At 45.1% G+C, this 60,948-nt stretch overlaps 1 protein-coding gene across 1 annotated transcript; it reads left to right on the top strand.

The window, feature by feature from the left end:
- The first annotated feature begins 21,719 nt into the window (after positions 1-21,719).
- Positions 21,720-52,131, top strand: LOC137217186 (glycine receptor subunit alpha-4). Its single transcript, XM_067723750.1, has 9 exons — positions 21,720-21,790; positions 25,383-25,513; positions 25,797-25,864; positions 26,496-26,719; positions 26,847-26,929; positions 28,655-28,795; positions 31,701-31,915; positions 44,574-44,723; positions 50,122-52,131. Exons 1-9 carry the CDS (start codon positions 21,720-21,722, stop codon positions 50,410-50,412), a joined length of 1,374 nt encoding a protein of 457 aa, XP_067579851.1. The 3' UTR covers positions 50,413-52,131.
- The last annotated feature ends 8,817 nt before the right edge of the window (positions 52,132-60,948 follow it).

The raw sequence follows: 60,948 nt of genomic DNA on the forward strand, positions 1-60,948 counted from the left end.
AGTGATTAAGGGCACTGCAGCTAGAGTCAGACAAACCTGGCTTTGAGTCTTAGCTCCACATATTACTGTCCCTGAAACTTTGGGGTAGTTATCTATCCTTTTGGGGCTTCAGTTTTCTCAACTATAAACTGGGGAATGTTAATAGTACTAACCTCAGAGGCACAGGTAATTAATGCTCTATAACTCTTAATAATTCTTCTTTTCTCTCTGTGCCATGCCCCCCGCCTCAGTGCCTCTCTCTTCAGGAGGAGTCCAGTGGGAAGAAGAGGAGGGGCAGTTTATAACAAAAGCCGAGAAAGTGAGCTTTGGAACACATGACGACAGTGCTTCCCTATCACCTGGCCCCAGCCCCTCCTTCCTCCCTCCTCCCACCAAGGACACTAGATAAAAGAATACTCTTTTATGAATGGATAAAGAAGATGTGGTACATATAAAAAATGGAATATTACTCAGCCATAAAAAGAAATGAAATTGAGTTATTTGTAGTGAGGTGGATGGGCCTAGAGTCTGTCATACAGAGTGAAGTAAGTCAGAAAGAGAAAGACAAATACCGTATGCTAACACATATATATGGAATCTAAGAAAAAAATGTCATGAAGAACCTAGGGGTAAGACGGGAATAAAGACACAGACTTACTAGAGAATGGACTTGAGGATATGGGGAGGGGGAAGGGTAAGCTGTGACAAAGTGAGAGAGTGGCATGGACATATATACACTACCAAACGTAAAATAGATAGCTAGTGGGAAGCAGCCGCATAGCCCAGGGACATCAGCTCGGTGCTTTGTGACAGCCTGGAGGGGTGGGATAGGGAGGGTGGGAGGGAGGGAGACGCAAGAGGGAAGAGATATGGAAACATATGTATATGTATAACTGATTCACTTTGTTATAAAGCAGAAACTAACACACCATTGTAAAGCAATTATACTCCAATAAAGATGTTAAAAAAATACTCTGAGTAGACTGGCACTCCCCATGCCATTTGTGTTCCTGGGCAGGCAGCCTGCAAAATCTTTAAATGCAAATTAAAAAAAATAAATCAGCAAATCCCAATTGCCTGACCTTGGAAGTAAAGAGACAGACAGGTAAACAACAGATGTAGAGGAATGAGCCAGGAGGACTGTGGGTCCCACAGCTTGGGGGTGGGGGAGGAGGTGAAGGTGAAGATAAAATGAAGGCAAGGAGATAAGTGGGCATAAATACAGATGCTCACCACATGTCTGAGCCTCTTTTCTCCCAGACAGACAGCCAAGCAGCTTTGTGGCCTGGTAGGACCAGGCCTCCATCTCCCTTAGCACCACCAAAACCAAGGTCATTGCCAAGTCCTGACACTGGCCCAGTGAGAATCCCAGGAAGCAGGATCTTGGTTCAGAAGAGAAGAATGGTAAACAATTGCTCTTTCAAGAAGCCCTTCCCCTTTATGCCCTCATGTATACTTGTGTGTTCCTTTCCCATCTATACCATTCGCCAGGTTCTTAGAACACTGGCCTGGTTCTGTCCTGGGCCCTCTACCAAGGAAAGTCATCCCTCAGCTACAAAATAGGTCAGAGCCAGACTGGAGACTTCAGGCTTTCCTGTCTGGTTGCTTCCACTGTCACGACTCGAGTCTCACAGGTTGCTCTTCCTAAACCATACCCTTGGGAACGAGGGTTTTCCCATTCCTTCTCTTACTTCTCTTCTTTGGCAGCAGGTCCCTGAAGGTTACTATAGTCAGAACTGGCCCTGTTCAGGCTGAGCCAGGCTGGGCTAAACTGATAGGCCTCCAGCAGAAATTTAGCGTGAGGCAAGTGAAAAGCAGGTTTTCCAAGTACCTCTCTGCTAGGGACCCTTCAGCTCAGCATGTGGGCTAAGTCTCTTCAACAGTATCACTGCCTTTGGTTTTGTTTCCTGTGTCCCTATACAGGGAATGCAGTATCCTCAAACCACCTGTCAGGTTGTCTCAGCCCTCAGGTTCCTGAGCTATGGAGCCCATTTCTCAGAGCAGCCAGGGGGTCTCTGGACAGGTGTAGTGTTGGATCAGTCAGCAGAAGAGCTAAAGCTTCTCCCCACCCTTGAGCAAACAGGGAGGCTAGTCTCAGTGGATCCAAGACTGCCAAGCTGGCAATGCAGTTGATTGGGCTCCTTGGGTCAAGTTCTCAATACAAAGATGGTGAGATTGTGGACATGAAGAGAAAAGGGAGCTCACATCCCAATGAATAACATTCAGGATGTGGAGGCCTCTTGCTGGTTTCTAACCACGTGTCCTCATTTCACTTTTGCTGCCCTCCAGCAGGGGCACCTCCTCCAGGTGGACCAACTGGCATCCATGGACAGATCCAAATGCCCGGGTGTTTGGCTTCTGGGTTCTTAGTACTCCCTACTCACAGCCACTTCTCTCTCAAAGAAGAAAAAAGAATCAGGAGAAATGAAACTCACATTTACTGAGCAAGTATTGGTTGCCAGACACTGTCTTGGGTACTTTCCTATACCTTATCCAATTTCTTTCTTTCTATTTTCTATTTTTTTTTTTTTGGTGGGGAGGGGGAGTTGTACGTCAGATGCAAAGAATGGCATTGCTTGGAATTTTGTTAGAGTCACACTATCAGTTCATGCATGGCCCACTTTGTTTTATTTTATTTCTACTTTTTATTAATCTTACTTTTTATTGAAGTATAGTTGACTTACAATGTTGTGTTAGTTTCAGATGTACAGCAAAGTGATTCAGTATATACATATATATATCAGTATATATGTATATATACGTATTCTTTTTCAGATTCTTTTCCATTATAGGTTATTACAAGATATTGAATATAGTTCCCTGTGCTACACAATATATTGGTCCTTGTTTATTTATTCATCTTACTTTATTTCTTTCCCTCTTTATCGTCTTTCCCAGTGCCATTTCTTTTCCTGATGGACACCCACTCTCTTTTTTCTTATGTGTTTGATTTACATAAGTAATATTATCTGTACATCTTTTTTCTGCTTCTTTATTTCACACAATATCACAATTATAGAGAAATAATTATGTTGATATCTATGGATCTAGTGTGATCATTTTGATTACTGAATAGTATTCCAAGATTTGCATATTTGTTCCCCTGTTGATGAACATTTAGGTTGTTTCTAATTCTGCAATATTGCAATGGACATTTTCATACAAGCCACTTTGTGTACCTGTGAGAGAAGTTCTTGTGGGATATACATCCAGAAGTAGAATTGCTCTGTCATAGGGTATGTACAAATTTTCTAAATATTTGCAAATTCCTCTACAAAATAGCTGTATCCATTTACATAATTCCCTGTTTCCCTACATTGTTATTAACACTTGTTATTAGCTTACTCTTTTTAAATGTTTTGCACTCTGATGGATATAAAAGAATATCTTGTTGCTGTTTTAATTTGCCTTTTCCTAATGATAATGAGGTTGAACATTTCTTCAAATGATTACGATCCACTTATTGGAGCTTCCCCTTCTGTAAATCGCCTATTTGTACATTTGCTGTTTTCTCTATCAAATTTCCTATCTCTTTCTTGCCCTACATATTCTGGATATTTATCTGTTTTGCTCATATATATTACAAATATTTTCTCCAAATCTGTTACCTGTCTGTTCAATTTGCTCATTGTGTCCTCTGTAGAAAAGAAATCTTTATTCTTAATGGACTTTAATCAAATCCATCCACTTTTGCCTTTATGGTTTGTGCTCTCTACCCCTTAGGAAAACATTCCCACCCCCACGCTGCAAAGATATTCTCCTACATTTTCTACCAAGAGTTGTATAGTTGCTTTTTATGTTTAAATCTTCAATATCTTTAAGAGTTTATTTTGTATATGACATGAGAAAAGCATTTAATCTTATTTTTCTTTATAATAAGCCAATTTTCCCACTATTGCTACATTATGTCAGTTCTACATAGAATAGACTCTTCCTGTGGTCTTCAGTTTTGATCAGTAAGTCAAGATCCATTATCAAGCTCCTATTGTGTTCCAAAGCCCTGAAGAGGAAGTCTAGTGGAGCTTATGACACAGAACTTGCCTTTAGGAAACGTGCTATCTAGCTAGAAGAATAAAACATGGACACAGGGACCTGAGAATATGCACAAAGCAACACCTAGGTAAGGGTAAGTAAAGACCTTGGAAGCTGAGAATACAAGTTTAGAGGGTTAAAAAGGGAGCAGGTTCCCTATTCCCAGGCTAGGATGGATAAAAGTTTTGAACTAGTGGTACAGGGACAGCATTTGATGTCATCACTCTGAGATACTCATCCAATCAGGCTAGCTTTATGCAGTTGCCACAGGATGAAAGAGATAGGAACCACTAAGACTTCACCATTTGCCATGATCTGGACTTGCTGGTACACTCGGGGTTTCTTTCCCATGACCTTTTCCCTTTGTATAGCTCCCAAGCCCCAGGGTACCAATTAAGAAGGAAGCAAAGTCATTTTTGACTAGAGTCCAAGCGCCCAGTCCACAAAATCCCCCTGAATCAACTTTTCAGAGAAATGGACTGAATTGAAGGGAAACTATTTATAAAATAATAATAATAATAATACCCTCACAACCCTTCTGGAGCCCACATATTTTCCACAAATATGTTCTACCTTGGTCACCACTGGGAAAGGAGGCAGCCGACAGAGGGAGATTTTTGTGGACTGAATGCCTGGACTCTTGTCAAAGGACTTTGGGGTCAGGGAGACACCAGACAGGAGTTCCCAGACTGACAGGACTGAGCTGCCTCCATTTTTCCAGAGGCCTCCCTCTTTCCAGAGGCCTCCCTCCACCCAAACTCCTGGCATCTAAATAGTTTGTCTATGCGTTTCTTATTCTGTGGCCAGAAAACTATGGAGGCTTCAGAGAGAGTCAGCGAACCCTCCTCCCCCAGCAGTCCCCCTCTGCCTCAGGATGCCACATCATGCCACCAAGGTGTAACCTCTTGCCTTCCAAACGTGGCCCTCCCAGGAGTCTGCACTGCAAAGCACACGCCAATTATGCTCAGCAGGGCAGCCTGTATTTAGTGTGGCCCGCATCAGGAGCTGATTTTGCTTCTAGTAATCTCCTTCTGCTTTAGTGCTTTGAGACTTTGGTGGGGTGGGTGGGAGGGGAATGGAGGGAAAGAGGGGTAGGGGAAGAAAAGCCAACAGAACTCATCAAAAGCAACAAACAATAAAGTGCAAGCTCCTAACTCCTTAATCCCCTCAGGGACCAGTCCTCACCATAGCAACCAGTAAGTCTCCAGGCCTCCTCAGTCTCCAGTCCAGTTGTTAGTGAAGAGTGGAGGCTGGCTGCTTCGGCTGGGATGATTGCAATACTAGGCAAATTAAACTGGTCCTGAGGAGATGTGGAAGTTGAAGGAGGGGGCGGCGGCAGAGAGAGGAGAAGGAACACTGAGGTGAGGAATGGCAGGTTTCCATCAGGCAGCATCTCTCAGGAACTCTCTCGGGAAGGTGGAGAGGACCTCCAGTGCCAACTTGGATTAACCCTCAGAGGTCCTGGGTGAAGGCTGGCTCACCCCACTCTCTTCCCCCTTCCCCTCAGGCAAGTCTCTGCAGTCTGAGGGATACTTCAGGGTGGGTGGATACCAGTCAGCTCTTTGTAGCCCAAAGTGATACACTCCTTCTTTGGCCAAAAGCAGAAAGAGGAGCTAGGAAGTAAAAGTCGGCAGGGTTCCCACTTTTACCTCGCCCAGGAGGTAGCTGGTCATTTGTGAGAGTCTCTCTCCCGAGAGGAACAGGAGGCATGCTCCTCAGGAAAGATTCCTGGCAATTCAGCTCCTCTGACCAATAACTCTGCCACCCCAGGCCTCCCAAAGGCACCATTGCTATCGCCTTCTTTTGGTTCACTCTGTCCACTAAAGGGCACTGACCCCCATGGATAGACAGCCATCTGCCAAGAAGGGAGTCTTCAAGTCTTATCAGAGTCTCTATACCTCCCGCTGGCAACTGCCTTGGCAATTACTTTCCTAAGAAACTGAGGCTGGAGCTGGGTATGGGGCTGGAATAGAGTCACTGACACACATAATGAGCTGGGCCTGGACTAGGAAATCAGACCCAAGGCTAATCCCCAGGCAGCTCACACTGGCCCTACCCCACAGCAATATGGATGAATTCTTAGTTCTTTTCCTAAATGCATGCTTTGACAAGGAAAGGGGAGGCAGTAAGTTGGGGAGGAAAGACTCAGGGAAGGCCCTTAGGTGTTTTGCTCATGTCCACCACTAGTGAAGGGTTGCTTCCTCAATTTGTTCCTAGTGGGTTTGATTTCCCCTATTGCAAATGGAACTGAATACTCTTTCCTCTTTAAAAACACTACCTTGGGGCTTCCCTGGTAGCACAGTGGTTAAGAATCCACCTGCCAATGTAGGGGACATGGGTTGGAGCCCTGGTCCGGGAAGATCCCACATGCCACGGAGCAACTAAGCCCGCGTGCCACAACTACTGAGCCTGCGTGCCACAACTACTGAAGTCCACGTGCCTAGAGCCTGTGCTCTGCAATGAGAAGCCATCGCAGTGAGAAGCCCGCGCACCACAAAGAAGAGTAGCCCCCACTCGCTGCAACTAGAGGAAAAAAAAAAGCCCACGCACAGAAACGAAGACCCAACGCAGCCAAAAAATTAATTAATTTTTTTAAAAAAACCACTACCTTCCTTCCTCTCTATGTGCCCCTGTGCCTGATACCATCTGCACACTCTTTCCATTCCCTTAGTGAGGGGCAGAGTCCCAGAGTGTGAAAATATAATCATCTTCCCTTTAGCCTCAACCTCCAAGACCTTAACACCTTAGACTTACTAATTTCTGAGTCAGGATGGAGTCTTGATTCCACTCACACGCTCACTCAGCATTTATTGAAAGTCACTAGACTAATGTCCATAAGGGCAGAGGTCATGTCTGATTTTGCTCATCAGTGTGTCTCCAGTGGCTGCTTGGCATGCAGTAGGTATTCACTGAAGATTTTTTTGAATGAAACCTACTATGTGTATAATCTCAGAGTCTCTTGATCACTTAAGACAACAGCAGCATCTAAAGCTTCCCTTTATTGAACAACTACTATGAGCCAGATCCTGTGTTAAGTACTTCAGACGCACACTCTAATTTAAACCTTGTGACAACACTGAGGGGTAGAAACTATTATTTAATTCCATTCCATATATGAGAATAATGAGGCTCAAGGACATTAATTAATTTTTTCCAACTCACATGGTTAGTAAGTGGCAGAGCCTGGTACCAAACACAGGCCCCTCCCTATGCTGGGGTTAGGGAAGTGCCACTGAGATTAAAGTTACTATTTGGCTCCCCAAAATGCCAGTTAACTTTTCATAGAGACAGTTACTCGGCCACATACTTTATTCCCAACACTGGCAAATCAGTTTGTCTGAAGGGCCCCAGGTGAGACAGTGTGGGTTGCTAAGTGTGCCTTTCTACTTGTCAATACCCCTTACCCAAGTACAAAGTTTTATAGTTTACAAACTTATCCCTCTTATAGTCCTCACAGCAATCAGAAAAGTGAGTTCAGTTACTATTCCTCACTTTACAAGTAAGGAACCTGAGGCTCAAAGGAGGTGATACAAATTGCCTAAGATCACAGAGCCAAGAAGTAGTCTAGCTGGGGCTAAAATCCACTGTTTTCTGACTCTAAAATCTCTGAGCATAAGCCACTGGGTCTCCTTGGCACGCAAAGCATTGGAAATCTTGCTTTCTGTCATGTGCCAATTCCCACTAAAAGACTGCTGCCTTCTCTTCAGACAAAGATGATCTAGGGCACAAGTGCTGCGTCCCAAATTGCCAACTGGGAAGAAGCTTGGCATCTCTCACACACCTTCAGAAGTAGAAATGCATCACCTGGCAGGAAAACCTTTTGATGCCTTCTCCTCAAAGGTGCTGTCTAAGAATTAGCCTCCCCCCACCCCACTACCCAACAAACTAGGCAGGGATATGTGCTCAGATGCAGTGCAAGCTGTCAAGGGCTTCTGCAAGGTTTGTTTGTTTTCCCCTGGCACCGAAATGAGGACCAGGAATGCATGTCACTTCTTCCCTCCATCAGTCCTCTTTCCCCTCTGAGAACTCTTAATCATTTCTAAAGTCCAATGAATAAAGAAAACAGGCCACCACCCCTATAGATTACAGCACTGCTCTCTGGAAGTAGGCATTGGTCATAAAGAGATCACTGCTGGATGGGACAAAAGCCAACAGATTAGTGGGGATTTGCACCAGCCTAAGTAGGCTTAACTCCTAAGTGGCAAAGTGGCTTGGACAAGGATCCCTCAGAATTCAGTTAGTGACTTCTGTACAGCCTTCGTTCTCCTCCCCCTCCTCTCCCATACGACTGTCACCCCTCCCCCATCCCTCCCAGAATAAGATGCAGTCCTTTTCTGTCTCTCCCACTGTCAGTGGACTGAAAGAATAACATTCCCTGAGCTCCCTTTGCTGAATTATTCATCTTTGCTGCCTGAGCATGACAAAACTTCTCATTAAAAGCCCTGGGTGGGGGTGACCCACCGGGCCCCAGGCCACACAGCTAGCCAGCGAGAAAGCCAAGGGGAGGAAGAGACGCAGTGGCCGGCGTGGAAGGTTCCCCCAAAGGGCCTGTGAGACGGAGTCCTTGAGACCCGGGGACTCGGGAGGGTGATGGGGCACAGGCAGGCTCTTCACTGTAGGGTGACCAGCGTGGTGGTCTGGGGTGTCAGCCTTCTCAAAAGCTTTGGACAAACACAGAAGGCCTGACCCACCATGCTTCTCAGCCCTAGAACGTCCGAGTGCTGAGCAGTCAAAGAAATACTGTCACGGAATTGAAGAGAACTCGGTCTCTGCCGTTAGCACTCTGCTTGGCTGGGTAAAGTAGGACAAGTTGTCCATCCCTATTGTACCTAGAGGGACAGAGCCATGTGGGGTAGAGAGCCGGAGTGGGGAGAGGAGACCTAATTTCTGGTTCCAGCTCTGCCATTAGCCAGCTGTGTGACCCTGGGCACACCGCTTGGCTTCTCTGTGCCTGAGTTTTCACTTGTACAAGGGAGGCAATACAGACGGTGTGGCGATTCAGGGCGTGGGCTCTGGAGCCAGGCTGCCCGGGGTTCACATCTCAGCTCTGTCTCTTCCGAGGTACGTGACAGTAACAAACCTGCTTAGCCCGACAAAGCCTCAGTCTTCTCATCTGTAAAACAGGGACAACAATAGTGCCCACCTCAAAAGATTGCTGCAAACTGTACAGCAGTCAGCACACAGCCTTGAGAGACTCTCAGTACACGGTAGCTATGTGCATCTCATCAGATCCTCGTTCTCCAGAGTTTGATCTGTTCAAGTCACTGGGACCTGGCTTTTCATTCCAGAAGGAGCACGACATTCTGATGATGAGAACATGTGGTTTGCAAGTTGCCTGGGCCAGCCCTTCAGGATATGTCCCTATGGGTGCACACCCCATGCGATGTCCTGCAAACGCTCGTGTGGGCCTCCTCATTTTCGAGGCATCCTGGGGAACACTGCCATGGAGACCAGTGCTCGTGGGCTTACAGGACGTTTGCCCACAACTCTGAATAGGACAGAGCAAGGGCTGTGGGGGAGGAAACATAATTTCCCTCTAACCTTCTGGGTTCTTGGCTGAGACCACCCCCACCCTGTAATAAAAGACAGATTAACAGGAGAAAAAGGGGCTGCTTCCCTTGGCCTCTTACCCCAGACCTGGCTGCCTTGGCTTCTGTTTGCTTTCCATTTGGGGAGTGACGGAGGATTCTGCCAAGAGCCAGGAACCTTCAGAGAAGGGCCCTGGGCCCTGTCACCTTCAAGCCCATTGATGGTGTTGTAGGCAACCTCGCCAACAGAGCAGCCAGGACTGACTCTGCAGAAGATTGCCACTCAGCACTGTCGTCCCAGCTGGGGCTGCCAGCAGTGCCTCCCCAACCACCCACCCACCCACCCACCCATCCATCCACTGATGCATGCATTCATCCCCAAATATTTACCTGCCACGTATCCTGTGCCTGGCCCTGCACTAGGTGCTGTGGGAGCTCAGCAATGAGAACAACACAGGCCTGGACCTCAGGGAGCTTACAGTCTAGTTGGTGGGGAACTTATGAGGAGCCACACACATGGACGTGTGATTACAAATCATGAGAAACACAAAGAAATAAATAGAGAGGTGTTGTGAACACGTGTAAGATGGAGTAGGAAGCCAGGAAAGAAGTCCAAGGAGGTGATGCTTAGGCCTGACCCCGAGGGAGAGAAGGCACCAGCCAGGCAATGAGTGAGGGGAGAGGGTGCAGGAGGGCCAGGTGTGTCCCTGCCCCGGGTCAGGGTGTTTCCTAGCATTCTGCCTTTGTGGGTCAGACTCTGGGGTCTGGATGCCTGCTGGCTTTCACTTGACAAACAAACTGTGACTGCTGCCGCCGAGGCTTTTCAACACCTAGCCCTCAGACCGTGGGCATGAGAGTCTGAGAGAAAACTTGATAACAGGTAGATCTCTGGGCTGCACAGCCCCCCAGAGACTTGGATTTAGCAGGTCAGGGCGGGCTCAAGAATTTGTATTTTTAACAAGGTCTCCAGCTGCTTCTAACACTGGGACTTGGAGAATCTCTTTACATACAATAGCATGGGGAAAATGGTTTGGTGGCAAAAACCGAGCTATTAAGTTGTCTATGTTTATGAGCCTGGGTTAAATAGTGACTTCCTCTCAAGAGCCTTCTGTGGTCCCTGCATGTGATTGTTTAATGTCAGGCTCTGAAGAATGTGGGCTCCCTTCATCTTGGACTTCCTGAGTGGGCTTTTTCTTAGGGTTACCGCCTGTCCCGGTTTGTCTCTGACTCTCCTTGTTGTATAATTGAAAGTTCCATGTCCCAGGAAACCCCTCATTGTTGGCAAACCAAGGCGATTGGTCACCTTATTTTCTTAGAGAAGAGCCCACCTAGATTTACCTTGGAAACGAAGGAGTCACTAGGATAAGAGTTCCCTCCATATCTCTCTGACAAAAGTGCTCCCTAACGTGCTAAACTTGCCTTCTCATCTATCTGCAAAGAGCCACACAGAATGCTTCTCCCTCTCTCCTCCAGCATACACCCTCTCTTCTTTTTCTTTCTGGACAAGTATCATTTCAAAAAGAAGCCATGACAACAAGCCAATAGGTCCCACAGCATATCCAGAGTGCTGGAGATGGAAACCAAAGATGCACTGAGGGCTAAGCCCTGTACTTAGAAACTAGAGCAGAAAGAAGCTATCAGCTGCCAGATTCACAGGGTAATAGAAAAAAAGACGTATAGCATCACCATGGCAGCCAGCCTCCAAAGGCCCCCAGCACCTGCTCCTTTCTATACAAGATTTCCCCAAACAGGAATATTTCTTACTTCCTTGTTTTTCTTTTCAATAAAGATGTTAATTTTATTTCCCCTCATTTGTGCTTAATGTTCTAGTAGAAAGTTAGCTTCTCCTTGGCTCTCCAGCCCCTCCCTGTCTCTCCCAAACTTTTTCTTCCCCCATCTCCCCAGCCTCCCTTTCCCTTCTGTCTATCTTCTCTGGTTTATTCTGTCTGTACTCACAGCTTCCTGTCCCACCCCTCAAGGAATATTTCTAACCATCTCTTCTCCCAGAGCTAAGCCCTCATCCAGGATATTTTCCAGCTGCAATTCTAACTGGCCTAGCAAGCACTGGTCTTTGCTCTGGGTGAGGGATATATGGTACTCCCTCCAAAGCCCACATCCTCTGTTCTGGCACCCCTGGCTGAGGGGGCACAATGTAGCAAGACCACTTCAGCCCACAGAGCAGATGAAGGGAAAGAACTACTCCAGGGCCGAGAAGAATAATAATAGCTTATCAAGTGCTGACTGTGTGCCTGGCCCTAGGCTAGAGTGTATTATCACATTTAATCTTCATGACAACCCTGAGGGCACAGGTCTAATTTATTATCTCATTTAGCAGATGCGGAAACAGAGGCTTAGACTGGTTAAGTCACTTGTAGAGGGTCACACAGCTAGCAAGTGACAGAGCAAGGATTTAAACCTAGGCAGTCTAACGCCAAAACCTGTCCCTTCCACAACGACCTTCGGAAGAGGTTTGGGGGAGGAAGATTCTGTCCTGACTCACTCAGTGGGAATGGTCCCAGGTATACTCTTTAATCAGCATTGTTTGGAGGGGTCTGGTCAATGGAAAAGTCCTGGATAACAAACATATGTCTTTCTGCTTAGATCCAAGGGACTAGTGTGGCAGAAAGGAAAGCAAGGGAGTTGAGGAGTCCTTTTTCCATTCATCCAACACACATTTAGCAAATATTTCCCGTGAGCCAGGCTCTATTCAGCCTATCCATATGCATCTGTGTTGTTGTGGAAAGACTGTTGGGTGCTAGGAGCTCTGTTTATGAGACCTGGCTCTCCACTTTTCATCTCTGAGCCTGTTTCTGGGAATAATGATACTTGTGAGTTAATGAAAATCATGGCTCTGGAGGTGCCTGACACGAGAGCAGTCAACTTTGTAGAGGCAGAATCACTTCTACATGGGAAAGTTCCACTGAAACAAAGGTGGGTGGTGCTGAATTCTCCCACAGACAGGATGGGTCTGGGGGCGCTGGGACCCTCACCAACTCTCTTACGAATGAGCGCTCTCAAAGCAAGGGTACCCAAGGTTGCCCACGGCATCACCTGCTTGCCCCTTGGAGCACACAGCTTCCTCTTTCCAGATCACTTACTTCTTGTGGTCAAAGGAGAGACCCAGGCCTCTGTGGAACACAGCATTTGGATCTGACACCAAACTTCTATGCTGATGAGGACTCTGGATAAAGACGCTGCTGAGCAACATTATTTTTATCATTATCGTTATTAGAGTGGGACCTTGTGTGCCCAGGCTTGCAAGGGAATTTGGCCCTGCAGAACGAGGGTTAAAGAAATGCTTTAGGTAAGGGGGGGAGCGGGATGCCAAGAAATTCTAAGGAAATCCACTCATTTCATTTCTCTCTCTTGCACTCTTTCCTTCTCTCATTTCTCATCTCAGCTTTGTTTTTGTTTTGTTTTGTTTTCTTTTTTTGGAGGAGAATGAGTTACTGAGTAAACAGTGGAGGAAGCAGCTTATGTGTGCATAATTTAGCGGACTTGTGGCTTAATTAAAAGGACTCCCTTGGCTCTGCTGCTGACACTTTACAGCAAAGTAGCAACTCGGGAAGACATTTGCCTGGGCCTGTGCTTAGCCGGGAAGCGGTCACGGCTACCAGGTGCAGGGCAAAGTATAGGTGTGCACACGTGCACCTTGTGGAGAGGGCCAGGGGAAATGTCACAGAGCACAAAGCAGAGGACTGGTTTCAGCTTCCAGTGGAAGGCAGGAATGTGATGGGGAGCAGGTTGTTCGGGAGCCAAAGTTTCTGAGATCTACTCCAAGCTCCACACCAAATAGCTGAATCACCTCCAGCCCGTCATTTCACCCTTTCAGTACTTTCTTGAGCCTTCAAAAAAGGAGATTGGATTTGATCTATAATATCCTATCCATTTCTAACATTCTATGACTTGGTGGTTTTGCATGAGATTTTGAGGGGAATTCTAGCGCTTCTTCATTTGCCCCATGCAAGACTCTGCTGTTGAATTTTAGTCTTTCCCCTCATTCCTCACCAAATAATATGTTTCAGGGGCCAGATGGAAGCCACAAGGCACTTTGAAACCACCTCTGAGGGCAAGTCAAGGCTGCCACCATCTCTGCTCATGACAGACTGAGCCAAGCTTCCGCACAAAGACATCAGAGGGAACCTGAGAGTCAACTGCACTTTCCTTCTTCTCAGCTCAAGTACAGAGAAGGGTTGAAGAGGATTGATGACAGGGGGCAGGAAGCGGCGGAGCAGAGCAGAGAAGAATCAAGCCCTTTAGGAAAAAATATATCTGCTGCGTTAATTTCAGCCATGATTCATCTGGTAGCTGAAAAGATCCCCTTACTAGGGTGGAGACAACTTCACCACTAACTACAGCAAAGTTTGATTTGGAAGGAAGTATTGATTATGGACTATCTACTGTCCCTTAATGTTCTAAGGATCTAGTTTGTTCTGACTTGACTAGAGCAGCCAGTTGGGGAATAAGCCTGCCTGGCTTTGACTCCTGGCTTCATGGCCAACTTTTTTGACCTCTGGGGGGAGAAAAAGCCTATTCCATGGCCAGGTTCTGTGGAATGTAGGCTGGAGAAAATGCAATTTCTTCCTACACAAACCTCTAGAGTGGCCTTTGATTTGTAGGAAAGCAGGATGCTGTCCTTTCTCCAATCTGCACTCACCTCCTGAGACCAGGGAGATCTGCATGGCAGAACCAAGACCCATGATGAATCAATCATTCTTTACTTCTTATTCTCCTTTTCTTCAAATGATCCTCACTGGGCATCGGTAGACTTCAGTTCATCTCTGAAAAATGACACTCTTAACTCACAGGTAAGTAGAGGTCTGAGTAGATGTAGAGCAGTGGAGAGGCCAGAGTCTGAATATAGAATTGGACATGAGACAGACATCTAAACATTTCCTGGACACTAACTGCAAAAAGAAGCCTAGTTTCATCTCTGCTTTAGTCTATCTTATTGGTTGGCTTGAGTTTCACCAACTTGTAAACATAATATCTTTATGCTTGGGAAATTGGAGGTTGAATGAGAGTAGAGGTACAGAGAGGACAGAGATGTGAGGCAGAGAAGACAGAAGTAAACTGTGTTGTGGGTTTCATTTTCCCATCTGTAACATGGATCTAGGAAGAACCAATCATAGCAGATCAGATTGAAACAAGGAGTTAAAATACAGTGAAATATATCTAATAATAATTATAAATCCCACCAACTTGGAACAAAGAATCTTCTCTGCCTCTGACAAGTTGGAAGCGCTTGAATGCCAGAAATTTCTCTACCACAGTAACTAGAACTCCTTTCTAGTCTCCATGGAGATCAGAGAATCCTCTCAGAGTAAGGGGATGAGGCTGGCCCTTTGGTATCATTAGAGTCTATGGTGGACTCAGTTCTACCCCAGGATTCAATCAATGCAAGTAACATGAGCTAAGACTCGCCAGGCACTGGCCTTCTTAGCACTGATTAACAGCTTCTCCAGGACTTGGTCTGTGGTATGAGGAGTATCTCTTTCGTTTCACTTTATGTGTTAATCTTCTGACTTTTGCTGGTGGCTGCTTGATCTGGAATGGAATCTGAGTCATCGAAAAAGAGCCACTTCAAATTCTCTCCCTCCAGTAGCTCAGGATGAGCTGAGCTCCCCTGCCCATGCTTCCAGTTTTCTCCTGGATGCTTCTCTGAAGAGTGAAAATATTCATCCTTACTCAGTGAACCTTCTAAATGGTCCTCTTCTACTCCATTCTACCATTTCATAGACCCGGTTCTGTACGTGGAAAATAAGTTAGTCTCCTAAGTGTTTTTGCTTAAGGTGATGCAACTGAGTAGACTTCCCTGGCTCCATGCCACTGCTTGCCTGAAAATGTCAAGACCTCAGCATCCTATTTGTCTATGCTGAAACTGCACCGTAATTGAGGCTGGTTGTACTGGGCTTGCAGTTGTGAAACAGCACCTGCCTTTGACTCAGCAGTGGGCACACTGCTGTGGAAAGTGAGGGGATTATAGAACACGTGGGATGTAATACACGGTAGAAAGGCAATGTGAAGGTTACAGAAAGAAACTGACAATGGGCAGGAAAGAGAATTCAGAGTTCTCAAAGCAGCACTCTCTCGGTGTTGGACGATGATGTTGCTGACCGTGCAGGAGCGGGTGGCAGCAAAAGCTACTGTGTGTGACCTGCTGAGGTTTGTTGTCTGATTAGCAGCTCAGGAGTGCCTGTTATTGATTAGAATATGTCGCTTTGGGCCATATGCCCCATAACTTTCACAAAATGTGTTAACCCACCCTATACACAGAGAAGTGGTTCAACTTGGCACCTTACCAAGGGATTCCAATTTTTCCCGTGTAAGTGACTGTGTCGAAAAGGGCTTCATTAGTGCAGTATATGTAGAAACACAGCCACAAATCAAAGAACAAGATCCACCTGCACTCAGGAAGAAAAGGACTACTCATCACACCCCAACTTCATCACACCCCACAGTCACACTCTGAGATGATAATTGCTAGTGGCAGCGGCATCATCTTCACACTATCAAGAGGTGTTCTGTGTGTGTGTCTGCATGCACACACATGTATATATTCAGATGATGAACACTACAGGAGTGCAAGGTTAAACTATTACATCTTTTCTAATGTTAAATTCTAGTTCCTGCCATATAAAAATTGCTGATCTAACTATAACTATATAATTGGTATCATTAATGCAAATTCAGCTTTCTGCATATTTCTATGTTTAGTCACCAACTAAATTCTTCCTTACTTCGGTGTCCAATATCCTATTGCAACAGACATTGAATTTATTCATGGGGAAAAAAAGGCTTGAGGACAGACAGAAAGACAGACTGAAAGAAAGACAGAAAGGAAAAACAAAGACAAAAGAGAGAGAGGCAGAGAGGCAGAGAGAGAGAATGAATCCTAAATAATTGGAGACCACTTAGAGAAGCACCACAGCAAGAGTGCTAAGAGTGCCGTTAATCCCCCTAACTATCCTTCAGAGGAAGGTGCTTATTATCAGTCACAGACAAATCTGTATGCACCACCAGAGATACTCAAGGGACTCGGACATGTATATTCTGTTTAGGGTTGGATTATTGGAGGATAAGCTTCTTGGGGTGGTGTCTAGCAGATGATGACCTCTTGTGATGTGACTAGCAGACAGATTCTGGGATACATGGAAATGAAGTTCATTCCTGTCTGCTGAAAAGTCATCTCTCTTTTTTTTTTAATTGAAGTATAGCTGATTTACAATATCATGCTAGTTTCAGGTATACAGCACAGTGATTCAGATATATGTATAGATATAGATAGATAGATAGATATTATTTTTCAGATTCTTTTCCCTTATAGGTTATTACAAAATATTGAGTATAGTTCCCTATGCTATACAGTAGGTCCTTGTTGATTATCTATTTTATATATTGTAGTGTGTATATGTTAATTCCAACCTCCTAATTTATCTGTCCCCCAACCCCATTTCCCCTGCGGTAACCATAAATTTGTTTTCTATGTCTGTTTCTATTTTGTAAATAAGTTCATTTGTGTCTTTTTCATCTCTATTTTTTCTAGGCCATGTAATAAATGTCCAGATCAAATGCTTCAAGAGGTACTCAGGCCCTGGGGCACTGCTGATGACCCATGCAGAACCTTCTTTGGGAGGCAATTACATCATTACCCCACTAGAATGTAAGCTACATAAGGGCGTGGACTTCGTCTGCTTTGTTCACTGTTGTATCTACAGCACGTAAAACATCTAGCCTATGATGTGCACTCAATAAATATTTGTTAAGTGCATGCATGAATCAGTGGGAACACAGTCCGTTCCACACGGTAAATATTTATTCATCTTTCCAAGTCCTATTACTTTTATGTTATGTAAGGGCTTCACAGCTTACACATCATGGATGATCATAGTCCCCAAGTGAGCGAAATAAGATATTCATGAACATGATCACCAGCAAAAACCAATTTACTTTTGAGGAGAAGCGTGACATGGTCCTATCATCCCCGAAAAAGAATGTTTCAGAGTTATGAGAGCCAAGAGACAAGGAGAGTCAATGCAAACTCTGTGGAAACCTTAATGAAACTCTCCTGCATGCCTAGTGAATCACTCTCAAGTGGCTGGTGGGATAAGTAATGATGCTGAGGGTCCAGCAGGAGAGAAATGGTGCCTATCTGGGTGCTAGTCAATACACCATCCCTGCCTGGAGCCCCACTTCTCTGTTGACTCCTAGACACTGAACAGAGAGCCAGCAACAGAGGCAGGACCATTGTTCACTGTGCTATCCTGGTGCTGATAACTGGTTCATATTTGAGGTCTGAGAGAAGCTCAGTCAACCTCTCCACGGGCTCCCCCAAATTCAGATACCCAAGGCTTGGTCTGCAAAACCCATGCCGGAAATATTCCATAAAAGAAGGAAAGGTAATCTTGGAAACATGGGACTTAAATCAATTACTCTCCAAAAGTCTTAGGAGAGCACTGAACATATCTAACACATCTGCCAGTTTGTTCTTTCTTCTTCCTTCCTCCAGCTGAATAGAGGACTGTGAAACTCCCACCACCACTATTACCTCACACACACTGTGCATATCTCCTTGAGTCTGAAGGGCATGAGGGCTTCCCGCCTCTGCCGGCAGCGCTCCGTCAGCACCAGAAGTTGAGCCCCCACTTTCAAGTAAACTGTCACATCCTTGGAGGTTGAAAATGACCCTGAAAAGAAAAACTCACACACAGCAACAAGATGCAGCCTTGCTCCTTGGAGATCCAACCGAAACGCCCCTGTCCTTGTCAGCAGACATTTTAAAAGACGTCTTTTTTTTTTTTTTTTTTTTTTTTTTGCGGTACATGGGCCTCACACTGTTGTGGCCTCTCCCATTGCGGAGCACAGGCTCCAGACGCGCAGACTCAGCGGCCATGGCTCACGGGCCTAGCCGCTCCGCGGCATGTGGGATCTTCCCAGACCGGGGCACGAACACGTGTCCCCTGCATCGGCAGGCGGACTCTCAACCACTGCGCCACCAGGGAAGCCCCAAAAGACGTCTGTCTTTTATTTCACACATGCCCCCAACTTCTTACCCCAATGCTTCTGAAAAGTAGCTAATGCTTTGAGAGTTTCCTCAGCTTGGGAACACAGTCGACTTTTGAGGTACCCCCACAGACCACTTTATACTTAAATAAGTGGGATAAATAGTATGGGGGAGTTGGATCCAGGACGGGATGCCAAATGACTCTCCAACTCTGCCCCCAAAATTAAGCCCTAAAAGTCACTGAATTCACCAGATAATACCCGATCCCGCACAGACATGCTTCTCCTCAGACTGAGGTTGCAGAAGCCTGCTTGTCAGGAGGGCACAATTGTAATTTTCCTTGTATTGGGCTGAAATGTGACAGACTCTTTCCTGTAATGAAACATTTATGAAAATGATGTGCTTAATCCATTTTTAGCAGCTCAGTAGTTTTTTCATGATGAAATCATCTTTCATCCAGTAAAACATTTTACTTATTGTAGCTTCTACGCAACCTCCTGCTGCAATCCAGCCACTTCTCGTGGCCAATGGGAAAACCAATTTCAAAAGAGGAAAAGGGTGCAATACATTTTGAAGCATGGAGATTCCCATACACCATAGTTTGGTAATAAGAAGAGAAAAATTTGTGGGGCGAGGCTGGACACAAATTTGTGCCCCTCCCACACCAGAAAATGCTGAGGTCATCTTCAGAAAGTGTGGCTTCCTATTAGTAGAGGGAACTCTTGAATGGTCATCTCCCCTGCTTCTTGTCACCTCCTAGGAGCAGCTTATCCAGTTCTTTGCCTCCCTGGCCTCCCTCCTTCTCCCAAAGCCTTTCAGCACCCTTGGGAAGCCGTATCCCTTCAACATATCGGCCAGACCCTTGGTCATGGCGGCAGCCTTTCATAAGAAGGGATCTTTCCTCCCAGGAAACTGATCCCGCTGTGTTCTCAGCACTCAGGGACCCCACGGGACACATCAGTGGAGGAGCAGAGTGACCAGGTCATGCAGCGCCTTGAACTTCAGCTTGAAAGCAATAGGGAGGAGTTGAGGAAGGGGAAGTGACAAAATCAAGCTTGTCAGAGGGAGTGAGTTAAATAGGATCAAGTGCTTCTGCTGCCTGCCCCCCTTAGTGCCCTAGCCTGCAGCTCTGCCCTGAGAGGTGCTGTAAGGCTTGGTTCCTGCCCACGGAGTGGGGATTGTGATGCTTACAGAAAACACGGAGGGAGGGTAAGCAGGTGAAAGAGCTGCTAAAGATATTTTCAGGAAAATTAGTACTTCGTATTTTGTACTTACTGGCCATATAAGCATGTAATGTTTCCAGTCCCAATTCCAAAAGCCCAGCTCCGCCATCAACATTTTAGTGTGTAATCTTTAAAATTATCTTCTTTCCCCTTCATTGGTGGTTTAAAAATTCCTCTTCTTTAATAATAACACAACCACAAGGGAGATGCAGCACAAGTTCTACCCTTCACTGCCTCTAAGTGGGTCCCTTTGAAGAGCTTGCAATCCCCGCACACCCTTCTCTGATGGGGCTGAGGGGCCGCAGTCAGCGCTGGATTTGACCCCTATAAAGTGACACCGACCCCTCCCCTGAGTACATACTCAAGAACTCAGATGAGCTGTTGTGAGAGTTTCCACTGCAGAATAAATGAAAACATTTTGCTTCTCACAGCCGTAATTTAAAAAGAGAGCGTGAGAAAATGGAGATAATGGGAAGTTGAGAGAGAAAACAGGAATGGAGAGAAAGTGAGGGTGAAAGAAGAGGGGGAGACAGACCTCCACAGAAGGTGAGACCCAGAAAAGAAACAGGAAGGGAGATTAGAGATGGAGAGAGTAAAGATGAAGGAAAGCTTCAGGGAGAGAGGGAGGAAGAAAGTAAGGAAAAAGAGGGAGGGAGGGAGGGTGGATGAGGCACTCGCGGAAGTCCCAGAGCAGTTCAGGTGGTGCTTGAGCAAGTTTGGGGAAGGGTCGTCAAGAAAAGAACTGCTCAAGCACCTGGATGCTGTAAGCAAATGGGCAGAAGCAAGGGGACGGGGAGCGGCCCACACTCCCTGCCTCTCTACTCCATCCTGGGCTTCGGGGCTGCCGGGTCATTGCTCTTGGCCCCCTTGACTTCTCTGAAGCTTGCAAAGCCTGCTGTGCGCCAGGCCTGCCCTGCCCCTGTCAGGGACACCTATTCCTCCTTACAGCCTCGCCAGGCTGGGGAAAGGGGGTTTCAGAGAGCTAAAGAGAGCCCCCCAAGCTCAGCAGAGATGAGCTAAGGGAGGTAAGCAGGCAGGAAAGAGGATGCACAACTACAAGGATGAAGATGGGTCATGCAGACAGACAGATGGACAGACTGATAGGCAGGCAGACATAGGAGAACTCCGAAGTTCCTCTGCCTTATACATCCCTTGTGTCTCCACCCAGAGGGTTGAGGAAAAGCCACCCCTGCCCTCGGCCTCCTCCTCACCTCCTCTCATCCCTGAAGCTGTCAGCTGGAGGAAACCCACTGGCTCCCCTAAACCCTCTCAGGTCTTTGTCCCCCTTACAAAAATCATTAAGCCTTTAGAGTTCGGCCACAGCTTGGCTCCAGGCTAAAAGGGGAACTGCTGGGGAGGTTGGGGAATCAGGGCAGCCTGCATGCACTCCTCCAGCTGGACAGTTAGAAGCTAGACAGAACACCTCCGGCCCTCTCCAGGCTGCAGCGGCAGCCCAAGCTCCTCCCCAGCACACAGCACACAGGCTCGCTCGGAGCCCCACTCCAGCTGCTGGCGACTGTGCCTTTAAATTGCCGCTTTCAGAGGGTGCATCTCAGGGGGAGGCGGGAGGGAGGGAAACATCTTCCTACAGTCTCCCTCTTCCCTCCCCTCCAAGACTCTCCAGGGTTTAGAGAGTGATTGCTGCCCAAAAAGAATCTCCCTCAGCACCCCAGCAGGCAGGCTGAGGCCCTCCGGAGCCCCAGGCGAGCCAGAGCAGGAACAGGTTATCTGTGTCAGAATCACTTCCAGGGGAATAGTTCTGGCCCCTGACTGGTAAGGACAGGGCAGAGAAGAGAGAAGAGGAGAGAGCGTGCAACTCCTAGCCCAGCCCTCCTTGGGTTCCATGCAAGTGGCCCAAGTAGGAAGAAGGCTCTCTACTTTCGGCGTTCCCGCCCGGATACTCCCTCTCACCTTGGCAGCCAGGCTGAGAAAGGACTCCAGGGTCCCCGCAGAATGACAGCTCTTGTTCCAGCAACCCTCTCCTTCCTTCTCCTCTGGACCCTGCCGGGGCAGGTCCTCCTCAGGTGAGCTGAGTGGGGGTAAGAAGGAGATGCATGCAAATACTGGCCGGGGGTAGCAGGGGCTCTGGCACAGTTTCCTTGAAGTTTACAAAAAGCCCACAGTCTGGAAGGCTCCAGGAGAGGACACATCCTCCCCCAGTCAGATCCCAGGAGACTTTCATAAAGGATGTCAAAGCTCCAGAGCAGGTAGGAAGGCTTCTGCATAGGTGAGACTTTCCTGGGCCAGGGTAGGGGCTCGGGAGTGAGCCCCAGAACAGAAGCCATCTGTCCTGTCATGCAACCCTATCTCCCTACCAGCTTGGCCACACGTTCCTCAGATCCTTAAAAATGACACCAACATCTGCCAGCTGTTCACCCAAGAGATTTCAAGGAGTAAGGATTTTCCCAAAAACACATCACAGTGATGTTGGCTGAACAAACCTTGGCCCTCTGCAGTCACCTTACCCTGCCCAGGGGGGAACCTGTCTGCTCGCTGTCCCTGGAGGGGCACTAAGTGGCCATCACTTCCTGGGCTTGGGGGCAAGACATGCTTTGGGCTCCTTGTAAATGGCCTCCTACCCATTCTCACTTTCTCATTAGACCAGGAGCCATTCTAGGTGGATAGGGTGAGCTGAGGAGGAAAGATGGCTGTGCCTTAGGCTGAACTGGTCAAAAGAATGCCTCCCAAGGTGGAGGCAGGTGAGTGCCACCGCAATATCGTCCTCCTCCTCTTCGTTCAAAGAGCACACCAAGATCTGCTTGCTTCTGAGGAGCCTCCTGCCTCACTGCTGGCAGACACATTAGGGGGCAATCAGGCAGGGATGCAGTGTGGGGGGCAGTGATAAACTTCTTCAGAGTGAAAAGCAGCCCGAAGTGCAATGGCAGCTCAGCTGGAGTTGATAGGAGGATGCAGGCAGAAGGGGGCACCCAGCTGACGCTTGCTGGCCCTGCTGGAGGGGAAGTTGCCTCAAGGCCCAAGCTTTGGTGGTAGCATTCCCACTTGAGTGATTGGAGCAAGGCAGGCCCTTAGGAAATCTTGAGACCAAATCCTTCATTGTATTTATGGAAACTGAGGCCTAGAGAGGGCAAGTGACCTGGCCAAGGTCACTTAAGTACCCAGCAGCAGAATCAGCGTTCTCCCCTTATCCCACCCCAAGGCCTTCCATGAGAAAGATTTCCAGCTCTGGAACCTCCCTAGTCCTGCCAGTGTTTGGAACTTTCCAGGAATGAAAGGGAGCAAGGAGAGGTTGCACACAGTGACTCTGCTTTCAGGTCTGCAGACAAGGTAACCTGGAAAAGCGGGGCTGCCACGGCGGTTGGGGCCCAAGACAGCTGAGCCCACAGCCAGTCCCAGGGTCCTGGGGCTGGAGCTAGTGGGAGAGGTGACATGAGAGTGAGGTTGAGGACAGTGGCAAGGGTCTGGCTGCTCCACCTGCAGGGCCACGTGGCCTCCCGGCAGGCAGGTGACAAGCAGCCAGCAGCAGCACCTGGCCAGTGTGGACGTCCCATGGTGAAGCCACGCACTTCTGCTTGCACCAGCACCACCACCCGCCTCCTTGGGTTTTCAGAGCCTGCTTAGGCCACCTGCTCTGGCCGCCCCCACTCAGGGCCAAGGTGGCCTCTGTTCCCAGGGTAAGAGCTCCCTCCTGCTCATGGGATTCAAGGAAGTAAGACTCTAAGGGTCAGGGTGCGGCGGCTGTCACTGACCTTCCCCCACTCTGGTTGCTTGGCAGCCCGCCCTGGGCTGCTTGCATCATGGTATTATGGTAGATGGACTTAGTTTTGAAGTCAATAACTCTGGGTTGGAATCTCGGCTTTACCATTTAGGAACTGTATGATCATGAACAAGTCACTCCATCTTGCACTCCTCAACTATAGCTGGAGGATAATAAGAGTGATTATTGAGAAGATTGATGTGAAAACTATACTAGATAGTGTTTAGCATGGTGCCTCAGCTATTTGTATTATTCTATCAGTCACTGGCAGGTACATAGATTTACTGGGAAAGAGGAGCTCGCTGGTTCAAAGGAGACTCAGACCCAGAAGGACAGCAGTCACCCCACCTCCCAGCCCCAGCAGTGCAGCAGCAGTAGTGGCAGCAGGGGAGCTGGCTCTGGTGATGATGGCAGGATGGAGCAGAGGGCACAGGACCCAGCCAGGAGTCCAGCCTGAGCTCAGTGTGAGCCCCACCCCTGCCCTCAAGCCCCTGCTGAGCTCCTGGTCCCTGGTCTAGCTATTGGCTGCTAAGCAGACAAGCAGGCATATGGAAGGAACTTTGCTGCTCTTAGAGGGAAACTTGTCAGGGGAGAAGGGGGCTGGCCTCTAGGCTAGGCCAAAGCACACTGGCCCCCTCCTCAAAATGAAGCTCTTAGGAAGAAAAGATGGGAGTTGACCTTCACAGCATGGCCACTTTACTGGGAGGCTTTCCCATGCTTCTAGAGCCCTGCTTTCCTGCCTCTTTTATTGCCAAGGTGAGATGACCTGCCTGTAGCTGCCACAACCCTGAACTGAGGTTCAGCTCAGAATATAGCTTCTTGCTGGAGCAGACACCTGAAGCCAAGCTGCCCTCTCCAGAAGCTGGGTCCTAGCCCCTGAGGGATCAGCATGAAGGCCAAGCAACTAAAACTATCTCTCAGGGGTGTAAATTGCCCTTGAGCCCTTCCCATCCTTGGCTAGGCCAGATGTACAAAGCGTTGCCACAGCCACATTATTTCTGTCACTCTTGTTTGAGCATGTTCAAGGCACCCTCAGAAAGAGAATACTGGATGAGACCTCAGCCTTGGGTTCAAGTCCTGATCCTGGGCCCTGTGTCACTCAACAGCTGTGAGACTTTGGGCAAGTCACTTTTCTTTTGGACGGTCGATCTATCTATCTATCTATCTATCTATCCATTTGTTAGATTCCACATATGAGATCATATGGTATTTGTCTTTCTCTGTCTGACTTATTTCATTTAGCATAATACCCTCCAAGTCCATCCATGTTGCTGCAAATGGCATTATTTCATTCTTTTCTATAGCTGAGTAGTATTCCATTGTATATATACACCACATCTTCTTTATCTATTCATCCGTTGATGGACACTTGGGTAATTTCCATGTCTTGGCCATTGCAAATAATGCTGCTATGAACATGGGGGGGGGTGCAGATATTTTTTCAACATAGTGATCTCGTTTCCTTTGGATAAATACCCAGAAGTAGAATTGCTGGATCATAAGATAGTTCAACTTTTAATATTTTGAGGGAACTCCATATTGTTTTCCACAGTGGCTGCACCAATTTACAGTCTCACAGATTACTCCTTTGGAAGCCTCAGTTTTCTCACCTATAAGATGGAAATAACAGTTTTCACCCCTATCACGCTGAGAATTTTGAGGACAGAAAGATCTAATATATGTGAAAGCAATCTTCTAGGACTAACTATTGAGCTGCTGTGTTGGCTTATGGGTTTCTGTACTTCTCATTTTGCAAGTGGGCACCTAGAAACCCATCTCCTAATCCTCCTGCCTGATGGAGAGATCAGCCAAAGTGGGGAGGGAACAAGGAAGGAGAGGGTCTGTGATAAAGACAGAATACAACAGATCTCAGTTATTAATTCTTTATCTCTCCTGTGCAGGGTGGCCTTGGCAAAAGAAGAAGTCAAATCTGGGACCAAGGTGTCCCAGCCCATGTCCCCCTCTGATTTCCTGGACAAGCTTATGGGGCGAACATCTGGATATGATGCCAGGATTAGGCCCAATTTTAAAGGTAAGAATCATTCATCCTACAAAATACCCTTCCCTCCCCTTCTTTTGGGGACATACTGCCGAGCTAGCCTCCATTGCCTACCTCAGGGCCAGGAGGCTGGAGGTACAGGGCTGGCTCTCACAGCTCAGAAGGAGTGTCCCCTCCCCATCACCCATGGGCCTGTGTGCCAGGCACTGCCTTCTCCCAGCAGTACCCTAACCTCAAGCTCAGGGAGGGAGTCTTGGAAATTTCTCCCAAATTCCTGGAATGCCCTGCCAATATGGCTGTGCTTTGCTACTCTTAGGACCACCTGTGAACGTGACCTGCAACATCTTCATCAACAGTTTCAGCTCCATCACCGAGACTACCATGGTAAAGCATTGCCCTGCTCCCGCTTCCACTCTGGTGTGAATGGGTGAAGCCCAGCAGATAGCAAGACTTTCCTCCCTCTGCCATCCTCTTCCTGTTTCAGGGTCATGGCTAAAGCCATGGGATGTCCAAAGTCGGTCACTGGGAGTTTATCTTTCCCCAGCCCAGGGTTTTAGTGGCTAAAGGCAGACTAGCCTAAGCAGCAGATGGTCCAGTTTGGCAGGTAGCTTGATGCATAGCATCAAGGCTTGGAAATCAGATAAACCTGCGTTCAAACCCTGACTCTACCATCTCTTAGGCAGGTTACTCAAATCTCTCTTTGTCTCAGTTTCCTCATCTGTAAAATGGGGATCTTAACAGCACCCTCATCTCAGGATTGACATGAGATTTAAATGAGATGATGCATATGAAGAAAGCACTTAGCAGAGAGCCTGGCACATAGTAAGTGTTTAATAAATGTCTTTTCCCTTCCCTTCTTTGCCATATCAGCCCAAAGCAGGCTCCTTCTACAGTGGAAAATGCCCACTGCCCCTGAGACGTGCTCCCAGCATTTCCTCCTCATGGCCCTCCTGCCCAGGTAGGCTTGCTAGGCCCCTGCAATAGCACTGCCTCTGATGGGCCCATCTCTGTTCAGGACTACCGGGTGAACGTCTTCTTGCGGCAGCAGTGGAACGACCCACGCCTGGCCTACCGAGAATATCCTGATGACTCGCTGGACCTCGATCCCTCCATGCTGGACTCTATTTGGAAGCCAGATCTGTTCTTTGCCAATGAGAAAGGGGCCAATTTTCATGCGGTGACCACAGACAACAAGTTGCTGCGCATCTTCAAGAATGGAAATGTGCTCTACAGCATCAGGTGCAGCTGGCATACAGCCAGGAGAACTCGGGGCAAGGGGTAGAGGCTGAGGGGTGGGCGGAGGGTTCCCTGTGCTGCGCTGAGGCCCAGTAAGCCAGCCTAACTTCTTTCTTACTGTCCCTGCCAGGCTGACTCTCATTTTATCCTGCCCAATGGACCTGAAGAACTTCCCCATGGATATCCAGACTTGCACGATGCAGCTGGAGAGCTGTAAGTGTCCCTAGAAAGTCATAGAGTGAGGCCTGAGATACCAGCTAGTTAACCCCATGCTATGATATTCCAGACAGGATAAGGGCAGCCCAGAGTGGGGATGAACTTCCCCAAGCACACACAGTGAGCTCTTGGCACAGGTGAGACTAGAAGCCAGGGCTTGCTAACACTGAGCCCAGTGTGCTTTTCCATCCCTTCGCTATTGGCAGGTCTGGCTGCCCCACAGGGCCGGGGAATGGGAAGGCTCCAGCCTTACATACAAATGTGCTTATGCTGGATATGGAGGGTCATTTGAGGGGTACCTCCTCTGTCCAGATATAATTTCCATCTCACAGTGCCTGAAGTAATTCTACCTTTACTTCCCCTGAGTTAAGACATTCAAGATGCCTATAAAAATCCAGAGTTAGCAGGGAAGGGGGGAGTCTTTGAACCCTGATTCCTTGTGAACACATAATTTTTTTAACTGAAGTATAGTTACAATGTTGTGTTAATTTCAAGTGTACAGCAAAATAATTCGGATATATATATATATATATATATATATTCTTTTTCGGATCCTTTTCCATTATAGGTTATTACAAGACATTGAATATAGTTCCCTGTGCTACACAGTAGGTCCTTGTTGTTTATCTATTTTACATATAGTAGTATGTACAGATAGCTTTTGTAGAGAGGTGGGAGAGGACAGTTCTAGGCATAGGACAGTGCCCAGGATAGCAAGGTCAGCCAAGGGCTACCAAGGGCAGGGGGTGCCAACCTGCAGAGGCTGCCCTAAGTGCAGAGAAGCTAAAGGATAGCAAGACTGGACCATCGCTCATGTCCATTCCTTTGCCATCTCCTGAACAAGTGAGACTGTGAGATCAGGAGATATCCATTTGATCCTCAAAGAAGAAGTCTTGTCAGGCTGTTTCCAACATATAATAACAGTAATGGATAGAATATGTCCTATGTGGTCAGCTTTTTAGAGTTCATAAACCACCTTCACATCCAGGTCCTCATTACCCCCTCTGAAAAGTAGGTGGAGCATTTTACAGAAGGGGAAGTGACTTGCCCAAAGTCACAAAGCTACTCTGGGCCAAGGCCCTACACTGGACATCCGTGAGGCTTGGTGTTTCTGCTCCCATTTCTACCCAACTTGTGAGTATAGTCACCTACGTGGCAAGAGCCTTCACGAACTACTAGCTATCTGTGAGCAGCTTGGCATTTTCAATGTTAGCTCCCAATTTGCCCCAGGTCAGGACTCTGGCTGGAAGTCTGTGGTATGCACATTGTCCCGTGCATGACTGGCAAGGTATAAATAGCTCTTTCCTCCCTGGAGTGAGGTGGCAGAAGCCCCAGCTCTGAGGCTGGCTCAGCTCAAGACGTGGTCAGTACACATGCTTACTCCCCTGGGTTTGAGATGGGGCAGGAGGTTCCCAGCTGGTTTCCTTGACATCTTTCCAAGCCTTTTGATGTGCTTTCTAGGTCTGCCAGAATAATTTCTCTTTGGGCCTTTCTAAAGCTTGAGAACTAGGTAGAAGAGGAATCTTTCTGATTTACCCACTTAGGCTGGGCCCATGAGGCAATTGACCCTCTTCCGAATGCTTTTCCTTTCCAAGATGAGCATGAAACTCCTAAAACCCAGGCCTTATTCCTCATTTGTTCTTTCCTGCCAGTTCTAACCCTCTCCCTGCCCCCGTCCAGCCACCACACTCTGCAGTCCTCTGCCATCTCTGTCACTTTCAGTTGGCTACACCATGAATGACCTCGTGTTTGAGTGGCTGGAAGATTCTCCTGCTGTCCAAGTGGCTGAGGGGTTGACTCTGCCCCAGTTTACCTTGCGGGATGAGAAGGATCTAGGCTATTGTACCAAGCGCTACAACACAGGTAAAAATCCAAGATATTTACTGGCTGTGGGCCACAAGAGGGCCTCCAGATGGGAGGGAAAGGGGCAAGGCAGCTAGCCTCTACTGAAGGTCCAGTCTGTACCAGATGTAGCGCTAAGTGCTTCATATGACTTATCTCATTATGGTAGGGGTGATCAGCCCCGTTTCTCAGAAAGAGAAAACTGAGGTTCTAAGAAGTTGAATCAGTTGGCCAAGTCACACAGCTAGTAAATGGCTGATTTAGAATTCAAATCCAGATCTGTCTAATGCCAAAGCCCTTGTTCTTGTCCCTATCACACGCTGCAGAACAAATGGTCCTGTGCCAGTGAGTGGCAGGAGTGTTCCACCTGTCCTGGGGCCAACTTCACGTGGAAAGTGGGGAATCTACATCTGGGAGTAGTCAATGAGTTCACTGAACCAGGAGAGAAGAGAATTCAGGTCACCAGCTGGCTTACCGTCCACACCTCCTACCACTGTCCCCACTGCTCAACTCTCATGAATTGGCTTGGTTTCCCAGGTGTGAAAAGCATGCCAGGAAATGGAGAGGAGCTGGTTTTCCAGCCTGAGCGTCTGCCCCCTGCAGCTTCCCTAATCGCTGCTAGCTCCTCATTTCCCCTGGCAATTTGGCTGTGAAGAGCTATGACCCTGAGATAGAGGCCACAAGCTGAAGAGGGGAGATCACACTCCAATGGTGTGCTGATATGCTTTGGGTGCAGCCCTATGAATTTGTGTGTGAATGTGGAGGTGCAGGTAGCTGGGGAGATGAATGAGCCACTGAATTTAGAAAATGCTGGCGTGAGTGGAAATTGGTATAACCTTTTTTAGGGGAAAAACTGGCATTTTGTATATAGACTGGTGGGTTTTAAATTTTGGTGTGCATCATATTTCCCTGGGTAGCCTGTTAAAATATTGATTCCTGGGTTCTGCCTCTCAGAGATTCTGATTACATGTGCTTGGAGTGATGCCCAGAAATCTGTGTTTGAACAAGCATCCTGAGGATTCTGATGCAGATGGTCCAGGGGGCACGCTAAGAAACTTTAGTCTGGAAGCTAAATTTGTTTCCCTACCTGTTGATCCAGGAATTCCACTGCCTGGAATTTATTATGAGGAAATATTCCAAAATATCATATTGACTTTAGACCCCAAGAGGGTTCCTGGATCACTGTTTATACTAGCAAAAGCTTGGAACTGCTCTAAATATCCACCAATAGGGTGGAAGTTAAGTAAATTACATAGCGCATCTGCTTGGTGGGATATTATCCAGACATTTAAAAAGAATGCTTGCAAGGTGCTTATATCAACATGGGAAACTTCAAGTGGAAAAGGGTAAGATTCAAAGTTGTATACACAGAATGATTCTACTGTGATGAAAGAAACAAACCAAAAGCATGTGTTTAAAAACCCTGGAAGGAAATAGCACTAGGCATTTCTAAAGCAGTATGATACAACAGGTAAGAGCAAGAACTCTGGAGTCAGATAGAGATGAGTTCGAATTCTGGCTGCACCATTTACTAGTTGGGTGCCCTTGAGCAACATAACTTAATCTCTTTGAGCCTCAGTATCCCTGTCTATAAAATGGGAAATAATAATTTGACCTGCCCCAAAGAGTTGCTATGGGATTTAAATGAGATAAACTATATAAAGTCAGGGCACTTAGTAGGGGCTTGACAAATGTAAGCTTATGAATATTATTATTCTTTCTCTACTCCTCACTTTCATTCTGTGCTAAACAAGTGTTAATTTTGTCATTGAAAACAAAACTGCTATCACCAAAAAAAAAAAAAAAAAAAAAGGAAGGAAGGAAGGAAAGAAAGAAAAGAAAATATGGATACCTAGCCAAAACATGTCACGGCAAGAAGCCCAGGGTGGGTGGACTCAGGGAAGAGTAAGAGATCACAGCATCACACAGCATGTCAAAGCCATAATCAGTCATTGATGAAATCACTAACCTTGAGGAATCAGACAGTCCTGTTAAGAGTAAGCCTAGGCCAGAATAAAATGATAATATACACATCCTCTGTTTTTTGCTTTGGTTAGCCTAAGCGTCTGCTGCCAGAAGCTCTGAGCTAGTGTTTTCTTAGCCTTGGGGATGGAAAACAGGGTAAAATGAAGATGGCTGGCAGAGGAGGCGAGCATTGGCACATGTGCCTGGGGCCAATGCACTTTTTGTGGGTGGAATAGAATGCTGCTGCCAGATGCTTTCTGGGAACCCGCTGCCTGCTGTCCAGAGCTGGTCTCTGTTAGACATTGTTTCCAGATGTTTGCTATCCTGCTCTTACGTGCTTAAGACACAGGCGGTGTTTATCTCAGTGAATCATTGCCAGAGAGCTTCAAGGGTCCCAGCACGCACAAGCTAGGCTGCTGAGATTTGAGTGGAGTCTAAGCTCATTTTGTTAATCATGATAATAGTACCAGCTACCTACTGTGCTCAACACCTCAAATACATTATCTCATTTAATTCCTACAACTGCCCAGTGATGGAGTTGATATTGTTGTTACTCTATTTTACAGGCAAGGAAACTGAAGCTTTAAAAGCTTAGGTGTTTTGCCTGAGGTCACACAGCTAGTGAGTGGAAGGTTCAGGATTCAAACCCATACAGTCTGGCTCTGGAGCCCTCCCACCCTTAATCCTCTTGCAGTGATGTCACGGGGAAGGCCTTCTGCTGGCAACTAAAGTGCTGGGAGCAAGAGGTCAAGTCCCCAGTGGCTTCTCTGCATGTTTCTCTGCATGTTTCCTCAAAACATGCATCTGGTGCTCCCTGGGGCCATTTCGAAAGGCTCATTTATTGGCGCAGGTTAGGTGCCCAGAGGCTGGCCCACAGAAATAGAGCTGCCCTTGTCCTGCCTCTCAGGCTCAGCTGCAGGCTGGGGACCTGGGGCCTGATACCTCACCTCTTTCCTTGCAGGGAAATTCACCTGCATCGAGGTAAAGTTTCACCTGGAACGACAGATGGGCTACTACCTGATTCAGATGTATATCCCCAGCCTACTCATCGTCATCCTGTCCTGGGTCTCCTTCTGGATCAACATGGATGCTGCCCCTGCCCGGGTGGGCCTAGGCATCACCACTGTGCTCACAATGACAACTCAGAGCTCTGGCTCCCGGGCCTCTTTGCCTAAGGTGAAGAGACATGCAAGGGAACTTGCTTGCCATAGAGCTCCCCATTTCCCATTCATCCCCTGTTCCCTCCTGCTGACTATTTTCCTTGGATTTAAGGTAGAGAAGAGCCATCGAGCAAGAGCAGGTGGCCTGCATTCTCTTCCCCCAGAACATACTGCTAATAACATTGCCAACAGTGTGGAGGCTGGGGTTGCAGACCCTGTCTGGCTGGGGAACGAGTAGAGACAGTGCTGACTTACTTTGACTTTCATCAGGAAATACTAGCATGTCCAAGATTAAAAGACCCTTAGCAAGTAGAAAGTCCCACTCCCTCATGGTACAGATGAGGGCATTGCAGCCCAGAGAGATAGAATGACTTTCTCAAGGTCATGCTCCACAAGAAACAATCAAACAATCCGACATCTGTTTCTTGCTATGTCGGAAATCAGATACTATTACAAAAAACTCTAGAGACAATGTCCCTTCTTTTGGGGTCAGAAAACTTTGAGGTAGCAAATAGCAATGAAAGTCAGTAGACTCTGATCACCTAGGGCCTGGTGATATTTTGATTATGCAGAGAGATTTGTGCTGATGGAACTTGGCCTAGGTTCTCCCTGCCTCATGTCTTCATGTGCGGAATTTAGAGGTCGTCACCTCAATGTCCTTACAGTCAGCAAGGCTCTGAGAAAATCAGGGAGCAAACTCATTCATTCATTCAATAAATATTTACTGAGCATGTACTATGTCCCAGGCACTGTATTAGGCCATGGAGAAATAATGGGAAACCAAAACAACACAGCTTTTGCAGATCTTCCAGTGAATATATTCCCTCTTGCTCTGTATTGATGGAAACCAGGCCCTGTGATCGCCCATCCCCCAGTGTTTATTTTTAAGAAGATTTTTACTGGGGACTTAAACAGGGGGTAATCCAGACACCCAGAGTTAATTTACAAATTTGCTATATAGTGGGGAGGTGGGGGTGGGGGTAATAGTGGTTAAGAGTAACAGAATAGAGTCAGGTAGATTTTGATTTAAGTCCCCGCCTTGTCATTTACTAATGGTGATCTTAGGTAAAGACCTTAATGTCTCAGTCTCCTCACCTGTAACATGGAAATATTACCTCTTCCATAGGGTTATTGCAAGTAATAAATAAGATAATGTATTAACACAGAGAACAGTGTTTGCCACATAATAACCACTCAATAAATGTTAACTATTGTTATAATTATTAGGAGTCTAGGTGGAAAGAACTGGGTGGTAGACCTAGGCCTAAAGCAGCTGGTGGTGTTTCCAATCATTTTTGAGTCACCAGGAAACCTTTGAGGTGGTCCTAAGCCCTCTGGGGATAAACAGTGACAAAACTCAGATTAAGATCTAATGTCCTGGGCTTCCCTGGTGGGGCAGTGGTTGGGGGTCCGCCTGCCGGTGCGGGGGGTGCGGGTTCGTGCCCCGGTCCGGGAGGACCCCGCATGCCGTGGAGCGGCTGGACCCGTGGGCCATGGCCGCTGGGCCTGCGCGTCCGGAGCCTGTGCTCCGCGGCAGGAGAGGCCGCAGCAGAGAGAGGCCCGCGTACCGCAAAAAAAAAAAAGATCTAATGTCCTAGGGGAAGTTGTCAGAGATCACTTCCTATACAAGCATACTACTTTTTATTGCACTTTGCTTTATTGCACATAGCAGATACTGCGTTTTTTAACGACTTGAAGGTTTGTGGCAACTCTGCATTGTCAGATGATGCTTAGCATTTTTTTAGCAAAAAGTATTTTTTAATTAAGGTATACACAACGTTTTTTTAGACATAATGCTATTACACACTTACTAGAGACTACAGTGTAGTGTAAACATAACTTTTATATGCGCTGGGAAACCAAAAGATTTGTGTGATTCGCTTTATTGCAATATCTGCTTTATTGCAGTGATCTGGAACCGAACCCACAATATCTCTGAGGTAGGCCTGTAAATGTATTTCCTAAATGGACAAGGGTATTGAAGAGGCTCTGAGAGGCATACTGGGATTAGGCGAGGGCTACAGGACCAGGTGGAGCTGCAGTAGTGGCCTTGTATGAAGGCCAGAGGCAGAAAAGTAGTTTAGACCTAAGAACCCTGCCCTTGTTTATTGCCACTGCCACACGAGAAGGAGATTCTCCTCTAACTCAGGGAAATGCTGCAATTTATGCCTTATTCTTGCTGAGAGAACTTCTTCCTCCAGTCCCCTCCTGTGAGCAAGCACAATCCATCTGCTCCCAGGAATCACTTCGTTTTCTCTTATGGAAAAAATGGACTTTGTTGGAGGATTGTTTGATTTGGTTTGATTTGGGGTGCGGGTTGCAGTATTTGATGCCTTATCAGATTTTGATGACCTTTTCTTTTTACGTATATATATTTTTATTGAAGTATAGTTGATTTACAATGTTGTGTCAGTCTCTGCTGTACAGCAAAGTGATTCAGTTACACATATATATTCCTTTTGACATTCTTTTCCATTATGGTTTATTACAGGATATTGAATATAGTTTCCTGTGCTATAGAGTAGGACCTTGTTTTTTATCCATTCTATATATACCAGTTTACATCTGCTAATCCCAAACTCCCAGTCCTTCCCTTCCCCACCCCACCTCCCCTTTGGCAACCACAAGTCTGTTCTCTATGTTGGGGACCGTTTCTTGGCCTCGTTGGCCAAGAAGCAAAATATGTAGGCATGCACCCCGAACTAAATAGCTTCATTGGCCAGCCCCACAGAGCAAGGGACTAAGTCAGGGCACTTCCGCTCACTCTTGAGTTTCTGCAACATTAGATTTTATGGGAACCCGAAGGAAAAAGGTAGTGCCAGGTCAGGGGCTTCTGAAAGCCACAGCAATTCCACCCCCAGTACAACTCTAGTGTCCAGAATGAGAGCAGCAGAGGCTCGCTTTGTAAGGGAACTCAGCTGGGATGGCCATTCCCCATGCTCCCGGAAGCCACTCCTTCTTTGCCTTTATGAGGACTGGGGCTCTCAAAGGCACCCATGGCTGTCCCTTTGCCAGGTTCTTGATCTACACAACTGCAGGTGGCTCAGTGCATAATGGAAGGGTTAAATGGAAGTTTCTACCAGACACTGACAGATTAGACCTAAAGTTTCAGTGAGCAGGAGGGACCCAATTCTTTCAAAATCTTGTAATCTAAATGGCTCACAGCGCTTGGGGCAAGTAGTAACAAGGAGGGCCAAGAGAGCAAACAGAAGCCAGCAGAGACAAATACGAACTATCCATCCATTCATTAATTCAAAAGATACTTACTATGTGCCAGGCACTCAGCTAGGCACAGTGAACACGATGGAAACAGTCCCTGCCACTGAAGAGCTCACAGGCTAGTGAAGGAAATAGCCAGATATATTTGATGGATGCTAAGAAGGTGTAGGTAACCTGAGCACATACAGTAGGGGCAACCAACCCAAACTAGGATGATTAGGGAAGACTTCTCAGAGGATAAGGTATCTGAAGTGAACGTTTAAGTAAAAGTTATCGAGGTAAAGGAGAGATACAGAGAGAGGTTATCTCCTTGGGAGACAACTGAAATTGATCATCATGGCAGGGTCATAGATTGCAAGGGGCGAGAAAAGGCTGAAGTAGTAGGCAGGGGCTAGATGTCATGCTAAGGGGAGCATTGACTGTATCAGAAGGATAATGGAGAACGACTGAAGGGTTGTAAGCAGAGGAGTGATATGATCAGACTTACATTTTCAAAACAAAATTCTGGCTGCTGTTTGGAGAACAGATTGCAGGTGGCAAGCGTAGATGCAGGGAGACCATTTAGGAAACTGTTGCACTCCTTCAGGTGAGCCAGGGTAGCAAGTGGATGGATTCCACAGATATTTAAGGTGTATTGTTGACACATGTATTGTTAACAAGACTTTCTTCCTGCTGCTTGAGGTGTCCTTTTCTTTTGATGGTCCAAAGTCCTTAGTGGACCTCCCTTGTCATTACCTCATTAAGGATTTTTGTAGCACTTAACATCCCTGTGGGCACAGTGGGACTGGGAGATGGTGAATGAAATAGGATGACCTCTTAGTAGGTGGCAAAGTGGAAACACCAAGGGATGCTTAATCAGGGTTGCCTAGCAACCCATCACTACCATCTCAGTGGAACTGCCTTAAAAGAAAAAGAGCAGGGTTTCTCAATCTTTTATTTTTTACACACACTCACTGTACTTTATTTTTACAAGAGATAAATAAAGTGACACCAAGCATTGTAAATGGATGACCACAACAAAAGCAACAATGATTGCAATTACCAAACACGAAACACACTCATACTAGGTCATAATATTGACATTCAGTCCAGTAATCCTCCACTGTTAACAGCTCCTTTACTTTGCAGTGAAACTTGATTTGTATATTTTTGCCTCTGAGTCCTTGTGGGATTTTTTTTTATTCAAAAAGAAAGTCACAAAATTTATAATCATCCTCATCAGTTCACTCAGTCCCATGCAATTAATTTTTTTTTCATCTTCATATTTTGTTAGCACTTTTATGAATCCATCAGTTTTCCATTAGAGTTCTGAAAATGCTTATTCATTCAGTTCGGCAGTATAGTCAGTTACCAGAAACCTGTACTTGTCAGAGTCTTTTCCATGAATTCCTTGAAGATGAAACACTTTTATAGGAACATTTTTGCAAAAGCATCAGAGTACACCCAGAACTGTCTGTAAATGACAAAAGACTTTAAAATGACCACGGTTAGAGATGTGATGAAAGTTCATAATAAGAAAATTGACAAGGAAATTTAGTTATTTCTGAGATATACATTTTAAAGTAATAACTAGAATTATGACTTATAACATTATACCAGAACATATAAAATTTTTAGAAATTTCATATAATGTCTGAAACATTTATATTAACATATTTCCATACAAATAACCCAAAGAAAGTTTAGTATTAGTTGTTTTTTGTTTGTTTGTTTGTTTATACGGCAGGTTCTTATTAGTCATCAATTTTATACACATCAGTGTATACATGTCAATTCAATCGCCCAATTCAGCACACCACCATCCCCACCCCACCGCAGTTTTCCCCCCTTGGTGTCTTTACGTTTGTTCCCTACATCTGTGTCTCAACTTCTGCCCTGCAAACCAGTTCATCTGTACCATTTTTCTAGGTTCCACATACATGCATTAATATACGATATTTGTTTTTCTCTTTCTGACTTACTTCACTCTGTATGACAGTCTCTAGGTCCACCCAAGTCTCAACAAATGACTCAATTTCGTTCCTTTTTATGGCTGAGTAATATTCCATTGTATATATGTACCACAACTTCTTTATCCATTCATCTGTTGATGGGCATATAGGTTGCTTCCATGACCTGGCTATTGTAAATAGTGCTGCAATGAACATTGGGGTGCATGTGTCTTTTTGAATTATGGTGCTCTCTGGGTATATGCCCAATAGTGGGATTGCTGGATCATATGGAAATTCTATTTTTAGTTTTTTAAGGAACCTCCATACTGTTCTCCATAGTGGCTGTATCAATTTACCTTCCCACCAACAGGGCAAGAGGGTTCCCTTTTCTCCACACCTTCTCCAGCATTTGTTGTTTGTAGATTTTCTGATGATGCCCATTCTAACTGGTGTGAGGTGATACCTCATTGTAGTTTTGATTTGCATTTCTCTAATAATTAGTGATGTTGAACAGCTTTTCATGTGCTTCTTGGCCATCTGTATGTCTTCTTTGGAGAAATGTCTATTTAGGTCTTCTGCCCATTTTTGGATTGGGTTGTTTGTTTTCTTAATATTGAGCTGCATGAGCTGTTTATATATTTTGGAGATTAATCCTTTGTCTGTTGATTCCTTTGCAAATATGTTCTCCCATTCTGAGGGTTGTCTTTTCGTCTTGTTTATGGTTTCCTTTGCTGTGCAAAGGCTTTTAAGTTTCATTATGTCCCATTTGTTTATTTTTGTTTTTATTTCCATTACTCTAGGAGGTGGATCAAAAATGATCTTGCAGTGATTTATGTCAAAGAATGTTCTTCCTATGTTTTCCTCTAAGAGTTTTATAGTGTCTGGCCTTACATTTAGGTCTTTAATCCATTTTGAGTTTATTTTTGTGTATGGTGTTAGGAAGTGTTCTAATTTCATTCTTTTACATGTAGCTGTCCAATTTTCCCAGCACCACTTATTGAAGAGACTGTCTTTTCTCCATTGTATATCTTTGCCTCCTTTGTCATAGATTAGTTGACCATAGGTGCATGGGTTTATCTCTGGGCTTTCTATCTTGTTCCATTGATCTATGTTTTTGTGCCAGTACCATATTTTCTTGATTACTGTAGCTTTGTAGTATAGTCTGAAGTCAGGGAGTCTGATTCCTCCAGCTCCGTTTTTTTCCCTCAAGACTGCTTTGGCTATTCGGGGTCTTTTGTGTCTCCATACAAATTTTAAGATGATTTGTTCTAGTTCCATAAAAAATGCCATTGGTAATTTGAAAAGGATTGCATTGAATCTGTAGATTGCGTTGGATAGTATAATCATTTTCACAATATTGATTCTTCCAATCCAAGAACATGGTATATCTCTCCATCTGTTGGTATCATTTTTAATTTCTTTCATCAGTGTCTTATAGTTTTCTGCATACAGGTCTTTTGTCTCCCTAGGTACGTTTATTCCTAGGTATTTTGTTCTTTTTGTTTCAATGGTAAATGGGAGTGTTTCCATAATTTCTCTTTCAGATTTTTCATCATTAGTGTATAGGAATGCAAGATTTCTGGGCATTAATTTTGTATCCTGCAACTTTACCAAATTCATTGATTAGCCCTAGTAGTTTTCTGGTGGCATTTTTAGGATTCTCTATGTATAGTATCATGTAATCTGCAAACAGTGACAGTTTTACTTCTTCTTTTCCAATTTGTATTCGTTTTATTTCATTTTCTTCTCTGATTGCTGTGGCTAGGACTTCCAAAACTATGTTGAATAATAGTGGAGAGAGTGGACATCCTTGTCTTGTTCCTAATCTTAGAGGAAATGCTTTCAGGTTTTCACCATTGAGAATGATGTTTGCTGTGGATTTGTCGTGTACGGCCTTTATTATGTTGAGGTAGGTTCCCTCTGTGCCCACTTTCTGGAGAGTTTTTATCATAAATAGGTGTTGAATTTTGTCAAATCTTTTTCTGCATCTATTGAGATGATCATATGGTTTTTCTCCTTCCATTTGTTAATATGGTGTATCATATTGATTGATTTGTGTATATTGAAGAATTCTTGCATCCCTGGGATAAATCCCACTTGATCATGGTGTATGATCCTTTTAATGTGTTGTTGGATTCTGTTTGCTAGTATTTTGTTGAGGATTTTTGCATCTATATTCATCAGTGATATTGGTCAGTAATTTTCTTTTTTTGTAGTATCTTTGTGCGGTTTTGGTATCAGGGTGATGGTGGCCTCATAGAATGAGTTTGGGAGTGTTCCTTCCTCTGCAATTTTTTGGAAGAGTTTGAGAAGGATGGGTGTTAGCTCTTCTCTAAATGTTTCATAGAATTCACCTGTGAGAAGCCATCTGGTCCTGGACTTTTGTTTGTTGGAAGAGTTTTAATCACAGTTTCAATTTCGTTACTTGTGATTGGTCTGTTCATATTTTCTGTTTCTTCCTGGTTCAGTCTTGGAAGGTTATACCTTTCTAAGAATTTGTCCATTTCTTCCAGGTTGTCCATTTTATTGGCATAGAGTTGCTTGTAGTAGTCTCTTAGGATGCTTTGTATTTCTGCAGTGTCTGTTGTAACTTCTCCTTTTTCATTTCTAATTTTATTGATTTGAGTCCTCTCCCTCTTTTTCTGGATAAGTCTGGCTAATGGTTTATCAATTTTGTTTATCTTCTCAAAGAACCAGCTTTTAGTTGTATTGATCTTTGCTATTGTTTTCTTTGTTTCTATTTCATTTATTTCTGCTCTGATTTTTATGATTTCTTTCCTTCTGCTAAGTTTGGGTTTTGTTTGTTCTTCTTTCTCTAGTTACTTTAGGTGTAAGTTTAGATTGTTTACTTGAGATTTTTCTTGTTTCTTGAAGTAGGCTTGTATAGCTATAAACTTCCCTCTTAGAACTGCTTTTGCTGCATCCCCATAGGTTTTGGATTGTTGTGTTTTCATTGTCATTTGTCTCTAGGTATTTTTTGATTTCCTCTTTGATTTCTTCAGTGATCTCTTGGTTGTTTAGTAACGTATTGTTTAGCATCCATGTGTTTGTGTTTTTTACGTTTTTTTCCCTGTAATTCATTTCTAATCTCATAGCGTTGTGGTCAGAAAAGATGCTTGATATGATTTCAATTTTCTTAAATTTACTGAGGCTTGATTTGTGACCCAAGATGTGATCTATCCTGGAGAATGTTCTGTGTGCACTTGAGAAGAAAGTGTAATCTGCTGTTTTTGGATGGAATGTCCTATAAATATCAAGTAAATCTATCTGGTCTCTTGTGTCACTTAAAGCTTCTGTTTCCTTATTTATTTTCATTTTGGATGATCTGTCCATTGGTGTAAGTGAGGTGTTAAAGTCCCCAACTATTATTGTGTTACTGTCGATTTCCTCTTTTATAGCTGTTAGCAGTTGCCTTATGTATTGAGGTGCTCCTATGTTGTGTGCATATATATTTATAATTGTTGTATCTTCTTGGATTGATTCCTTGATCATTATGTAGTGTCCTTGTCTCTTGTAACATTCTTTATTTTAAAGTCTATTTTATCTGAGTATAGCTACTCCAGCTTTCTTTTGATTTCCATTTGCATGGAATATCTTTTTCCATCCCCTCACTTTCAGTATGTATGTGTCCCTAGGTCTGAAGTGGGTCTCTTGTAGACAGCATATATATGGGTCTTGTTTTTGTATCCATTCAGCAAACCTGTGTCTTTTGGTTGGAGCATTTAATCCATTCATTTTTAAGGTAATTATCAATATGTATTTTCCTATGACCATTTTCTTAGTTGCTTTGGGTTTGTTTTTGTAGATCCTTTTCTTCTCTTGTGTTTCCCACTTAGAGAAGTTCCTTTAGTATTTGTTGTAGAGCTGGTTTGGTGGTGCTGAATTCTCTTAGCTTTTGCTTGTCTGTAAAGCTTTTGATTTCTCCATCGAATCTGAATGAGATCCTTGCTGGGTAGAATAATCTTGGTTGTAAGTTCTTCCCTTTCATCACTTTAAGTATATCATGCCACTCCCTTCTGGCTTGTAGAGTTTCTGCTGAGAAGTCAGCTGTTAACCTTATGGGAGTTCCCTTGTATGTTATTTTTCATTTTTCCCTTGCTGCTTTCAATAATTTTTCTTTGTCTTTAATTTTTGCCAATTTGATTACTATGTGTCTCGGCATGTTTTTCCTTGGGTTTATCCTATATGGGACTCGCCGCACTTCCTGGCTCTTTCCTTTCCCATGTTAGGGAAGTTTTCAACTATAATCTCTTCAAATATTTTCTCTGGCCCTTTCTCTCTCTCTTCTCCTCTGGGACCCCTATAATGCGAATGTTGTTGTGTTTAATATTGTCCCAGAAGTCACTTATGCTGTTTTCATTTCTTTTCATTCTTTTTTTTTTATTCTGTTCTGCAGCAGTGAGCTCCACCATTCTGTCTTCCAGGTCACTTATCCGTTCTTTTGCCTCAGTTATTCTGCTGTTGATTCCTTCCAGTGTAGTTTTCATTTCACTTATTGTATTGTTCATCTCTGTTTGTTTGTTCTTTAATTCTTCTAAGTCTTTGTTAAACATTTCTTGCATCTTCTCGATCTTTGCCTCCATTCTTTTTTTTTTTTTTTTTTTTTTTTTTTTTGCATTACGCAGGCCTCTCACTGTTGTGGCCTCTCCCGTTGCGGAGCACAGGCTCCGGACGTGCAGGCTCAGCGGCCATGGCTCATGGGCCTAGCTGCTCCGCGGCATGTGGGATCTTCCCAGACGGGGGCACGAACCCGTGTCCCCTGCATCGGCAAGTGGACTCTCAACCACTGTGCCACCAGGGAAGCCCCTTTGCCTCCATTGTTTTTCCGAGGTCCTAGATCATCTTCACTATCATTATTCTGAATTCTTTTTCTGGAAGGTTGCCTATCTCCACTTCATTCAGTTGTTTTTCTGGGGTTTTATCTTGTTCCTTCATCTGGTACATAGCCCTCTGCCTTTTCATCTTGTCTATCTTTCTGTGAATGTGGTTTTTATTCCACAGGCTGCAGGACTGTAGTTCTTGCTTCTGCTGTCTGCCCTCTGGTGGATGAGGCTACCTAAGAGGCTTGTGTAAGTTTCCTGATGGGAGGGACGGGTGGTGGGTAGAGCTGACTGTTGCTCTGGTGGGCAGAGCTCAATAAAACTTTAATTCACGGGGCTTCCCTGGTGGTGCAGTGGTTGAGAGTCTGCCTGCCATTGCAGAGGACATGGCTTCATGCCCCGGTCTGGGAAGATCCCACATGCTGTGGAGCGGCTAGGCCCGTGACCCATGGCTGCTGAGCCTGCGCATCTGGAGCCTGTGCTCTGCAACGGGAGAGGCCATAAGAGGCCCGCGTACCACAAAAAAAATAAAACAAAACTTTAATACGCTTGACTGTTGATGCGTGGAGCTAGGTTCCCTCCCTGTTGGTTGTTTTGCCTGAGGCAACCCAACACTGGAGCCTACCTGGGCTCTTTGGTGGGGCTAATGACAGATTCTGGGAGGGCTCACACCAAGCAGTACTTCCCAGAACCTCTGCTGCCAGTGTCCTTTCCCCACGGTGAGCCACAGCCACCCCCCACCTCTGCAGGAGACCCTCCAACACTAGCAGGTAGGTTTGGTTCAGTCTCCTCTGGGGTCACTGCTCCTTCCCCTGGGTCCCAATGCGCACACTACTTTGTGTGTGCCCTCCAAGAGTGGAGTCTCTGTTTCCCCCAGTCCTGTCAAAGTGCTGCAATCAATTCCCACTAGGCTTCAAAGTCTGATTCTCTAGGATTTCCTCCTCCCGTTGCCGGACCCCCAGGTTGGGAAGCCGGACGTGGGGCTCAGAACCTTCACTCCAGTGGGTGGCCTTCTATGGTATAAGTGTTCTCCAGTCTGTGAGTCACCCACCCACCAGTTATGGGATTTGATTTTACTGTGATTGCGCCCCTCCTACCATCTCATTATGGCTTCTCCTTTGTCTTCGGATGTGGGGTATCTTTTTTGGTGAGTTCCAGTGTCTTCCTAGGGTTTCTCAATCTTAGCACTATCATCATTTTGGGTGAGATAATTTTTCTTTAATGTGTGGGTTGGGAGGGGCTGTCTTATGCACTGTAGGATATTTAGCAACTTCCCTGGCCTCTACCCACTAGATGCCAGTTGCCAGCACCACCCCAAAATTGTGCACCCAAAAATGTCTCCTAACATTTTGAAAGGCCCCTGGTGGGGTGGGGTTGGGGGGAGTCAGCCCTGGTTAAGAACCACTGGGGTGGAAGATTTCTCTAGTGAGACCTGCTCCTTAACTGGAACCTGCAGCAACCTCACTGTCCAACATAGCAGAGGCTGATGAAAAAAGTTGCCTGTCATTAGTCCTACTCCTGCTGGGGAGCCCCATAAGGTGAGCTCAGCTGCTCAAAACAATGTACGGAGGTGATCTGATTGAGGAAGTGAAAGGACTTCATAAACCTGAGCTCTGGCCTCCCTTCTGGTCCCACCCAGCCACAACCCTCCTTCAGGAGAAGTGAGCATTCACTCTTCACAAGGGAAATGGGAGAGAAAAGTACAGTCATCCCTCAGTACCAGTGGGGGATTGCTTCCAGGACCCCCTGCAGATAGCAAAATCAGCAGATGCTCAAGTCCCTTACATTAGGCCCTTCGTATCCTCAAACGCAGAACCCATGAATACAGAGGGCTGACTGTACTTAAAGGCTACCAAGGCAGGTAGTAGAGGAGAGCACTAAGGAATGGATAAGCAGAAGCCAGCAGTGCCTTGAAATGAGAGACGCATCCATAGCCGGGGGTGATTTGTACACTCCATTGGGATCCCTGCCCTGTTCTGCTCTTCATTGTAAGACATGAGGCACTCACTCACCACTCAGTTCAAATCCCCACCAGGGTCTCTCACAAAGAACAGCAGGAAAAAAATCACAAGGTCAAGGAAGAATAGGGTTGGAGGAAGCAAAGGAAGGACCTCCTAGTCTGATATTGATACTACAGCCTAGGTAAAGGGCAGCACCACTGAATTGAAAGCCCAGGATCCCCAAGCCCTACTGCTATCTTCTCACTGGGTAATCTTGACTAAGATTTTTCCCCTCAAGGCCTCCAATGTCCTCATGTGTCTCACATGGGAATAACGCACCCCACCCAATTACCACCACAGCTGTGATGACCCTAGGAGAGAACAGAAGGCAAACAAATACAGCATTCATGTTCATTGCTTTTTATTGAAGGAAAAGAATCAGAAGACAAGAGTGAAAAGAATAATAAGAAGCAGAAGCAGAAGTAAGGAAAGAAGAAAGAAAGAAAGGAAAAGAAGTGTAGGGAGGAAAGGCAGATGGAAGAGGAGGGTGGAGAGGGCAGAGAGGTGAAGGATGATGGATAGCCCGATCTCTTTGACATGGGTCTTCAGACAATGGGATATATCATGGGAAGCTTCTTTAAAAACCAGAATAAATTCAGGATAAAACTGAAGAACACCAGGCAGTTGATATGGGTTGGCAACTCACTGGACAGGCCATGGAAGGACTCCTGGAAAGTTGACTGCTCCATTGGTGGATGTTGCAGGTGTCCTACGTGAAGGCAATTGATATCTGGATGGCTGTGTGCCTCCTCTTCGTGTTCGCTGCCCTGCTGGAGTACGCTGCTGTCAATTTTGTCTCCCGTCAGCATAAGGAATTCATGCGACTTCGAAGAAGGCAGAGGTGCCAACGCATGGTGAGTATAACTAGGGAGGGGCCCACTTCCTTTCTCCTTTGGACTCCTTCCTCCCTACTACTCCTCCCACAAACCAAGACTTGACCTAGGCTGCAAGGACTAGACAGGCAATCAGGACCCTGGATTCTAGTCCCAAGCTGGTCACAAATAAGCTAAGTACTTTAACCTCTTTGATTCTATTTCTTTTTCTGTCCAATGGGACCTTAATTCCTGTAGGGCAGTCTAGCAGACTGATTAAGAGCATGGGCATAGTAAGCACTGAAAAAATGTTAGCCAATATTAGAACCTTGTCAAGTTAGTTAACATGAGATTGCTTTGAGAATAATTAGTGGTTGCTCCTGACTCTCCTCCCACCCAGGAGGAAGGTACCCCAAGTTGTCATATACTGTTTGGTGGTTAAGAATTCAGATCAGGCATTGTTGCCTTTCTAGGGGAGCATTATAAAAGGGTCCCCATAACTAAACTGGAATTGAAAAACCACCACTTGCCTCTTCTGGCTGTTGGATTTCTTCACCTTGATCTTCATTGGGCGCATCAGAGTTGTTGGGCATGAGCTGTTGTTCTCCCTCGCTCTTGTTTGTTAACCCCATTTCTTCTACAGTAGAGTGATCACCTGGGGAAATAGAGCAGGGATTTTGTCATCATGACAACAGAGGCAGTTCTTCCTCCCCACCGTTACCCAGACCATAGGTGCTAGGTATGTTGCCATGACAACAGAGGTGCCTGGGCCACTCTCACAGAAGCCAGTGCCCAATTATGAGCAAAGCTAAAAGCCTTTGCTGAGCTACATACTGGTCACTTAATCATCAGACACACAGAGCTCTGGCCTGTCTTGAGCTCTGACTCCTTGTTTTCTGCCTTATCTGGAGGCTCCAAAGCCAAGCGGCAGGCACATATGACCTCTTGCGGGAGAGGAAACAATGTTCTATCTAAGCCCACTGGCTCTAGCCTGTCGGGGCCACTGTAGCACTAAGGTTCTTCTCTCTTCTTAACATCCCACCTCCCACTTCAGCTGCTCCTGGAGTACCCTTACCATATGTCTGCACTAAAATTATCCTCCGGGATTTCATGTTCCTTGCTAAGGTCCCTTTCTGCTGAGGGCAGGGCTCCTGCCTCATCTAGTGGTTTGTCAGAATTTATCAATTCTTGCCTGGCTTCAGTCCTTGAGTTGTGTCCTGGGAAACCCGCCCTCTAGTGGATTGATCCATAACTACATCTCCTTGAGTAGGACCGATTCTTCAAGAGACCTAAAAGCCTTCCTATCCAATGCTGAGACTTAGAAAAAATATATGGACTTGGCAGAAGGGCAAGAAAAGTAGATGCACCCTTTTCTAAGCTAACTGTCCCCACCTCCTTTTTAGCTGTGTCAAGCCTGCCCACAGGTACCAAAATCTTATCTTTATAGGGGTTTTTATCTTGATGCCTTCTCAATGCCTACCTTGGGAAAGAAGAGCAGGCTGCCAACCAGTTCCAGAGTCCTTTTGCCAGTTAGATTGCCTGTGTGGGTGTCCCGGCAACAGAAGACTGCTGCAGTTACTGTAGAGCTACTCCAGGTTGACACTAGTCCCGCCCCCTTCCCTGCACCTCTCCAACCTCCAACTGCCCACAGCCTATCCCCTCCTGGTCATGTATAGGGTGATCCTGATTTCATAATGAAGTCTGTCATAACCCGTGCTCAATATTTGCGAAGTTATAACATCAGCCTGGGCCCTGCTTAGGCACCTGGATCCTGCCTCAAAGTGGACTGGGCTTATGATTAATATAAATAAAACCTGAAAACCAAAACCTGTGCCATTAGTCCTGTCCCTTTTTGAGTTTCCTAAAGCCACTGCCATCCCAGAAGAAATGTAGCAGAATCCTAGAGGTCACTGAGCAGGTTGAAAAAGTTGATGCAGGGTTAATCCATTTCTAGAACCTCTCTCTGGGCCCTGCTGTTCCAGCTAGAGCAGCAGTTTTTAGTCTTGAGAGGAGCCCTCTTAAGGGAGAGAGAGAATCCATATGATTTTCAGGGATCCCTTAGTCAAGAACAAGTTAGGAGTATTCTAGAAGCCAGCCAGCTGTTCACCCAGCTCCAGACTTCATTCTGTTCTTCTCAAATCTCTCCTCAACCACCCATCTCCACAGCATGGTGATCTCCTTCCATGTCACGGTCTAAAATATTGGCTTGGCCAAAAAGTTCGTTCGGGTTTTTGGGCACTCCAATAGCTCAATTTTTTCCCCCAGACATTTCCACTTTGTCTTCCCAGCTAGTCTAGAAACCCCACAGGGAAGAGTCTGTCTCTCCTTTTTTATAATCTCAACAGGCCCTGGCACCAGGTTCTGGACACAGCAGCCACAGAATCTACTCCACCAACCTTTGCAGGCTGATTGGCAAGGGCTCTCTTTCAAGATGGAAAGAGAAAGAGCCTTACCATTATCAATAGAATAACTTGAGAAATGGAAGAAATTTCAAAATATTGCCAAATCCTCTCAGGCGCTTGATCCCAGAACCCTGCTTGCCTCTTTCCATCCCCCAAGACCCTCCCCCATTCTCCAATTTCCTCTCTCACTTCAATATATATCACTCAATATCTATCCCCCCTTCCCATCTCCACACCGTGCATTCCCGCCTCAGCTTGGTTTTGGAATATCTTTCCTCTCTAGCTCCCCAGCCCTCCTCCCCTATAGATATCTGCCACAGAAATGTTCTATTTCAACAGCCATGGAAGCCACAAAGTGGAGTTTAAGCCTCCACTGTCCCTCACACACACACACACACACACACACACACCCCTCAGAATTTCACCTAAATAGGTAATACCCAAATCCAGGATCCCCACCCTTGAATTTTAGGCCACTCATGTTTGCTCCCCCAACTACAAGTGGTGCAACATGTTAAAATTAAAAAGAGCCAAGGATGACATTCTATTGGCCATATTTTCTCTCCTGTGTGAAATAGCTTTTTCCAGCCTTGGAATATTTCCCAATAATTCCCTTTAGATTTACTGTGATTGGAGAAAAGGGGAAATAATTAGATCTATAGAAACAGAAAGAGCAGTTGGATTCAACTTTCTCTTTCAGAGATTTTTGCAAACAAATATATTCCATGCTTGTATCCTCTGGCTGGAGAGCTGAGAGGATCAGGATGAGCAGCAGGGAACAGGGAGTCTGAGGGACTCTGAATTGGAAAGCAAAACGAAAAATCATTTTATTTACCCCCTCATTGTTCACTTATGTGGGAGATATTTTGTTTGCCTCTAGTTCTTCATCTATAAAATGGGTCCAGCACAACCTCTCTGGTAGAAACAGTGTGAAAATGAATTACAGAATACAGATGAGATGAGCCAAGGCCTGTGGTGACAGGTTATGTAAAGAACTTTCAGGAGAGAACTGAGGCTGCCTCACCACAACAACTCAGGGTCAAAGCACCACCACAGGAGTGAATTGCCTCTGGCCTACACGTGTACAACTCTCTTCACAAAGACTGGAAAAATCGAGGATTGAATAGCAAGGCTCTCTGGTGGGCAAACTTAGAGAGACCCTTCTCTATGCCAAAGGTGCCACTCTTTCTAAAGGCCGAAGGGCATCACGCCCTTGTGCAGTGGTGGGGCAAGGAGTAATTGCTTTTCCTGCCAAGTACTCTGTAGCTAAGATTCTCTTCTGAGTAGACTCTTCAGTCTGAGATCCTGAGAGGAGGCTGGCTTCATGAGAACAAAGCCGTTGCCTGTCCTTTACTCTGAGGCATGTGGTTCATCAGTCCATTCATTCATTCAACTAATGTCTACTGGGTGCCTATTGGATGCCAGCTCTGTGCTAGGCACTGGGGACACAGCAGTGAGCAAGACCGATGCCCTTTCCCACGTCTGTACTATGAGCCCACAGGAAGCAGAGAAAGAGGTGGAATCTGTTGATAAATCTCTGACCTAAGCTTGTCTGCCTCTGATGCCCAGTGACAGGCTAGGCCTTCTAGTGCTGTCATAATCAAGGCTCACTGGGGCCCACCACACCAACATCTCATCGATTAAACCACTTTTCAGTGGGTTACTATAGCTACAGAGATCTCATTATAAACACCCTATGATGTCCTTCTAACTGCATAGCATGTGTAAAATCTACTTTTATCTACATTTTATGTATATCTGTCACATCCATTCAACATACATGTGCCTTATTCTGTTTTAGTACTGAAAGCCCTAGTCTCAGGAAGCCCTCAGCCCTGGACAAACTGAGAAGATAGTTGGCACCATCCCACAAGGGGGCATTTCACTTCAGGTTATTTCTTACATAGCTGAAGCTTTTACTCCTGTAAACATCAATACTTTACAAAATTATAACCATCTTTGAATGAAGTATTTCTAGGTTTTGGTATATACTTACCTGTCCTCTGTCTAATTTCCAGGCTGTGAACCACTACTTCTGATGGCAGTATGTCCTTTAGAAGTAGCCAAAATTGGGCAGGTTTGGGTTATATAGAAACCAAGAGTAAATAGGCTCTGAGTGGGGCCCTGAAAGGCTCTTATATGAGTAAAGTTCTCTCTGTTAATCACTCAGGGGCTTTGGTTCTCTCTCTCTCTCTCTCTCTCTCTCTCTCCTTTTCCCTCTCCTTCTCCCTCTCCATCTCTCTCTAGATCTCTATCTATCTTTGTGGCCTTACCTTCTGGCTCTCAGCTGTGTTATAGCTACTTAAGATTTTCAGCTGTCATTTATTAGACAAACTTTGTGTAGTCTGCTACATTGCTTAATGCTTATATAAAAATTTACCTCTTCAGTGTTAATGTGTTCATCAGAATGCATATATTGTACATGAATGGAATGTGTATTGGGTAATAAATGTTACCCTAGAAGCACACGTATCTGCAAGAGCATGATCACCTTTACGATAATTCAGATAGCCCACTAGGTTATTTGAAACTTTTGGAATTTTCAGCTTTAAGTCGAGATAAACATTTTTGTTAAGATACTATGTACAAGCAGAATTAATTTTGCAGCTTTTGGAAGTCATTAAAGTCAAGTTCCCAAGTCTAAATATCTCAGCTGTGCTTTCTAAAGGTTTCATTGTTCTGTTTATTCTATTTATTACCCGTCAGAGATAACTTGACATTGAGATGTCCCTCTTGCGGTGAGGTGGCACTTCACTGAGTTTTAGATGGCTCTAAATGATGTTATGCATTTTAAAAAGGCCGCTCGGGGTTTATCTGCAAATGGAATCATAACATATACCATCCATACCACATATAGCTGCTTAACATACATCTATCTCATGAGTAGTTTTGTGGTCATAAAAAAACATGCAGTGGGCCTGTGTACCCAGCCACCCTGTCTGCATAGCACCACCTGAGATATTTGTGTGGCCTGGTCTCTATTCCTCTGCCTTAGAGCTGTGACCTCAAATTCTGCCTTTTCTTCCATGTAATTCCAGGAGGAAGATATCACCCGAGAAAGTCGCCTTTATTTCCGTGGCTATGGCCTGGGCCACTGCCTGCAGGCAAGGGATGGAGGTCCAATGGAAGGTTCTGGCATTTATAGCCCCCAACCTCCAGCCCCTCTTCTAAGGGAAGGAGAAAACATGCGGAAACTCTACGTGGACCAGGCCAAGAGGATTGACACCATCTCCCGGGCTGTCTTCCCTTTCACTTTCCTCATCTTCAACATCTTCTACTGGGTTGTCTATAAAGTGCTACGGTCAGAAGATATCCACCAGGCACTGTGAATAGGAGCTAAAGAGTCCAGCTGTTGGCTTCCTGCTTCCTCCTGGGTGGGCTTTCCCCCTGCATTAGATTCCATCAAAGGCTTGAACAGTTCCTCCCTGATCTCCCACTCAGAACTTCAACAGCCAATCCCAAAGCCATGTGGGTCTACAATGCAGGGTGCCAATGGTGGCTTTACTTAGAAAGATGGCTTACCTACCCTAATTCAGATTTTCTCCATACTATCCCATTTCTCATGAGAGTAAGGTTTGGACATGTTCTTGGGGCCAGGATGACCTTCTTCCCTGACAGGAGCTTCTCTGTTTTTCAGTTCTCTGGTGGAGACTATTCAGACCACTGCTACTAGATTCTGGCATTTGTCATCTTAATCTGTACCAATCTTTGCCCTGCCACGTCCCACCCAGAGCCTGACCTTTACTGTGCCCTCTGTACCTTCTACCACAGGCTCAAATAGGGAGTCTTTCCCATCCACAAGTGCTGTCCTGTGTGACCCAGTCAGGTTTCCTTGACTGTGGAAGGAAGGCAAGGGGATAGATTCCCCACCTCTCAGCAAGGTTGGAACAGTCATCGGCTGCACTGGGGTAGGGCATTGCTATATGACCCAACAGAGAGGTCTTCAAGCTTCCTTGGAAGCTCAATACTGTCAGAATGAGGTCAGAAATCTTGGACTCTCAGAGAGACCACCCTTCCAGATCTACCTGAATTTCCTGGTCTCAGAAATATTTGTTTTATTCCCTAACTAATTAACATGGCAGCAGGGTGTGTTTGACTGGTATGGAGTATAAAAAGAGAAAAATGCTTGGTCTTCAAGAAAGTTACTCAGCGATGCTAGAAACCTTTTAAGAAAAGTGAAATCCAAAGCAGTAGGACCTAGGAGGAGTACAATACAGAAACTGTCCTCAGGGAGTCTTCTGTTAGCTGTGCTTTTATTTGTTTCTTCTTTTTCTCCAAAGTCTCTTTATTTCCCAGGACCCCTCATTTCCAACTTGCTCCTTTTAGTGAGCATATAATAGTGCCATGTAACCTCGTCTGGGATAAAGTGGGCTTCAAGGTTCCTAAAGGAGGGAGGAACTAGGTATATAGAGGACCCCTATCCTGGACAAATATTGACTTGGCCAATCTCAGGATGGAGTTGTGGAAGTTAGAAGGTTGGAGTTATTTCTTAATCCTTCTCTTGCTTCCTTTCTCCTTCCACAGTGAGGAGGGGAAGCAGTCAGTTGAAGCTACCAGAAATGTCAGAATAGAGGGGGTGTGAAGGGCTCATCTCAGGCCTGACATACCACTGGGACATGGGGAAGCATGGGCTTGGTACTCTGAGTCCCTTGAAATGACCCACTGTGAAGAACTGAAAAAGGGAAGATTAAAGTGCTGAGCTAAACAACTGGAAGACAGACGTGATCAAATGATCTCTAACATCTTGACTTTTTCTCTGGACCTACAATAATTAACTATGTGAGTCTAATCTCTCTCTCTCTCTCTCTCTCTCTCTCTCTCTCTCTCTCTTTTTCTCTCTCTCATCTTCCTCGTTTCCCCTCCCTCCTCTACTCCCTTTCTCAAAACGGTGTTCAAAATGGAAAGTCAATAAATCCAAAGACCAAAGCAAATCCTATAGTCAAACCAAGAGCTCAGCTTCTTTCCCCCTTTTTTTCCTATTGAGCTTGGCTGCTCTTTCCTGTTCACTGAGATACTCTTCTTGTCTCTTGGCTTTGAGGAGAGCATTCTGGGCTGATCAGGGTAGCTGGACCAGAAATTAACCTTATTGAAAATATTAATTATGACTCTGGTGGCCAAGGAGATTTAAAATTAAAGGACTGGCTAAAGAAAGGAGATTAAATTGAGAGGGCAGAGAATCCCTGTTTTCCCATTTCTGCCCAGGTAGTGCCAATCAATGAGAGGCCACAAGCAATACCCCTTTGAAAGGAGCAGAGAGTATCTCTTTGATACTCTCTATGGTGGGGCTGGGGTGTCAGGCTGCTGCAGCCCGAAGGCGGGGGTAGCGGGGGGGGGTGGACTATGGAGATGAGCTTATTGCACAGAGCTCTACTTGTTATAGACCTTGTCCAGATGGGTCAACTGCACAAATCTGCCCTGTTGGAAGTCTCACGAACAATGCTCTGGAGACAGCTATAGCACTGAGCAATAGAGCCTGCCCAACTGGGACTCAGCTCAGGGCATCAGCTGGTGCTGGGAGCCAAAGAAGCCAAAGTACCAGCCAACATAATAGCCCAAAGGAGTTCACAAAGCTACTCAGAAGCAATGCCAGGTGGAAGGTACTCTCCCTCCCCATTGGAGCTAGCAAGTGGAGAAGGGAGACACAGGGTGTCAGAATTCGGTGCAAACAGCTTTCATTTTCCTCACCCTTCCCACACAAGTTTGGTGGGGGGTGCGGGTCTCACTAGAAGTGTCTGACACCTAGCAATCCATTCCAATCATGGAATTCTTGAACTTTGACCCTTCTTACAGTGAGTTGGCAGGAGGCAATATAAGAGACTCATTTGGAGGTCATTTCCATCTACCTCATTCTGATAGTACTCACCGCTAGAGATCCACACTGCTTTCTCCCTGGATCACGTATGAAATGATTTTAAGTTTTAAAACAGTATATTTTCTAAAGGGGAAAAAACTTCCTACATAAATAAAGTGTTTTGGTGTTTTCATTAATTCTTAATATTTAATGTCAGTTAAATATTTTATACATATGTTTTTCCAGAGAAAGGGCTTTATTTCTTCAGTTGTTGTTGAGGTTATCAGCGCCTTCATCTTCTCTTCAGTTTGCTCTGCTCTTTGGAGAGCCAGTGGTCTGTCTTCCTCTTTCCTCTCAATCCACTAGCAGGGCCACTTGCTCTCCCAAATTTCACAGTCATACTTTTTTTTAATTTTCTATGTTGAAGAAAGGTAGTGAATAAAATTTATTCCTTTTACTTTCTCCCATAAGCCTCTTTCCCCACCTGTCACCAAAGAATTGACACTCTTCTAGCTGAAATGTTGACTGTTAACATTATTTTTCCTTTTCACTGAGCCATGCAAATATCCCAACTTAGTCCAGAACATATCACCTCCTAGGAACCTTTACATATGTCCCCACTTGCCTCTCACCATTCTCAGTTTACTATTATCAATGTTGTAATTATTATTAATATCTTGTCATTTTGGGCTGTCAAAATCTTAAATTCAAATTCACTATGTTGGGATTAAAGATCTTCCTAGGCTACTTTGCTGGTGAAAAACAAATCAGCCAAACATGGGAACCACCAAGGGGTTAGGAACCCAGCTAGTATTATCCCTTGCTCAATGGAAGAAATGTAGAACAAGCTCTTTGAGGGCAGGGACTGCATCTTACACAACTTTCTAACCCACACAGATCCTGGTACATAGCAATGCTCAGTATGTATATGTAGAATGAAAGCATGACTTTTCATATGACCTATTATATACCACATTTCTATTCATTTGCTTTCCATTAACCTGTTGACCACAGAAAAATAGACTTGGAAGGGAACTTATAAAATCAAATAAAATTTACACACACGTGTGCATGCACACACACATAACCAAGCTGGTCCTTGGGTATAACAGAACCAAAGTTCAGAAGACATCAAAACCTGGTAAATTGCATTACTGAATAAAGAATGATAGCGATCTGAATAAACATTAATAATATTCTAAATAGGAAGACCAGTATCAAGCTATATTTCAAAACCAATCACCAAATGAAAACTCTGGTAGTGACAAGAGAGTCCAGGAGCAAGGATTCTGGCAGTACAACCATCTGCCTCTCCCTGCTCCATATGCTGTCCCACCAGAGAGCCAGTCATCCCTGAAGGGATAGCAATTAGGCTGTTCTTTCCCACCTCACATTCCTTGCTTCATTATACTTTACATCTAGGATAGCGCTTATTTACAGTCTACAAACTTGGACTGGTGGCATCAGAACAACTTGTTATCAAATCTTAGGCCAGAAGGAGGAAGGACATCTGAGCCAAGGGCTATCTTGCTCACAGAGCATTCTCTTCATGGAAGAACAAAGTACTACTGCTGTCATAAAGCCACCTGAAAAAGTCACATGAGAACTCAGCTATTGCTGCCCCACCTGAGTAGCTCTGTTTTTCTCAGCCTCTCCTTTCACCATGATGCTTTCTACAAATGCCCTGGCTGCATTATACCGTGTACATTACCAAGGAAGTACATGCTCTCGCTCTCAGCTCCCTGGAATAAGGGCAAGTTTTACTATTACTTAAGTTCAGGGAACATTTTGCCTTACAGAGCTGGATCTAGAAAAATGTGCACGTATTGTCTATTTTAATAGCTACCATTCATGACAGTGTAGTGATTAAGAGAGTGGCTTTGGTACCAGACAGAGCCTGGGCTTACATTACAACTCACTAGATATGGGTTCTTGGACAAATGGCTTCATCTCCTTCAGCATCAGTTTCCTCCTCTAAGGGTTCATTTGAAGGCTCTGAAAGATCCAGCACACAACAACTATGTGGCCTTGAATAAATCATTGAACGTTTCTCTGATTCAATTTTCACATCTGTTCAATGAAGGCGATAACAGTACCTACCTCATAGGGTTGTTGTGGGAATTATATGTGTTAATGTAGATAAAGTGCTTAACTCAGTGTCTGGCATGTAGTAACTGCTCAACGAAGATTAGCTATTATATGACCAGACCAATCATCATAGTCTGTCAGACTTTTAGCACATGGACCTGGTTGGAACTTCAGATTGCCATTTTGTGTGTCTCATCTTGCTGAGTCCACACTCACAAAAAAGGTCAAGTGAAAATCACCTCTCTTTTATATTTTCAGTCTCTTTGCTGTAACTGGGTTCTTCCTGCTGGCATATAACATGCTTATAAACTATGTAACCACGGCAAGTGGCTGAATCTCTCTGAACCTCAGCTTTTTCAGAGAGAGAGAAAGAGAAGAAGAAGGAGGAGGAGGAGGAGGAGGAAGAGGAGAAGGAGGAGAGGGGGAGAGGGAGGAACAAAAGGGGAGGAGAGGGGAGACAGGGAAAGTCTCTCCCATTCAAAATGAAAAATAAAAGTAAAAACTACCCTCTATTTGACCCTGAAGTTCTCTCTAGCTATTGATTTATTGCCCTCCTTCCATTCATCATCAAGTTTCTTAAAGGGATGTCCTTATTAGACATTTACACACCTCACAGCTACCATTTACTCCTTAACACACTGCAGTCTATCCTCTGCCTTCTTCCCCCTCATTCCATCTCATGTTCCTCCCACTGCCTTCCTATTTGCTGTGTGTCAGGTCAACATTTTTCTGTCCTAATCTTTCATAACTTCCTGTAACATCTGTCAGAGCTGTTACACCTTCTTTGAAATTTTCTTCTCCCTTGGCTTTAGTTCTCCAGTTTCCTCTCTCAGCCCTCTGAGAGGGCTGGTCATTGCTTCTTGCTGTTCTCATACTCCAGTATTTCATCTTTGGCTGTTTGCACGCCTACTGCTTGGCTGTTCTCAACTATTTCCGTGGCTGTGATAACCTGTATGCTGATGATTCTCAAATTTCTATCTTCAGTTCTGAATCTCCACAGCTCTAGTCTTATTTTCCAATTCTCTGTTGAACATTCCGACCTGGGTGCCCACAAGGACCTCAAACTCAACATGTCAAGAGCCAAGCAGCTCAGAATCTCTTTCAAGCTTCCTCCTCCATTCTTCCAAATCTTCGTGAGTGGCACTTCCACCTACCCAGTCACCTAAGCCAGAAACCTGGGAGGCAGCCTTGACAACTCCTTCTTCCACGACCCTCAGATCAAATCAATCACCAAGTCCTGTTGAGTCTACCTTTCAAATATTTCTGAAATCTGTCCCTCCTTTTCTATCCTCCCGGATCTCATTTTGTCTCAGCTTTTGATTCCAGTATGATTTCCTATCCTCCACACTAGTGCCAATTTGACCTTTCTAAAACAGAAATCTTTGGGAAACTCTTCCTTGCTTTTCATCCTTCAATAGCTCCCTATTATCTTCAGGAAAGAGGCCACATTCCTTAAACTGACCTCCAAGAGATTTTCTGCTCTGGCCCCAGCCAGCGCCTCCAGCCTCTTCTCTCGTCACTCCCTCGCCCCTCTAAATGCAAGCTGCATTTGACCAAGCTGATCCACCCACAGATCCCTGAACCCAATGACTCATCCTGTCTAATGCTCTGTGCCTTTGCACATGCTGTTCCCTAGCCCTCCTCTGACCTCTTCCACCTGAGGTACCCCTACTCATCCATCAAGACTCTAACCAGATATCACATTTTCACGCAAACTCTAGTGACAACCCCAACATCCAGATTTGGGTTCTCCAATAATGCCTTGTACATAGCTCTATATTTGTACTTGAGAGATTATATAGAGTTTTTTTTTCTGTTTCCCTCACACACAAATATGAGTTTTAAGTAAAGAATTAAAATGTATTTATCTTTCAATTCCTCATAACAAGCTCAGAGCATGAAATGAATTAGTTTTTGCTAGCTAATTTTTTAAGTAGTGAGCACTTAAAGTTTTAAAATTAAAAACATTTTAAAAATTTTCAACCACTCGATTTCAGCATTAGTTCTCACCAACTATACTTACTTTGCAAGGGTTGTGTCATGAGGGACTATACTATCAAGGTAAAAAGCATCCTTATAATTTTTTCCTTTTCAAAGCACTTAAGTGGCATGTCATCCTCAGAGCAAATCTTTTAGGTAAAATAACTATGTATTCTTGCAAGAGATGACGAAATGAGGCTCAAAGATACCAAGTGACTTACCCAAGTCTCTCAACGAGTTAGTGACAAAGCCAAAACCCTATTTCTCAGTTTTCCTATTTCTCAGTTTAATGTCTTATTTACTGGGCCAGGAATTTTTAAAGTCAGCTTCAAGGAGTCCTAGAACAGGTAACCACCTCCTCTCCTCCCCTCACATACACACTATTTGCACATTCAGTCAGAGTAACTCTACTTTCAGCTGATATACCTACTTCACCATAATACTTCATTTGGGGTGGGAGTGGGGCGGGAAAGAGAGAGTTTACTGCTGCTTTTATAATTTTTGGGGAAAAAAACTGCATTATCTAAATACAAATTTCAGAGGTAATCCATTTAACAGTCAATGGGTGTTACAACTGTATTATTTGGATACTAGTATAGAAAGACCTTGTGTTTTAAAAATAAGCCAAAATGAAGGGCAGTCATGACAAAGGAATCTAACATTTGGGCATCTTTCTGACTCTAAGCTCCTCCTCAAATTATCAACTTACAGAAGTCCTGAATTCTTATCAGCCTCTCTCCCCTTACACTTACTAACAATGCCTTGTTGACTGATCCGTCTTATCAGTCCTCAATTTAACACTAATCATTTAACACTAATCATTAACTACTTCAGGCAGTGAGAATCACTGTTATAAAGACAGCCTTGACTATCAGGAGGGCAAGAATGCTTGGGAACTTTGGTCACAGCAGCACATTTGCTATCTTGACTGCATTTACCACTATTCCCACACAGAGAAACAAACAATTGGCTCTTTTAGAAAACTAATCTCTCATGGGATTTCCCATAAGGCAACTGGGTCAATGGATCACAATGTCTTAGAATTCTAGATGCTGGCACAATAGAGCTGGAAGGGCCTTCCCAGATCATTTTGTCTTGTCTGCTCATCAGACAACATGGGGACACTGAGGGCCTGATAGGATAAATTCCAGGCCCTAAGTGTAACTCCCTTTTTTTTGTTTCAAATTAGTTGAAACTGTTAAGGGTAAGGATGGAATAGAAAGTGAGGGACCAAAGTGTGTCATAATTTATTAGTTTCAGAGACTCATTTCTGAGACTGCTCTGACAAGTTGACTACAGCAGATTCAAGGCCAAATGGAATCTGTAGCTGAGGAAAGTGTCCCTGTGATACCATTCAGTCCCCAACCTCTGCCATGTTAGTCTATTTGCTGATACCCACATTAGATGTCCGAAGTCCCCATAGAAAGAGGATAGCACAAATCTTGCCAACACTTAGGATGGTACAGGTGTAAAATGGTGATGCCAAGCTCCAAATTCTACAAACTCAGGGTATCCTTGTCCAAGGTTCTTTTGTGAATTTATTTGTGAAGCCCTTAGTCTTACACTTCTTTTACCCTCTCCCTAATGGAAACATTACCTATTATTGCCCATTTGATTAGCCTAAGCTTCAAGCTGTCCTTTAAGGAAGGAAATAATGTGACTTTTCACTAATACATCATTATCCTTCTTTGAAAAATACTCCATTGATTTTGGAGTTAACCTTTCCTGTCCCATCTCTTAGAATTTCAAATTTCAGGTGTATGAACCCTATTCATATAAGGCCACCTAACAGAGTAGAGTAATGAGTCATGGAAATTAATCTCATTCATGTCTATCCGCTACTTATATATTCCTCTCTCTCTGATATCCTTGTGGATTCATTTTCAGGGTAAAGGATTCAAGGGAGAGAGAAAGGGTAAAAACTAATGAATATATCTTCAAAACTTCACTGGCACTATGTTTGATGTTATCTCTCAACCAAGAGATAACCAGTTAGGACTGTATCTGCAAAACAGTATCCATTGCTTCCCTTTACTCTCCCTTGGGGTGGGGTCAGGGGCAGGAGTGCACTGCCTCTCTGACATCCCCATTTGTTATGTTCCTAACCACCTGGGAACCAAATCTAAGATGAAAAGGAACCATTCCCTGGCACTAACCTCTACCCAAGGGTGAAGGTGGGTGCTTTATGATGATCTTTGGAAGGTTTCTTGGAGCCACATTTTTGTTTCAGCTCACTTCAGGGGGAAGGCCAGGTCCTCAATTTTTATTGGGAAATCTAATTGCTTTTCCTGTGATTCCTTCAGCTCCTTCACTCTGTTTCACTCAAGGGGTGTACACTGGAGGTCCGTTTGCCTTACTAGGTACAACCTCATAAGGTTAAAGAATGGCTACTGCCTGACTGCCCTTCCAGACATTCTTCACCCTGCTACTTAGCCTCCTCCTGGAAGGGTGAAAACCTAGTGTGGATTGGCATCCATTCTTTGTGTCTCACTGAGTCCCCAGTTTCCCAGAGGACCAACGCCTGAGATTCAGCTCCTTTGCAGGCTCTTAGTGCCCTAAAAAATCTCCCAAATTGAACCCAGGTAAGGCAAAGTTCTTCAGTCAGCAATTTGAAGGTAGCGACTGAGTGATCAGTATGAGAGGTTCACTCAACTGTGAACCCCATTAAGGTAGGAATAAGGCCTTCTTCATCTGTAGCTAAGAGCACAGTGTTTGAGACAACCGAGATGGGCAATAAATACCAGCCCAATGAACAACTGCACCTGTGAAAGTAAGTGCATTTGGCCCTACTGCTAAATCTCTCCAGTTGGAAGGACCAATGAGTAAGTTTTCTTGTGTTTTTGGAGGAGCGAGTGGTGTAGGGGAGCAGGTAAGGAGGGAGTATGAGTCCACACGATAATTGGGAGGATAGGGTTCAGGGTAAGCTGAGGTTGGAGTTCTCTGGGTATTGTTAGTTTGAACTGGCTTTTTATTTGTTTTGTTTTCTTCAAAAGTCAGTGTTGGACTTCCCTGGTGGTCCAGTGTTAAGACTCCATGCTCCCAACGCAGGGGGCACAGATTCAATCCCTGGTTGGGGAACTAAGACTCCGCATGCTGCATGGTGCAGCCTTAAAAAAAAAAGTCACTGTTGTCTAATGATTTCTTCATCCCATAATCAAAAGCAGAGAAAGTTTTTTAAACTTTGCCCATAGATGTGAGAACAATCTCTTCAGCTGGCTTTTATCTATGAATATTGCCTCATCCCCCTTGGATTCATTCATAAATTTTTGTGGAGCACCCCACAATATGCCAGGCACTGTACTAACTACGAGAGCAACACAGTGAAGAAGAAACATAGCCCCTGCCCTCAGAGGGCTTATATTCTGGTGGAGGAGACAAACTGTAGTAAGTTAGTGGAGAATAGTAAAAGGGAAAAAGTATTATGAAAATATGTAAGAGGGAGAATTGACCTGATTATGGTAGAAGCTGGGGGAAGAGGTGTCATGGAATGCTTCCCTGAGACAGAGACATTTAAGATATGACCTGAGGGGAAAGTGAGAGGGAGGGAAGCAGGAAGGACATAAAAGGAGGGAAAAGAGAACAAAGGGAGTTTTTAAAAGGTAAAAAATGAAACAGATTTGCATTTTGCCAAGAACATTCTGAGTCACAGTGTGGGAAACAAATTGTAGGGAGACAAGAGTAGGACATTACATGAAGATGGCAATGGAAAAAGGGGAATGTAGTGGGTCCAAGTGGGTCCAACATAAAGCAAGGGCACTTCACCTGGTCCTGGAGGTCAAAGAAGGCCTCTGTGAAGAAGTGACATTTCAGGTGAGACTTGAAGGCTGGGTTAGGCATGGTGAGGAGCTGGAGGGGGTGAGGAGTTGAAGAGAATCTCCATCACAATAATCTTCTGCTTTAGCCAAAGCAGTCCTCCTTTTTGCTAATGCTTTGGTCTCAACCTGGAATGCCAAGTGCCTTTTCTTTCTAGTCAAATCATGTCTATCTTTCTAGGCCCTCTCAAATC

Source organism: Pseudorca crassidens, chromosome X (genome assembly GCF_039906515.1).
Source record: "Pseudorca crassidens isolate mPseCra1 chromosome X, mPseCra1.hap1, whole genome shotgun sequence".
NCBI classification, from domain to species: Eukaryota; Metazoa; Chordata; class Mammalia; order Artiodactyla; family Delphinidae; genus Pseudorca; species Pseudorca crassidens.

Excerpts from the sequence above, each read along its gene's own strand:
- LOC137217186 (XM_067723750.1), top strand. The coding sequence starts at position 21,720 with ATGACAGCTCTTGTTCCAGCAACCCTCTCCTTCCTTCTCCTCTGGACC. Across the intron at positions 25,514-25,796 it reads GATTAGGCCCAATTTTAAAG|GACCACCTGTGAACGTGACC; the intron begins GTAAGAATCATT and ends TGCTACTCTTAG. Across the intron at positions 26,720-26,846 it reads AATGTGCTCTACAGCATCAG|GCTGACTCTCATTTTATCCT; the intron begins GTGCAGCTGGCA and ends TGTCCCTGCCAG.